The sequence below is a fragment of the Anomaloglossus baeobatrachus genome, chromosome 1 (genome assembly GCF_048569485.1).
Source record: "Anomaloglossus baeobatrachus isolate aAnoBae1 chromosome 1, aAnoBae1.hap1, whole genome shotgun sequence".
In the NCBI taxonomy this organism is placed as follows: Eukaryota; Metazoa; Chordata; class Amphibia; order Anura; family Aromobatidae; genus Anomaloglossus; species Anomaloglossus baeobatrachus.
Window position 1 is genome coordinate 360273555 of NC_134353.1, and position 72089 is coordinate 360345643.

At 46.8% G+C, this 72089-nt stretch overlaps 1 protein-coding gene and 1 long non-coding RNA gene across 2 annotated transcripts; both read left to right on the forward strand.

The window, feature by feature from the left end:
* The first annotated feature begins 33072 nt into the window (after positions 1-33072).
* Positions 33073-33591, forward strand: LOC142292791 (uncharacterized). The gene is made up of 2 exons (XR_012750823.1): positions 33073-33252; positions 33321-33591. It is a non-coding gene; the product is annotated as an uncharacterized LOC142292791 (long non-coding RNA).
* A 6089-nt stretch (positions 33592-39680) lies between these two features.
* On the forward strand, positions 39681-43336 carry CLDN23 (claudin 23). Its single transcript, XM_075337792.1, has one exon. The coding sequence runs from the start codon at positions 39983-39985 to the stop codon at positions 40871-40873; it is 891 nt and encodes a 296-aa protein (XP_075193907.1). The 5' UTR covers positions 39681-39982; the 3' UTR covers positions 40874-43336.
* Positions 43337-72089: the final 28753 nt, after the last annotated feature.

Consider the following 72089-nt stretch of genomic DNA (forward strand, 5'->3'; position numbering starts at 1 on the left):
AAGAATGTTAAGGCCGATGCCCTTTCCAGGAGTTTCTGCGCGGACTCTTTGGAGGTTGTCGAACCATCTACTATCCTGAATGATGGTGTAGTTTTCTCGGCTATTTCGCCTGATCTGCGGTTGGCACTGGCGGAATTTCAGGGGGATAAACCTGAGAGATGTCCTACAGGGAAACTGTTTGTCCCAGACCAATAGAGAGACCGAGTTGTCTCTGAGGTTCATCGCTCTGTTTTGGCGGGTCATCCTGGCATTTTTGGTACTCGGGATCTTGTGAGACGCTCTTTTTGGTGGCGTTCCCTGTCCCGAGATGTCCGTCGTTTTGTGCAGTCGTGTGGAGTTTGTTCTAGGTCCAAGCCCTGTTGTTCACGTTCTAGTGGGCTATTATTGCCTTTGCCTGTACCTAAGAAACCTTGGACGCACATCTCTCTGGATTTTATTTCAGAGCTTCCCGTCTCTCAGAAAATGACTGTGATTTGGGTGATCTGTGACAGATTCTCCAAGATGGTCCACTTGGTTCCCCTATCTAAGTTGCCGTCTTCATCAGAGTTGGTGCCTTTGTTTTTCCAACATGTTGTTCGTTTGCATGGTATTCCCGAAAACATTGTTTCTGACAGAGGGGTGCAGTTTGTATCCAGGTTTTGGAGGATTTTTTGCTCCAAATTGGGTGTTCAGCTGTCTTTCTCCTCGGCGTTTCATCCTCAGACCAACGGTCAGACTGAAAGGGCTAACCAGACCCTGGAGACCTATTTACTTTGTTTTGTTTCTGCGGATCAGGATGACTGGTTTTCGTTTTTGCCTTTGGCTGAATTTGCCCTTAACAATAAAGCTAGCTTTAGCACGTTGGTGTCCCCCTTTTTCTGCAATTTTGGGTATCACCCTAGGTTCCTCTCAGGGCAGCTTGAGGCGTCTGACTGTCCGGGGGTGGATTCGGTGGTCAACAGAATGCATCAGATTTGGGGGCAGGTAGTGGATAAATTGTTTCAGTCCCAAGAAACTGCCCAAAAGTTTGCCAACCGGCGTCGGACTGTTGGTCCCTGGTTTAAAGTAGGGGACATGGTGGGGTTGTCCTCAAAATATATTCCTATGAGAGTTCCCTCTCCTAAATTTAAGCCCAGATTTATTGGACCTTATAAGATTTTGGAGATTATTAACCCTGTATCTTTCCGTTTGACTCTTCCTGCGTCATTTAAGATTCACAATGTCTTCCATAAGTCCTTGTTGAAGAAACATGTGGAGCCAGCAGTTCCTGCAGCAGCGCCTCCTGACCCTGTTTTGGTACAAGGGGATCTGGAGTATGAGGTTGAAAAAATTCTGGATTCCCGTCGCAGTAGGCGTCAGCTTCAGTACCTTGTGAAATGGAAGGGTTATGGGCAGGAGGATAACTCTTGGGTTGTGGCTTCTGACATTCATGCGGACAGGTTGGTTCGCGCCTTCCATCATGCTCATCCCGAGCGACCCGGTGGCGTGGGTGAGGGTTCGGTGACCCCTCCTCAAGGGGGGGTACTGTTGTGAATGTTAGTTATGTTTTGGCTGCTGGGAGGCTCCCTCTGGTGGCCAGGAATGGTTTGGACTTGGACCAGGTGTGTTGTGCAGTGGGTGTTTCCTTTGCTAACTCTCTGCTTATTTAAATCCTGGTCTGATTGCATGCTGTTGCCGGATGTCAGTTGTTCTTTGTATCTCCAGCCTGCTTAATCCTGCTCTATACCACATCTTCCCCAGATAAGTGCTTGCTCTTTATTTATTGTCTGGTTCTTTTGTTTATCTGGGTTGTCATTTTCTGTGGTTGGTTTCAGGTTATTTGCTTGCAGGGATTTTCCCCCTCATTGGATTGTTGGGGTACTCCCTGCAGTTCTGTGTGGAGTATAGCTCCTTTGGGTCTATGTGTTTGTGGCTTGTTGACTTTGTTATGATTCTTGTTTTCTGTTCATTGGTATGACAAGGGCACCTGGTATAGGACGGAGTTCAGATCGTGCGATCTGAGGGCCTTTTTGTACTATCAGGAAGTTGGTATTTTGCAGGGTTTTTCTCTGGCCACCATCAGTCCCTTTCCTGTCCTTTCCTATTTTAGTCAGTGGGGGCCTCACCTTTTGCTAATCCTGTCATCTACCTGTGTATTGTGTTTTTCCTATATCACCGCAGTCTTTGAATGTGGGGGGATAGCTATTCTTGTCTATTTTCTGAGGCAGAGAGTTATTCATCTTTCCTACCTTTAGGATAGTTAGTTCTCCGGCTGGGTTCGCGGTGCACAGGATGTTAGTTCACCCCTCGGCTTCTTCTAGTTGTGATGGTTAGTAAGGGGATGGCGGCCAGATTAGTTGCCAATGCTCTTGTCACCTTTTGCCAATGATTTGTGGTGGTCTTCCATGGTTCCGGATCATAACAGACCCAGGTTGCTCTGTCCCCGGCACTCTCTATTGGTTGGATCCCCGTAGCGTGGAGCGTTTGGGGCCTGACTGTCCCTTTTGGGGTACAGTCTCCTTCTCCGTACGGCGGGCAGTGCGGACCCTGTGGGGAAGTAAGTGTCCGAACCCCGATCCTAGTTTACTGCTGATGACCCCGGATTATTTGGTTCGGTGAAATCCATGAAGGTGTCCCTACCGAGCAGGTATTTATCAAGCCGTGTAGAACTGGCGCCTGATCTAGGGCCCTGTGCCCCGTGCGTGCTCCTCTCCCAGCGGTATCTCCTGTACCAGACCTGGCGACCTCTCTCCCGTGTCCCCGGGCTCACTGCTGCATGGACCCAGCTCCGGCACATCCGCACACCTCTCTGTGTGCCACATGTCTCTCGACTCAACTGACTGCTGACCCCTCTCACCAGGCTGGCTAACCCCGGGACTCATTCCTTTCCATGGCACCATCCCTTTACATGGTTAATCCTCTATGCCCGGTGTGGAGTGGAGAACTAGGATTTTGGTTGTGCTTTGGTGGTATCAGCACTGGTACTCCAGGTCCCAGGGGTTAGGTCCTGTATCCCCAGGAGGATGCAGTTCCCTGTAGTGCCCTGAGTGGCTCAGGAGTGCTACAATACATTAGACCTTTATAGAAGACCTTGCAAGATCAGCAGGCCTAATAGATGGGGCTTCCTGTTTGCACTAACTGTCAGTAAGGAAGGGATATTGATGACCCTGAGGACCCTGGAGGATTTGCCCTCATTCTGTAATAACCCTGTCAATAAAAAAAAAAAATTGGATTGTGACTTGTCTGTGCTTTCAAATCCCCGTCCACCGTTTGGCATCGGAGTGGAAAAAGGGGAAGGAGGGGTAAAGAGGATCGGGCTAGAATTGATAGCGACAACTCTTTAAGGGGGCTTTACACGCTACGACATCGCTAATGCTAAGTCGTTGGGGTCACGGAATTGGTGATGCACATCCGGCAGCATTAGCAATGCCGTTGCGTGTGACACCTATGATCGATTTTGCATCGTCTCAAAAACGTGCAAAATCGCTCATCTGTGACATGGGGGTCCATTCTCAAATATCGTTACTGCAGCAGTAACGAAGTTGTTCCTCGTTCCTGCGGCAGCACACATCGCTCCGTGTGACGCCGCAGGAACGAGGAAGCTCTCCTTACCTGCCTCCCGGCCACAATGCGGAAGGAAGGAGGTGGGCGGGATGTTACGTCCCGCTCATCTCCGCCCCTCCGCTTCTATTGGGCGGCGGTTCAGTGATGCAGCTGTAACGTGGCTGTGACACTGATCGAACCGCCCCCTTAGAAAGGAGGCGGTTCGCCGGTCACAGCAACGTCGCCGGGCAGGTAAGTATGTGTGACAGGTCTGGGCGATGTTGTGCGGCACGGGCAGCGATTTGCCCTTGTCGCACAACAGATGGGGGTACCCACGCTAGCGATATCGGTACCGATATCCCAGCGTGTAAAGCGGCCTTTACTCTTCTCTCGCTAGAAGGGAATGAAGAAGAAAAGGACTGTACACAAGGCTTTTTTTAAGCCTTGTGTACAGTCCTTTTCTTCTTCATTCGTAACTATATCTGTATATGGCTTTTTCCATGTACACATTATGGCACGGGCTCCTGTCCCGTGTATGTTGGTTGTTCTAACCCTATCTGGCTAGAAGGGGTATACACAACTCTTGACTATCAATTTTATTGGATGTTCTTTTTTCAGACTCTCTTTCATGAAAAATATAGGCCGGTGCTATTGCAGCTAATTCTTATCAGCACTAAGCCGCTTTTACCCCTAAGATTACTAGGTGTTTTTTTAACCCAATAGTATTTGTAGAATGGTTGGTAGCTAAAGGTACCGTCACACTAAGTGGCGCTCCAGCGATCCCACCAGCAACCTGACCTGTAGGCGTCGCTACACGGGTTGCTGGTGAGCTGTCACACAGGCAGATCTCATCAGCAACCAGTGACCAGCCCCCAGCCAGCAGCGACGCGTGGAAGCAATGCTGCGCTTGGTAACTAAGGTAAATATCGGGTAACCAACCCGATATTTACCTTGGTTACCAGCGCACACTGGTTAGCGCTGGTTCCCTGCACTCCTAGCCAGAGTACACATCGGGTTAATTACCCGATGTGTAGTCTGGCTATGTGTGCAGGGAGCAGGGAGCCGACACTGACAGCGTGAGAGCGGCGGACGCTGGTAACGAAGGTAAATATCGGGTAACCAAGGAAAGGGCTTCTTGGTTACCTGATATTTACATTGGTTACCAGCGTTTGCAGAAGCCGGCTCCCTGCTCACTGCACATTCAGTTGTTGCTCTCTCGCTGTCACACACAGCGATGTGTGCTTCACAGCGGGAGAGCAACAACTAAAAAATGGTCCAGGACATTCAGCAACAACCAGCGACCTCACAGCAGGGGCCAGGTTGTTGCTGGATGTCACACACAGCAACATCGCTAGCAAGTCGTGCCTCAGCAGCGATATTGCTAGCAATGTTGCTTAGTGAGACGTGGCCTTAAGATGGGTTTCCAATTCCTTTCATTGTTGTTCTTACTCTCTACTCTTTGTTCGTGGGCTTCCCCCATTGACTAGTTATATTTGAGGCTTTTCACTTTTCTATAATACTAGCTAGGTGGGCTCACTTAGTGCCACTGTGATAACCACAATTGAGGAATCTCTCTGGGAAATATTGTTAAATCTTTAAGATTGTTGATTCATGTTTTTTATAGTCTATAGGGGGCTTTACATGGTAGCGATATCGCTAGCAATTTCTAGCGATATTGAGCGTGTAAGTACCAACCCCTGTCGTGCATGCGATTGTTTGTGATCGCTGCCGCAGCGAACATTATCGCTACGGCAGCGTCACACATACTTACCTGGTCGGCATCGTCGCTGTGACTGCCGAACAATCCCTCCCTCAAGGGGGAGGGACGTTCGGCATCACAGCGACGTCACCGCGACGTCACTAAGCGGCCAGCCAATCAAAGCGGAGGGGCGGAGCTGAGCGTGATGTAAACATCCCGCCCACATCTTCCTTCCGCATTGCAGCCGGCGGCAGATAAGGAGACGTTCCTCGCTCCTGCGGTGTCACACACAGCGATGTGTGCTGCCACAGGAGCGACGAACCACAACGAAAAACAACCCTTACCGATTTTTGAGTTTGGGACGATCTCTCTGTGGTGAACGATTGTCACCATTTTTGAGGTCGCTTAAGGTCGCAGGTACGTGTCACAGGCTGCGATATCGTTAATGACGCCGGATGTGCGTCACTAACAACATGACCCTGACGATAAAACATTAACGATATCGTAGCGTGTAAAGCCACCTTATGTCTTCACTGCATCCTTTTGTGTCTCTTCATCCCCCTTATGTCAGAACAGCAGCTCCTGTTGAAAGAAGGGATGTCTGTATTCTGTTTTCCTGGGGGTAGTCGGGATGTGAATCTACAAAACGATCCATGCAAGTGAGTGTAGTAATCATGGCTCATGTGCGTTCTCTTATTTTCCTGGGAAAAGAGCTGAGAGCACAGAAGGCAGATATTACTTTCCTTCAGGAAACTCAATATGACAAGTCAGGAACTGTTTAGTTTGTTATCAATCACTGTCCTATTGCATATTCTGCTTTTAGTAACAACAGGAAAAAGGGAGAGGTAGCGATATTAATCAGATGAAATTGCCCATTGCAGATTATTAAGTCCCACCTGGTCCCTGGAGGTAGATTTATAATTCTTGAGGGTCTGTTAAAACGCAAACCTGTCATTCTATGTAATATTTATGCCCCAAACACTGGACAATTACACTTCCTTGTAAAGTTTTCTCCCTTTTGCAGAAATTGCCCCATGCGGCCTTATTAGTGAGAGGTTATTTTAATGTGCCCTTTTCTGAGATCTCGGAAGGGCGACCGGTGGAGGCATTCCCCTGTCTGACAATTTAAAAAGACTGTCAGCCAATTTTAGGAAGTTGATTAGGATTAATTCCCTGTTTGATAGATCATCCCTGGGAAAGGACTTACTCATTCTACTCCCCTCCACACCGTGCTCATACAAGAATAGATATTTTTCTTTCCAATATTTCAACTCTTTGATGGATGGAAGATGTTGAGATGTTGAGTAATGTAAATTACTTGATTGAATCATACTCCTATTGCACTAGATTTGAAGCCCAGCTCTCCCTTATCATGGTCTTGCCATTGGCGTTTAATTGTATTCCTACATTCCTCAAGGAACCCAACATAAGGAACACGTTAACTGAACAATTTACTGAATACTTCCAGCACAACTCGGGCTTGGTGTCTTCACCATCAGTACTGGTGATGAGGGAATGCTGTATTCCGGAATTGTTTAAATTAATGATGGGTGGATCCGGACTGTAAAAGTCCATATCCACGCGGATTCAAAAATATCTGGGTGCCAGACCCGGAATACTCAGGGAATTCCGTCTAGTGTTCCAGGTCCAGCTCTCGGGTAATACAAAAATATAAAAGAAAACTAAAGAAAAAAATAATAAAGCAAGCAGGGCTATACTTTCCGGGTCACCAGCGTGGCTGTAACTGCTCCCATGGCTGCCCATTCACTTCCGGGCCGCTCGTTAGGCTCATGCATATGTACTACTTTCATCGCCCATCGGCATCTGTGATTGATTGCAGTCAGATGCGCCCCCACCCTGAGTGACAGCGTGTCTGACACTTCCAATCACAGACCTAGTCAGCAGGTTTATATCATAAAGTACAATGTGCAATACAGGGTAATATTGTGGTACGGTGTTAGCCAGAAAAATCAATTGAAATCCTATGTCCCAAGAATGACAAAAGTATTTTAGGAATGATACCTTTATAGGCTAACCAGAAAAATTATATTAGCAAGCTAATATAATTTTTCTGGTTAGCCTATAAAGCTATCATTCCTAAAATACTTTTGTCATTCTTGCGACATAGTATTTCAATATCATACAGTAAAAATAAATAAATAAAAAATTGGCATATGGTCCCCGCAATTTTGATACCCAGCCATGATATAGCCTAACAAATAAAGAATTAGATAAACCTGGCTCAACCGTGTAACTGGTGCTCTGAAGTAAAACTATAACCAGAATAGAGAGGTAACCTCAGCACTCATAAAATGAAGAAGGAGTAGCAAGAATATTTGTGTGGTTTTTTATTGTGAAAAATTATAACAAAAACATTCCTAGTCGTTACCACCAATGTTTCAGCCTTGGTTTGTGGCCTTTATCACGGTGATAGGAATCTACATATGGAACAGATAATCACAATTACAGTGTATTAAGTGATAGAAAGACTATACAAAACATTTTAGCCTAAATGTAGCCTAACAGCTGGGGGCTGGTATTCTCAGGCTGGAGAGACCCATGGTAATTGGGAGCCCCGCAGCCTAAAAATAGCAGCGTGCAGCTTCCAGGATTGCCGCATGCATTAGATGCGACAATACCAACACTTTACTCGGCTCTTCCCGCTTGCCCTGGTGCAATGGTAATTGGGGTGATAAGGGGTTAATCATTGCCCACAGCTGCCACTAAGCCGTAGATTAGTAATGGTAGGCATCTATGAGACCTCTCCTCCATTACTAATCTATAAGTGAAAGTAAATAAATACAAACACTGAAAACATCCTTTATTGGAAATAAAAGATGAAAAACTCCTTTCATAACTTTATTAATCCCCAAAACATCCTTGCAGGTCCGACGTCATCCACACGAGGTCCCATGACAATTCCAGCTCTAGTACATTACTAAAGGCACAGCACACGATCATGAAACATAAACAGATGCTGTGAGGTTCAGGCAGAGACTGAGCCACGATGAGCGATGACGTAACCCAGGTTAGTTGCAGTCACAGCTGGAGGTTCCCACGGTCCTCCACCTATGATCGTAGGTAACCTGACCCCAGGTAAGCTCAATAAATTCTCACTGAGTTCACAGACCTGCATCTCCTGGCAGAAAACTGTGTTTATCTTTGCCAAGAGATGCATATTGGGTGCAGGAATATGGTGTAAAAATTTTAGCACCAAATCTGTTTAATAAGCGGGCTTTACACGCTACGACATCGCTAATGCGATGTTGTTGGGGTCACGGAATTTGTATCGCACATTCGGCCGTATTAGCGATGTCGTTGCGTCTGACATCTATTAGCGATTTTGAATGGTTGCAAAAACGTTCAAAATCGCTAATCGTTGACATGCCCCCCTATTCTCAATTATCGTTGCTGCTGCAGTAACGATGTTGTTCCTCGTTCCTGCGGCAGCACACAGAACAGCAGAACGAGGAACCTCACCTTACCTGCGTCCCGCCAGCAATGAGGAAGGAAGAAGGTGGGCGGGATGTTCGTCCCGCTCATCTCTGCCCCTCTGCTTTGATTGGGGCGGCCGCTTAGTGACGTCACTGTGACGCCGAACGCACTGTCCCTTAGAAAGGAGGCGGTTCGCAGGTCGACGTCGCTAGGCAGGTAAGTATGTGTGATGGGGGTGCGCGATTTTGTGCGCAACGGGCAGCGATATGCCCGTGTCGCACAACCGATGGGGGCGGGTACGCATGCTAGCGATATCGGTACCGATATCGCAGCGTGTACAGCGGCCTATAGTTATTTGTCGAGGTTGGGACTTCACCAGCAGAGGCGATAAATTCTCTTAACAAACAGGTTTCAGTAGAGGAAGCATCTAACATAATAACTGTAAATCCAAATCAAAGAGACACCATTTAAATTTGAAAAATTATCTTTATTTGAACAATATATGTTTGCACACAAATAATAAAAATGGAGAATAGGACAACAATACAGATACCCATTCAGACAAAACAATAAATATGTAAAAATTATCAAGAGAATAGTTGGCAACAATTGTATGCATATGATTTTTTTTTATGTAATTTTTATACACAAGCTACCAGTACTAATACAACTATAGCATAAATAATTTTTTTGTCAATGTTGATCTCCTGATGCTCATTTTATCAATATTATTAATTCATGTACAAAATTGACATGTGCATTATTATAAATTTTTACTTCTTTTAAATTAATCAGATGCAAATAGATAAATAAATATTTGCAATTTATATACTATAAAATTTATGTTGGTTTTAAATGAATAATATATTATTGTAAAAGATTGTACCAGGCAATCAGGACCGCAAGGTTATAAAATTAAACAGATACCAATTTGTAATAAATTATCCCCCTATTGATAAATATCAAAAACAAAACACAATTTTACATCTTAATATGTTAAACGTTGTACTTGTATATAAATAGAACCAGAGATTTTATTCCAATTTTCCTGTGTATACTCTAAAGGCTACTTTACACGGTACGACCGATTGTGCGATTTCACAATCGATCGTACCCGCCCCCGTCCTTTTTGCGTCACGGGCAAATCGCTGCCCGTGTCGAACAAAGTTAGTAACCCCCGTCACACATACTTACCTCTCGTGCGACCTCGCTGTGGGCGGCGAACGTCCACTTCCTGGAGTGGGAGGGACGTTCGGCGTCACAGCGACGTCACACGGCCGCCGCCAATAGAAGCGGAGGGGCGGAGATGAGCGGGACGTAAACATCCCGCCCACCTCCTTCCTTCCACATAGAGCCGGCGGCGGCCGCGGGAGGCAGGTGAGCTTCTCATCGTTCCCGTGGTGTCACACGGAGCGGCGTGTGCTACCACGGAAACGATGGTCAACTAAATTAAACGACATTATGGAACCTAGCGAGCAGTACCCGACTCACGATTTGTGAGCGATACTGCGTCGCTAGGAGGTGTCACACAGGCCGGCATCGCCAGCGATGCCGGATGTGCGTCACAAAAACCGTGACCCCGACGATCTATCGCACGATAGATTGTCTGGTGTAAAGCAGCCTTAAGAGACCCACTAATTAGTGCGGAAATTAAATATAAGTGAAAATTCACATTTGCAACACAGCAGGGGATAAAAGATTCAAACAGGTGGGCACTAATAGCACTATTCCCTGTTCCCCAATACCGAGATTAACAATATAACATTTGCAGATGTAATAGGGAGTTCACATTCAGGTTGCAGTGCAGGTTTCCATTCCCTGTCTCCCAAATCACTGCAGCATGAAAGTAAAAGGAGATTAAAAGGTCAAAACTAAAGAATATATTACCATGCCATGTCTGCCACAGGACCCCCCTTGACGTACGTTTCGTAGTCTACTTCCTCAGAAGTTGGATTGTGACCTTCCCATGCACTCTGGCACTGTTTTTTGGTAAATAACATAATAGCTGACCTACCTCTTGGTAAATCCCCAGGACTAAACATTCTGATATACTACAACAAATTTGCAGATGTATTAACTATTTATATGGCCAAATTGTTTAACTCTTTTGTGATGGGTTCTCCTATACCTGATATGCTTTGCCATTCTTATTTGATTCTTATAAAAGGTAGAGATCCTCTTGACCCTCTTATTCAAATTATAAACCAATTACCCTACTCCACTCAGATCTCAAGATTTTTACTCACCTTTTGGCCAATATATTTAATATTTGGTTACTATAATTGAATTATAAGGCTCGAGTGGGATTTTTTCCTTTCCGTTAGGGTGGTGACAACACCAGGAGAGTGGTCAACTTAATTGGTGTGGTCAATAGAAATAAAACCACAGACTCTTCTTTTGAGTCTAGAGGCATTAGAACTTAACTAGTCTTTTATGTTAGAGATGATGAGTATTTTTGGTGTATCAAGCCCAATCCTTGTAGCCTTAAGTGCTCTCTCTAGACGTTTCCCACTGCCTCTATAAAACTTCCCGATCATATTTTCCTAAGCTTTAAAATCTCAACTAGACAGGGGTGCCCCTTATCACCATTATTATTTGCTATGTGCATTGAACCACTGGCAGTTGTCATTCGTCCAAATCCTGATATTTCGGGGGTACAAATAAAGCAGAAAATGTTAAAATCTCACGATTTGCAGATGATCTCCTTTTAAGCCTTACTAAACTTCATGTTACATTGTCTAATCTAACAGAAGCTGTCAGAGAATATGCGATTTTGTCAGGATACAAGATTACTTGTGTGCCACCCCTGCAGCAGTCGGACTGCTCCGATCCGAGGTTGCTGTGGCTCCAGGGTCTCCAGACCCAAAGGGTTGCGGCCACTCAAACGGAAGGGGGAGTATTTACAGGGGATAAGTGTTTGTGACGCCACCTGTGGTTCGCGGTAAAGGGGAGTACTGCCGCTGCCGATGGGAGTACCTGGGGGAGATGGAATGGGGCAGCCAGATGGTGTTCCCTCTACGGGTAGGGGAGACCCTGGAAAAGTAGGTGGCGGATAGTGCTGTGCAGGCTATGCGGACAGGCAGGACGCAGGGAGGGCAGTGTACTCACTCAGGGTGTGTGGATGTTGGTGCAACTATTAAGCAGACTCTGACACAGGAGTAAACCAAGTCTCTGGGTGCCGCTGCCACTCTGGGGAACTCTTCTGGGAATCCGTCCCCGCTGGTATTGCTTAGTGGTCCGGGGGCCTGCCTCCCTGCACATGTATATAGATGTTTCTGAGTGACCCTTCGGCCTGAAGCTGTCAGGGTCCCGCTCCCTATATTTGAATAGGGAATCTGTGCTCTCGATGGCTGACACTTGGGATTTCAGTGGGCCGCATAAGCTAGAAAGCCCTATCCCCCTCGTTGTGTTGGTGCCTTCGATCTCTGAGCTCTTGGGGAAAGTTCATAAAGAGACTATCCTCCACAGGTGAATTACCAGGTTACGTGAAGCTACTCCCTGATCTAGGGTCCTGTACCCTGCCGTGCTCGGTACCGGTCCGGTTATTGGACTTTCTGGTGCCGATCGTTCTGCAAAACTAAGTCTGGGCACCCTTCTCCAATACCCTGCGACCGGGTCTTCGACTCTTCTGGTCGGTCCCAGACCACCGTCTGCGACCCAACCAAGGTCACACATGGAGCTCCAACTCCCTCAGTTCCTCACTCTCTGACGGCTACTACTGTTCTGACTATCCCTCTCCCACTAGTCTGCCTGCCCCCTAGGTGGGTGGCCCTTTTCTAGCTAGACCACCCACTGGTGTGCCTGACAGGGTGTGGTGTGAGGTGTGGTTAGGATTTGAGTGCTGATGGAAGCAATACCAGTAGTTAGGATCCCAGAACCATGGAGGGTGAGTTCTGCACCATGAGAGACAGGGGTGCAGTTCCCTATGACATCCTGATAGAGTCAGGGGCGTCACAAATGCTTCAAAAACAAAGGCACTCCTGTTGAATAATGATCAGAACGATTGGACTATCTCAAAACAAACTATACGTTTTCAAGGAAACTAAATGCTATTAAATATTTGGGTATTAACTTAACCTCTTATTATAGCACCATATATTCGAGTAATTTTCAACTCCTCTTTACAGATCTTATGCATATATTAGCTAAGTGGAAGATTAACTCAATCTCGCTATTACACCATATAGCAGCTGTGAAAATGTCTGTTCTTGGGGGGGGGCTGATTTACTTCTTTGAGACTCTTCCTGTAGAGGTTCCCTTAGAACAGTGATGGCGAACCTATGGCACGCGTGCCAGACAGGGCACGCAGAGCCCTTTGTGTTGGCACGCGCGCTGTCGGCACACTGAGCCACTTTGATATGCTGGTGTGATCGCGCCAGCAGATCAAGGTGGTGTTTAACAGAGGAGACATTTCTCCTCGCTCTGGCACGCCTCCTCTCCTGGGCTGCAGACCTGTTGCCTAGGAGACGGAGGAGCGTCAGTAGGCGGCGCCGGGGTCTTGTGGACTGGCCGCGCGGGAACTGAAGTGACTGAGGACGCAGCAGCGGAGGAGTGGGGGCTAGAAGGTGAGTTTTCTTTTTTTTTTTAAGCTGTGTGCGCGGCTGTGCCAAAGTGTGGGGGGAGACAGAGCCAGCACGGGGGAAACATGGGGAGCACAGGGGACAGAGCCAGCATGGGGGGGAACATGGAGCGCACGGGGGACAGAGCCAGCACGGGGTATACCGAGCACGGGGGAAACATGGGGAGCACGGAGGACAGAGCCAGCACGAGAGGGGAACATGGAGCGCACGGGGGAAACATGGGGAGCATGGGGGACAGAGCCAGCATGGGGGGGAACATGGAGCGCACAGGGGAAACGTGGGGAGCATGGGGGACAGAGCCAGCACGGGAGGGGAACATGGAGCGCACAGGGGAAACATGGGGAGCATGGGGGACAGAGCCAGCACAGGAGGGGAACATGGAGCGCACAGGGGAAATGTGGGGAGCACGGGGGACAGAGCCAGCACGGGAGGGGAACATGGAGCGCACAGGGGAAACGTGGGGAGCACGGGGGACAGAGCCAGCACGGGAGGGGAACATGGAGCGCATGGGGGAAACATGGGGAGCATGGGGGAAACATGGGGAGCACGGGGGACAGCGCCAGCACGGGGCAAACATGGGAGCACGGGGCAGAGCACGGGGCATATACAAACAGAGCACGGGGCAAACATGGGAGCACGGGGCATATACAAACAGAGCACGGGGCAAACAGAGCACAGGGCATACAGAGCACAGGGCATACAGAGCACGGGGCATACAGAGCACGGGGCATACAGAGCACGGGGCATACAGAGCATGGGGCAAACATGGGAGCACGGGGCAAACATGGCTGCAAAGATGGGGGAAACGTGCAAAGAGGGAGAGAAATTTGCAAAGAGGGAGAGAAACGGCTGCAAAGATGGGGGAAACATGGCTGCAAGGATGGGGGAAACATGGCTGCAAGGATGGGGGAAACATGACTGCAAGCATGGGGGGTAAACATGACTGCAAGGATGGGGGGAAACAAGCCAGGATGGGGTACATTTAGCAGGAAGGGAAACATGCCAGGAAGGGGTACATTTACCAGTATGGGGGATACATTTACCAGGATGGGGGGATACATTTACCAGAATGGGAGGAAACATGAAAGGATGGGGGGGAAACATGCCAGGATGGGGGTACATGAACATGCCAGGATGGGGAACATTTAGCAGGAAGGGTGACATTTACCAGGATGGGGTACATTTACCAGGAAAGGGCACATTTACCAGGATAAGGGAACATGCCTGGATGAGGTACATATACCAGGATGGGGTCATTTAACAGCATGGGGGAACATTCCAGGATGGGATACATTTACAATGATGGGGTACATTTACCAGGATGGGGTACATTTACCAGGATGGGGTACATTTACCAGGAATGGGGTACATTTACCAGGAATGGGGTACATTTACCAGGATGGGGCCATGATGTGGACAAATATACCAGAATGTAGGAAATATATATCAGGATGGGGGACATGTTTACCAGGAAGTGGCCAGGAAGGGGCACAGAACTACACAATGAAGGGGGGGGGGGAGCAACTCTTACATCTTTATGGGATTTCAAGATGTTCAGACTTTGAAATGTAGATGTGGATTACAGGGTGACATCTGATTGCATTCTATGCTAAAATCTCTAATATGCTGCAATTTTTATTCCAGAAGGAATAATCCAACTGCTGTGTCTGGAAAGGGCAGGGGCTCAGCTTCAATGTGTGGTAAGCATGCACGAGCGTGATGCCCCCTGCTGAAGAGAAGATGGCAAAGGTAAGGTTACAATCAATTATTTACATAATAGGATTGGTTGGCACTTCGGAAAAAAAAAATGGGTTTAGGGCTACAGTTTGGGCACTCGGCCTCTAAAAGGTTCGCCATGACTGCCTTAGGAGAACTTAAATCACTGTATCATTTTCTGTACAAGGGGATCATCCTAACTTTAATCTTACTCCTAATAATCGTGGTACCTTTAGAGAATTAACTTCCTGCTATAAACAATACTTGAAATCATGGTGGGAGATTAAAGGATTGGAGAACTATATTAAAAATAATATCGTTCCTAAGGGGCTACGTATTAACATTAACCCTTCCCCAAGGGCAAGCAGTAAGGAGCTTTTAAAAGCCTGGCAAGCTGAATCCATAGCTTCCTCTTTGAGGTTTATAGGCTTGCTCCTGGAGGAGGAGAGAAAGCTGTTCAGGGAAGCAGAGAGAACCTTGAATAGTCTGATTGAGAAAACCTTAGGTTTTAAGTCCAATCCTGAATTCAATAAAAAAGAGAGTATTTTGCAGGGCGATATTGAAAGGTATCAAAATCAACTGAAAACCAGGAAACATACTCAATTTCAGAGAGACCATAGTGAGTTTCAAACTGATAAAGCCTACAATTTTTCTGATAAAACTATTAAAAACACTATTGAAGCGTCATCATTAGTGATGAGCGAGTACTAAAAAGCTCGGGTGCTCGAAGCTCGGGCCGAGCCTCCCAAGATACTCGTGTACTCGGCCCGAGCAACGAGCCCAATGTTATCCTATGGGAGACCCGAGTATTTTTGTGAAATGACCCCCCGGCAGCATGGAGAAACCCTAAAAATGTCACAAAAGTCTCAGAAGAGTGCTCAAATGACATGGCAACAGCATGGGGAAGACCCCTTGAAGCATTTATCACTGAAAAGTCACAGCTGTGAACAATTTTGTCCGCGTTTTACGCCATTTTTACGGACTCACCAGAAAACCTTCCAAAATGACCCCAAAATGATTTTTCATGGCGGAAATGTTAAGGGCACATACCCAATAGTGAGATAGAGCTGGTGTATGTTACTTTTTGAGATTAATACATGAAAGATTTTACGTGAAAACATTGTGTGGCACTCCGATGTCCCTGAGAAGAGACGTACATGAAGGCCTCTTGAGTTTAATGTGCCCATTTTGAGGAAGTGAGTCTTTGTAGTATTTTCCTTTGCCAGGGCAGTCCAAAATTGTGAGGTTCACCAATGCCCCTGCATACAGACGTGCATGAGGGCCTGTAAACCTGAAGTGCCCATTGTAAGGAAGTGGGTCTATTGTAGTATAGCCCTTAGGCAGGGCAGCCAAAAATTGGGAGGCTCCACGTTGTCCCTGGATAGAGACGTGCATGAGGGCCTGTAAACCTGAAGTGCCCATTGGAAGGAAGTGGGTCTATTGTAGTATAGCCCTTAGGCAGGGCAGCCAAAAATTGGGAGGCTCCACGTTGTCCCTGGATAGAGACGTGCATGAGGGCCTGTAAACCTGAAGTGCCCATTGGAAGGAAGTGGGTCTATTGTAGTATAGCCCTTAGGCAGGGCAGCCAAAAATTGGGAGGCTCCACGTTGTCCCTGGGTAGAGACGTGCATGAGGGCCTCAAAACATTAAGTGTCCATTGTCAGGAAGTGGGTGTATTATAGTATAGCCCTTAGGCAGGGCAGCCAAAAATTGGGAGGCTCCACGTTGTCCCTGGGTAGAGACGTGCATGAGGGCCTCAAAACATTGTTCCCATTGCAAAGGAGCGGGTCTCCTGTCGTTGTAATGTCCATTCTGCAAAGAATGGGCGAAAAAATTTACCACTGGGGGTATACCTGAAACAAAGGCCTAAGTATTGCAATTTGTAACGGTCATCATCATGGTGGCGCATGAGGAGAAGGAGGAGCAGTCCAGCGATTATCCAAAGTCCAGAAGTGTGTACCCATGGGTGAGTGGAGGTACATGGCAAACTTTAAATTCTGCTCTCATTTGCTGGTGGTGTGGTGAAGTCTGGCCCAATCCAACCCTTGTTCATCTTGATCAGAGTCAGCCTGTCAGCATTTTCAGTTGACAGGCGGGTGCGTTTATCTGTAATGATTCCACCTGCGGCACTAAAAACACGCTCTGACAAAACGCTAGCAGCAGGGCAGGCCAGGACTTCCAAGGCGTAGAGAGCCAATTCATGCCACGTGTCCAGCTTGGATACCCAATAATTGTAAGGCACAGAGGAATGTCGGAGTACAGTTGTTCGATCTGCAAGGTACTCCTTCAGCATCTGGGCAAACTTAGGATTTCTTGTGGCACTACCCCGCACCTCAGGGGCTGTGGTACGTGAGGGGCTGAGAAAACTGTCCCACATCTTAAAGACTGTTCCCCTACCTCTGGCGGATTGGACTTGTGCCTCTCTCGGCTGTACGCCTCGGTTGTCCACTGATTCATGACCTATGCCGCTAGCGTTTTGTGAGGGGAATGCTTTGCCTACTTCCGTGACTATGGCCTTCCGGAACTGCTGCATTTTGGTTGACCTCTCCTCCACGGGAATAAGAGACAAAAAGTTCTCCTTGTAGCGTGGGTCTAACAGTGTTACCAACCAGTAATGATTGTCGGCCAAGATGTTCTTAACGCGAGGGTCACGAGACAGGCAGCTTACCATAAAGTCAGCCATGTGCGCCAGACTCTTAACAGCCAGGACTTCAGTAGCCTGACCAACAAGATGACTGAACATGCTGTCCTCCTCCTCCTCCTCATCTACCCTGTCCTCTGGCCAGCCACGCTGAACCGAGGATATGACTGGTGTGCATGTCATATCCTCAATTTGGCCGGAGAGTTGCTCCATGTCTTCATCCTCCTCCTCGTCATAGTCCTCCACTGCACGTTGTGATGAGACGAGGCTGGGCTGTGTGTTATCATCACCCACACCCACTACTGTTTCTTGCTGCAACTCATCGCGCTCCGCCTGCAATGCATCATGTTTGTTTTTCAGCAGAGACCGTTTTAGAAGGCAGAGTAGCGGTATGGTGATGCTAATAATGGCGTCATTACCAATCACCATCTTGGTGGAGTCCTCAAAGTTTTGGAGGATGGTACATAGGTCTGACATCCATCTCCACTCCTCAGGTGTTATGTGTGGAGTTTGACCCATTTCCCGACGGCTTAGGTGATGCAGGTACTCAACAACTGCCCTCTTCTGCTCACATATCCTGACCAACATGTGCAGAGTTGAATTCCAACGCGTGGGGACATCACACACCAGTCTGTGAGCCGGAAGATGCAAACTGCGCTGAAAGCCGGCAAGGCCGGCTGAAGCAGTAGGTGACTTTCGAAAATGTGCAGACAGGCGGCGAACTTTTACCAGCAGATCAGACAGCTCTGGGTATGACTTTAGAAACTGCTGAACCACGAGGTTGAGCACATGGGCCACGCATGGAACATGTGTCAGCTGGCCTCGCCTCAAAGCCGCCACCAGGTTCCGGCCATTGTCACACACGACCTTTCCTGGCTTTAGGTTCAGAGGTGTGAGCCAGTGATCTGCCTGCTGTTTCAGAGCTGTCCACAGCTCTTCTGCATTGTGGGGTTTGTCACCTATGCAGATTAGCTTCAGCACAGCCTGTTGCCGCTTCGCCGAGGCAGTGCTGCAGTGCTTCCAGCTTGTGACTGGTGTGGAGGGTACAGTGGATGAGGATGCGCAGGAGGAGGAGGAGGCTGAAGAGCATGACATTCCGGAGCTGTAGAGTGTGGGTGAAACACTGACTGAGGTAGGGCCTGCAAACCTTGGTGTGGGAAGGACGTGTTCCGTCCCTCGCTCAGACTGGGTCCCAGCTTCCACAATATTAACCCAGTGTGCCGTCAACGAGATGTAGCGGCCTTGCCCACAAGCACTTGTCCACGTGTCTGTGGTTAGGTGGACCTTGGGTGAAACAGCGTTGTTCAGGGCACGTGTGATGTTTTGTGACACGTGGTTATGCAACGCGGGGACGGCACACCGGGAGAAATAGTGGCGGCTGGGGACCGAGTAACGTGGGACAGCTGCCGCCATCAGGTCACGGAATGCTTCTGTCTCCACCAGCCTAAAAGGCAACATTTCCAGCGCAAGCAGTCGCAAAATGTTAGCATTTAGAACTGTGGCATGTGGGGTGTTGGCAGTGTATTTGCGCCTGCGTTCAAAGGTTTGCTGAATGGATAACTGAACGCTGCGCTGGGGCAAGGACGTGCTTGATGATGGTGTTCTTTCTGCGTAGGCAACTGCAGGTGCAGGAGTGGAGGAGGCTTGTTCGCAGGCAGCATGGACAGGGGATTGGCTCGCATGCACAACCAGCGAAGACGTAGCAGTGACATCAGCAAGCACTGCTCCTCGACTCTGTTGTACTTCCCACAAAGTCGGGTGCTTGGCTGACATGTGCCTGATCATGCTGGTGGTGGTCAGGCTGCTAGTTTTGGTACCCCTGCTGATGCTGGCACGGCAGGTGTTGCAAATGGCCTTTTTTGAATCATCTGGATCCAACTTAAAAAACTGCCAGACTCGGGAAGACCTAACATTTGTACAGGCACCTTGTGTCGTCGTGTTGTTCCGGGGAACGGTTGCCTGACTTCTGCCTGGGGCCACCACCCTGCTTCTTACTGCCTGTTGTGATGCTACGCCTCCCTCCCCCTGTGCACTGCTGTCCTCGCTCTGCATATCCTCCTGCCAGGTTGGGTCAGTTACTGGATCATCCACCACGTCGTCTTCCTCTTCCGCACCCTGCTCCTCCTCCTGACTTCCTGACAATTGTGTCTCATCATCGTCCACCACTTGTTGAGACACGTTGCCAACTTCGTGAGAACGTGGCTGCTCAAATACTTGGCCATCTGTACAGACGATCTCCTCATGACCCACTTCAATATGAGCTGGCGAGAGGCCAGAATGTGTGAATGGAAACGTGAACAGCTCTTCCGAGTGTCCAAGTGTGGGATCATTAATGTCCGAGGAGGACGTGTACTCAGCCTGGTGGTAGGAAGGAGGATCAGGTTCAGAAATGTGCGGTGCAGTATCACGGCTACTGACACTTGACCGTGTGGAAGACAGAGTGTTTGTGGTGGTGCCAATCTGACTGGAAGCATTATCTGCTATCCAACTAACAACCTGTTGACACTGGTCTTGGTTCAAGAGCGGTGTACTGCTGCGGTCCCCAAGAATTTGGGACAGGACGTGCGAGCGACTAGATGTGGCCCTTTGTTGTGGCGAAATTAGAGCTTGCCCACGACCTCGGCCTCTGCCTGCACCACCATCACGTCCACTTCCTTGTTCCTTGCCAATGCCCTTGCGCATTTTGCAATGCTGTGCACTGCTGACGTGTATATTCACTACTTGTGCGTTATATCAAAGTTTGTGGAAATTGCACACAAGTGCACCTGTACGCTGCCACCAACAGGCACACACGTGCGGTTTTAAAAACCAAGCACGGACGCAATAAGAACCTAACAGGTTTTTTTGGGGAGCGACAATTACAGACAAGTCAGACACTATCTGGACTGTTTTACACTGTGTACACCAGCCCCAGATATGATGAAGGCTGGTATACGGTCACCACTACCCTGCCTGCCTGCCTGCCTGTATACTGGTACAATAGTCCTGACAAGGACTCTTCTGGTCACTAGCCTGTATTCAGACCTGGCTATACCCTGCCTGTATATAGCAACAATAGTCCTGAGAAGGACTCTGCTATTGTACTCCGACCTGGCTATACCCTGCCTGCCTGTATACAACTAGAATAGTCCTGAGAAGGACTTTTGGTCACACTGTTTGCAGCCCTGCAACTGAAAAAGCTATAAAGGGCCGCAAAGCTTTCCCTGAATCAGCGACACTCTCCCTGCACTGACTGTCTGGATAGCTGTGAGCAGAGCACAGCGCGCCGGCCGGTATAAAGGCTCGGTCACGCTGTGCAGGCCGGCCAATCACTGCAATTCCACAACTAACAGGGCTGTGGCATTGCAGTGGTCTGCCAGCCAATCCCTGCATGAGGGCTGGCTCTCAAAAGAGCACCAACATGCAGAAATGAAGACCACGAGTACAGCACGAGTATCGCGAGATTACTCGGTCCCCGCCGAGCAGCCCGAGTACAGCGATACTCGTGCGAGTACCGAATAGTTACAAGCATGCTCGCTCATCACTAGTCATCATCTGAGACTGATATATCTGACTCTGAAGGGGCAAAAAGAAAGTTCAGAACCAGAAATAAAGGAGGAGGGGGGCAGAGTAGAAGGGGAGGATGGTGGGATCAGAGGGAAGGATGGGGACCAGCTGTAAGAACCAGGAGCAATACAAGGAACAATCCACCGGTAGAAGGTGGGGGAGCAGTTGGTGGTGCTACATCCTCTATGGCTATTAGCTTTGTCACCTTTTTTAGGACAGCAGGCACCCAACAACCTCCTCAACAAGAGACGAGTACAGCAGGGTCTGATGGTTTGGGACAAATTGTTAATTTGAGTCGACAGACCTTCTCAATAGAGGAAATACATTTGTTGTCAAAGGGGCTTTCGTTTGTACCCACGACACCATTTAACTTGTTTTCTTGGGTAAAGGATTTGAATTTGTTTTGTCATAAACTTAAATGGAAAAAGTTTTTTAAGTCGAACAATAGGGAGCAATGTCTGGCTCTGGGAGTGGAGGAGGCCGATATGGAGGTGTTTGGTGACCTTATGGACCTTGTGAACGATAGTCCATCAGAGTTGGGAAATGGCCCCTTTACTGATCTAAGAAGGAAAAGCACCAAGATGCCTCCTTCTGGGGATTATGATAAGACTGAATTATTTTTACAACTGGTTGAAAAGGATCTTAGTAAGGTGAAGTCTCATAATAGGAATGTGTCCCCTAACCTCAGTCAGCGGGAGTGGGTAGCCTTAGATAATTTGGAAAAGAATAGGAGTGTTGTCCTCAAATCCTCGGATAAAGGGGGCAACATGGTTATCTTGGACCACGAGGATTACAATTCTATGTGTATGAGTATCTTGAATGACGTTAACACCTATGGGATCCTAAAGACCGATGCCACTTAGAGATTTTGTAAGGATTTAGTTGAAATTTTGGATGACACTTTGGATGGGGGTTTGATCTCAGCCCAAGAACATAGATTCCTGGTTCCCGTCCATCCGGTGGTACCTACCTTCTATGCACTTCCTAAATTGCATAAGGGGGTGGTGCCACTGAAGGGGAAACCTATTGTCGCCAGAATAGGCTCAATTGGTCAGAACATCGGTATCTATATTGACAAAATATTGCGGCCATTTGTCGTGTCACTGTCCATGTACTTAAGGGATACATCAGATCTTTTGTTGAAATTGGAAGGGATGACAGTAGACCGGGGAACGTTTTTGGCGTCGATCGATGTGGAGGCCCTGTATAGCAGTATTGTTCATGAGAAGGGGCTTCAGGCTGTCCAATACTATTTATCAGGTAGGCCCATCCACTTCGGTCGACACAATAGGTTTGTCCTTGGTCTGCTGTCATTCATCCTGCACCATAACTATTTTCTATACGGCGGTAAGTACTTCCATCAACTCAGGGGGACTGCAATGGGCTGCTCTTGTGTGCCCAGTTATGCAAATCTCCTCCTGGGTTGGTGGGAGGAAACCGTCGTATTTTCGGGTGAATATAAATGGTGGCAGGATAAGATAAGTGCGTGGTACAGGTATATAGACGATGTTCTGATCATTTGGGCGGGTACCAGGGATGAATTTGTGCAAATGGTTGATGAGCTGGGGGTGAATAACTTCAATCTGAGGTTCACATATGAGATCAACCAACAAAAAATATCATTCCTTGACCTTTTAATTTCATTGGACGAGAGGGGCTTCATCCATACAACTATATTTAGGAAACCGACATCGACTAATAGTCTGCTCCGGTGGGAGAGTCATCATCCTTTGCCCCTTCGGAAGGGTATTCCGAAGGGACAATACCTCAGAGCTAGAAGAAATTGTTCGGAAGCTAATTCATTTAAGTTGGAGGCTTCCAATTTGAGGAAAAGATTCAGAGATAGGGGATATTCGGAGACAGCCCTTGATGGAGCATTCCGATATGCCCTTGAAAAGCAGAGAAGTTCTCTGTTAACTCCAACAGAAAAGGGGACAGACCCAGATGAAATTAGGGTGATTGGGACGTACAATGTACAGGTGGAACAAATCTTTACTATCCTAAGAAGACATTGGGGCATTTTAAAGGCGGACGAACTCATAGGGGAGAGTATCTCAGAGCATCCAAAAATCACTTTCAGAAGAGGCAGGTCATTAGCGGACCGATTGATACACAGCCACTATAAAAAACCACTGCCGGAAGGGACTTGGTTGGACCGCAAGATATGTGGCACATTCAAGTGTGGCAGATGCCACTTTTGTGGCTGGATAAATGTTTCTAAATTCTCGGTCAGTGCAACAACAGGAGTAAAATATTTTTTGAGGGATTTCGCAAATTGTTTGACAAGAGGGGTAGTGTATATGATAGTATGCACATGCCCAAAGAATTATGTTGGGAAAACGCGACGTGAATTACGGAGGCGTATAGGAGATCATTTGGGGGATATCCGCCATAAACGGGATACCCCCGTTTCTCGACATATTAGGGAAATCCATGGAGGAGACTCGAGTGTTTTGAAATTTGGGGTCCTTGAAGTGATCGCACAAAATGAGAGAGGGGGCAATTGGGATAATAAGATCCTTAGAAAGGAAACCGAGTGGATCTTTCGTATGGGGTCCGTTCAACCTTTTGGTCTTAATGAGAGTTTAACTTATAGTTGTTTTTTGGATTGATCAGTTTGGAGATATTTTCCTCTAGGGTAAGTTAGAGAGGTAGTTGGTATTACAACCCCTGAGGGAGATGTTTCTTCCCCATGCTTTTCCGGTGTAGGGCACAGTAATTTTTTAAAAAAGTTAGCAGTGGACAGACTGTTATGTCTGTCCATTATTTATAAGCCCTGAATAAATGCCAGCGTGATATGGTGGAAGGGAGAATTTGAGTTATTAATAGGGTGGGGAATGTCCTCAGACTATGGGATTAATGTATTGCCCCAGAAATATATGTGCTTATTTTGCTGCTATAGTGTGTATTTACATTGGTGGTGTTAGCTAATATTATGGGATTTTTTATATTTTATATTTCCCTATACAGGGTTATATATTTTGACCATGTATTTTGATTATTGAATGAAGGGTTTAGCCTGGGCACCATATTCATGCAGGACTGGGACTGAGGGGAAATCAATCAGCAAAATGGTTTTGGACAGTCTGTCTGCTAAATTTATACCTCTTAATGAACGGTTGTCACACTGTCAGTTATATGGAGATGTTTGCTTTATTAGCCCACGCATGCGCAGTACATTTAGTGCTGCACTATGCAAACCTACGTTCTGCCGTTTGGTGAATACCGCTGGCCACATCGGAGATGTAGCAAAGCGCATGCGCTATAGCGCCTAGGCTTACTGACGTCCTAAACGACGTGGATCCTAGGCAGCGTTCATCCACCTGTTTGTGTGGATGACGCGATGGAGCGCATGCGCAGCTGCGATAGCCAGTGGGCGGTCTGAGGCTGGGTGGTTCCCGCTCGCATTTAAAAGCTGACTTGAGGTCGGCAGCTGACGTGCCGCTAATTTGGAAACTCCATGACAGGGGATATCATGGCAGGCTGCCTGCCCCTGCTGTTGAAGGACTTCTGAGCCTGGAGAATATTGCTGTATCGCTCCTGCACAGCTCTGTATGTTCTATCTGGGGTGTTTTAGGGTAAGTGGTATTTTTGGTGTCTCTCCAGTTCTTTAACCAGCTGATTTTCCCTGCTTAGTTCGGGGTGGAGTTTATCTTTGCAAAGACTATTTGCTACGTGTATCTAGGTTAATTTATTTTAATGGAGTATGTACCATTGGATTGGGACTTGTATATATACATGTACATATGATGGTTTTGGGGAGTTATCTATTTATTCTTATAAGTAGGGGAGGCTTTTCCCTCTGTATTCTTTATGTGGGATTGTCATCTATCTGGCTATATTTCTTATAGCTGAGATCCCCATTGAATAATTGGCTTTTCTTTATATTTTGAGAAACGGGATTATTGTATACTGAGAGATTGTATTTATCTCTCTCCCTCCCTCCTTCTTTCAGATCTACATTGAATGTTGGCATAGACTCATGGATCCTATTTACAAAACCTCCTGATGAACCCCTTGGTGCTACCATACAAGGGGGGAAACACGTCGAGGTATTAGAGGTGTTAGCTGTATCTTGAGGACTTGGGCTATCAATCAAGCACAGTATACATGATGGACTATTGATAAAATGGAAATTGACTGATACCATGAAGAATGATGAAATAATTTCTCTGAGGTCGGATTTTCAGTGAAGATGCGATAATCAATTCATCCATCAAGAATTTATATCAAGGATTATCCTCGAGTTGTTGGACTCTTATCTAATCTCTGGCATTTTTCTCTGTGCTTCCTTGATTGCTGAAAAGGAAAATCTTCAGATTAACAGTTCAGAGGATGTTTAGATATTAACGCGAAGTCTCTGTTCTGTGGGGAATGACCGTTTAGGCATTCCTTTATGTGCATTGTATTTAAATTTACAGGTCAGCTGACGGATTGCATTTAATGTGATGTCTCTGTCCTGTTGGGAGTGACCTGGGAGGCATTCCATTGTGTACATAGTTTGAAAAGGTACCTTTGTATTTCTCCTGGCACTAATTAGTTCCTGTTGGTGATAATGGTGTTCGACTAGCGGGCATTGTAGTAAATTAACAGGGGTTTCAGAGGTAACCTTAAGGTCCAGTCACACTAAGCAACTTACCAGCGATCCCAACAACGATAGGGATCGCTGGTAAGTTGCTAGGAGGTTGCTGGTGAGCTGTCACACTGCGACGCTCCAGCGATCCCACCAGCAACCTGACCTGGCAGGGATCGCTGGAGCGTGGCTACACGAGTTGCTGGTGAGCTCACCAGCAACCAGTGACCAGCCCCCAGTCTCCTAGTTACAGCACACATCAGGTTAATTAACCCGATGTGTGCTGCAGCTAAATGTGCACAGAGCAGGGAGCAGCGCACACTGAGCGCTGGCTCCTTGCTCTCCTAGTTACAGCACACATCGGGTTAATTGCCTGATGTGTGCTGCAGCTATCTGTGCACAGAGCAGGAGCCGGCAGCACAGGCAGTGAGAGCGGAGGAGGCTGGTATCAAAGGTAAATATCGGGTAACCAAGGACAGGGCTTCTTGGTTACCCGATGTTTACATTAGTTACCAGCCTCTACAGAAGCCGGCTCCTGCTGCCTGCACATTTAGTTGTTGCTGTCTCGCTGTCACACACAGCGATCTGTGCTTCACAGCAGGACAGCAACAACTAAAAAATGGCCCAGGACATTCAGCAACAACCAACGACCTCACAGCAGGGGCCAGGTTGTTGCTGGATGTCACACACAGCAACATCGCTAGCAACGTCACAAAAGTTGTTCGTTACCAGCGATGTTGCTAGCGATGTTGCTTAGTGTGACGGGGCCTTAAGTCATCAGGTGAAAATATCTTTTCAGGTGTCGTAAACTGGGTAATCCATTGGAGCTGGACATTGAGACGAAAATTATATTTTTGTCTCTATGGTCAGCTCCCAAAAGGAATTGGCAAGTGGATATATACATGGCTGAATAAGAGAAATATTGTGATTATCAGCAATTTCTAACTATAAATAACAAATATATCTTCCACCATATGTGAACTTTTGGTCTCTGGTTCCCTTGTTTATCTGAAATATTGAGTCTCTTGGTTTTCAAGGGAGAAGTTTATAATCTTGGGTGAATCAGGAATTTTTGGTGTTAGGTATTAATACATACATAGCATTTCCTATCTATTGCCTATATATATGGGATTGAACCTAGCGGAGATACCGAATATATATATGTGTCTGTGGGTGTGTTTTTTTAGCTTAATGTAATAAAGTTTATCTTTTTAATATTGGGGTTTTTTCTTCTTAAAATAATTAATGACCCCTTCCATATATCTATATATATAGAAAAAAGGCGTCACAAATGCTTCAAAAACAAAGGCACTCCTGTTGAATAATGATCAGAACGATTGGACTATCTCAAAACAAACTATACGTTTTCAAGGAAACTAAATGCTATTAAATATTTGGGTATTAATTTAACCTCTTATTATAGCACCATATATTCGAGTAATTTTCAACTCCTCTTTACAGATCTTATGCATATATTAGCTAAGTGGAAGATTAACTCAATCTCGCTATTACACCATATAGCAGCTGTGAAAATGTCTGTTCTTGGGGGGGGCTGATTTACTTCTTTGAGACTCTTCCTGTAGAGGTTCCCTTAGGAGAACTTAAATCGCTCCAAGCAAGTATAATGAGATTCATATGGAATCACATGTAGGCCTCTCTGTTCCAGACATTAAATATTACTGGACTGCGCATGTAAGAAAGATTCCATCTTGGGCTTCATTGTAGGCCTAGAACAAATGAATGAAGATTGAGAAGTTGTGGTTGACTCTTATCCATCCAAATTCACTGTTGTGGTTTTGTGACGCCCTGGGCAAGCCAGGGGTAACACCACCACACCCTACACCCCGGATAGGTACACCGAAGCTACACCAAAAATCCTTGTTGCCTTCCTCCAGGGGCTGATGTCCACACCAGGGGGTGGGCCAGGCGGTTGGCTCGGGTGACTTGGTTCAGGACTGGGGTCAAGGGGTGCTGCCTGTGTCTTAGGGGCAGCATCAGGGCCAGGTTACTTGGGTGGGAGAGAGCGGCAGCCGCAACCGTTAAAAAACGTTTTTGCAACGTTTATGAAAAGTACCTCCCGCTGTGGGATGATGCTATTATACTTGTTTATGTTTTTATCTTTTTTCAGAGAAATAAAACTGGTGTTGGATGGGCAGCCCGCGGACGGTCTGCATTTTGCTAAGGGGGAATGTGACGCCCTGGGCAAGCCAGGGGTCACAGGTCATAACACCACCACACCCTACACCACGGATAGGTACACCGAAGCTACACCAAAAATCCTTGTTGCCTTCCTCCAGGGGCTGATGTTCACACCAGGGGGTGGGCCAGGCGGTTGGCTCCGCCCACCAAGGAGTTCACAGCCCTGGAGGCGGGAAAACCAAGCAGTTCAGAGTAGTCAGAGTGTGAAGTAGGAGTGAAGTGGTAGAGGAGCAAGAGAGAGGAGTTAAGGTGGAAGAGAAAGTGACAGCTGAAAGCCTGAAGTTGGTCCGGGTGTGTGCCCCGGACTGAGACAGCAAGGTTAGCAGACGGTGGTGACCGTCTGCAGGAGAGGCTGATCGGAGGTTGCCGAAAGGACCGTGGACAGGTGGTGGCCCGGCGGTACCGGAACGGTATACGAAGAGAAGCCAGCACCATTGGCAGGGGCCTTTCGGATCCCGGCAAGGCTAGGAGTCGCCGTGAATTTGCCAAATCCGTCAGTGAAGGGGACCTCCGGGTCTCCCAACAACTAAGTCCCGGTTGAAGGCAACAGTCCAACCGTTGTAGAGAGACACCGCCACCGCCAAGGCACCAGTTTCTCAGGGCCAGCGCCTGCGGGCAAAAGAGGGGCTCCTCCGGCCCATATCCGAGTCGGGGAGCGGGTAACCGGTGGGAATCCATCGCTACCAACAGTTACACTAGGTGCAGGGACAGAGACCGTCACCGCCAACTACCGGGGAAAAGCAACAGCAGCCGTCCGTGGGAACCGTCTTTCCAGCCGTGTGTTTTACCGAGAACTGTGTCAACGTCTCAGGCTGAGTGAGTACCACCGTGCCGTGTGGCACAGCGCTGCCCCCGCGACCCTGCACCTCACCAGGCCCCGCGCCTGGCCTGTCATCCCTCATGCTCCACCCCATCACTGGGCCCCGGGACAACCAACCCCTACCCACGGAGGGGAGAACTAACAACTCTGCTGCTCCCTGTCACCGCTCCCGGGATCCCCATACAGAGCAGCGGTGGTGTCCACACAATCACCACAACCGTGGGTGGCGTCACTGACAACAATAAATCCCCAAAACCAATCCCCTTTTCACTCACGGGCGAGGAGCGCCGCTCGAGTCCCCGGGATCCGGCCCATCGCTCGAGCCACCGAGCAACAGAGGCCGCAGCCGCAGCGGCGGCCGGACTCGAGCAGTGGGAGAGCGCAGCGTCCCCTCCTCCGCCCGCGACAGTTTCGTTGCCACATTAGGCTCTCATCACCTTTATTAGGCGCCATTCAGTTCACTAGGAATATCTGGCGCTCATGTACAAGTAAGTTTGGGTGGAAGTCTCCAAACTCGCCAATTATATTATTTTTTTATCAAATAGCTTGGAATCTTCTATGGTTCATCCATGGATTTCTGCATTGCTGTTTAGATATGCTGACTTGGTTGATGAAGACTCTTTGGAAATTCACACTTTTGATTATATTGGATCCAAATTTTCCATTACTAACAGTATTTTTTTTAAATATATACAAATTAAAGATTTAGCAGTATCACTGTTTGGTTCCACAAGAGTCTCCCAACCAACAGAATTTGAGATTTGAGAGAATGTATAGGAAAGATCCTTCACTAAATGTTTGATCTCTGATATTTATAGGAATCTGGGTAGCTCGATGGTGTCTCCTCAGGTCAAACATTTTTATATTGTTAAGTGGCAGTTTGGGAGGGAATTGTAGATAAACTGGAATTTGGGCCTTAAAAACATCAATTGCACATTGTACAAGGAGAATCAATACAAAATATTAATATTCTGGTACCATATTCCAGATCTCTTTCACAAACATAATCCCCTGTTTACGGATGTCTGCTGGCACTATGAAGCTCATCACGTACACGTACGAACACATTTTTTGGTCCTGTCCTGGCTATCAGTTAAATCCCTGATCCACAGGGTGCTATATACTGAGGTTTCTCTAGACCCTTTGATTTATATTCATAAGGTCTCTCCCAGGGGGGTGAGTAAATATTCTTCTAAACTGCTACTCCACATGTTAACAACGGCTAAATGTTTGATTGCCCTCCAATGGAAGAACATTAGTCCCCCCCAGGGCCGGACTGGCCATAGGGCAATTCTGGCAAATGCCAGAAGGGCCGGTGCCTGTAGTGGGCTGATGCCTGTAGTGGCCGCTCAATCTTCAGTCACCGCTGCTCTCCTCCATGGTGTGCACTGTGCTCTGTCGGCCCTGCTGTGCGATTCTGCGCCCGGCCTACACACTGCTGAGGAGAGTGATGGTGACCACAGCTCTCTCCTTCCTGATCAAATGTATTTGCGTCTCTCAGCCGTAAATACATTTGAACAGTGTAGCGCGGCGCTCGGGTCTGGGCTCCGACGTGCACCAGCGTGATGAGATCAGCACCTTGCTGACGTCATCACACTGCTGTGGGCGCCACAGAGACACGTCGGACAGTGGTGAGCACTCCATGGAGGAGCGGAAGATGAACTGTACTGGAGAAGGGGGGAACAATCGTGAAAGGGACACAGCTTTCTGAGAGGTAGTTGGGTGAGTACTTTATTCAGAGTGGGCAGTGTGTGTGTGTGTGTGTGTGTGTGTGTGTGTGTAGGATATTTTACAAAAGGGCACTGTGGGGGGGGAAATATTTTGCAGAGGCAGTGTGGGAGGGGTATATTAATGAGACTGGCAGCATGGGGGTATATTAATGAGAGTGGCAGCTTGGGGGGATATTAAGGAGAGCGGCGTGGGGGGTATATTAATGAGAGTGGCAGCGTGGGGTATATTAAGGAGAGTAGCACTGTGGGGGTATATTAAGGAGAGTGGCAGTGTGTGGGTATATTAGGGAGAGTGGCAGTGTGGGGGTATATTAAGGAGAGCAGCAGTGTGGGGGTATATTAAGGAGAGCAGCAGTGTGGGGGTATATTAAGGAGAGCGGCACCATGGGGGTATATTAAGGACATTGGCAGTGTGGGTATATTAAGGAGAGCAGCAGCGTGGGGGGTATATTAAGGAGAGTGGCAGCGTGGGGGGTATATTAAGGAGAGTGGCAGCATGGGTGTATATTAAGGAGAGTGGCAGCGTGGGGGGTATATTAAGGAGGTGCAGCGTGGAACCAAAAACTGCTGCCGCGAGGAGGTGCAACGTGCGATCCCAAAACTGCCGCCGCGAGGAGGTGCAGCGTGGAACCAAAAACTGCTGCCACGAGGAGGTGCAGCGTGGAACCAAAAACTGCTGCCGCGAGGAGGTGCAACCTGCGATCCCAAAACTGCCACCGCAAGGAGGTGCAACGTGCGATCCAAAAACTGCCGCCATGAGGAGGTGCAGCATGCGATCCAAAAACTGCCGCCGCAAGGATTGCAGCGTGCCTTTTAGAGATCATTTCATCTTCAACTTGTTTAACTGTTCTCAATTATAATTTTGACCAGGGGTGTCAAAACTTTTACATGCCGCTGTATATTCTTATATAGCTTATAACTTATATAGTGTGTATGCCTTTTAGAGATCATTTCATCTTCAACTTGTTTAACTGTTCTCAATAATAATTTTGACCAGGGATGTCCAAACTTTTACATGCCATTGTATATTCTTATACATAGGGGCAGTATTATAGTAGTTATATTCTTGTGCATAAGGGCAGTAATATAGTAGTTATATTCTTGTACATAGGGGCAGTAATATAGTAGTTATATTCTTGTACATAGAGAGGCAGTATTATAGTAGTTATATGCTTGTACATAGGGGCAGTATTATAGTAGCTATATTCTTGTACATAGGAGCAGTATTATAGCAGTTATATGCTTGTACATAGGGGTAGTATTATAGCAGTTATATTCTTTTACATAGGGGCAGTATTATAGCAGTTATATTCTTGTACATAGGGGCAGTATTATAGTAGTTATATTCTTGTAGATAGGGGGCAGTATGCTAGTAGTTATATTTTTGTACATAGGGGCAGTATTATAGTAGATATATTCTTGTACATACGGGCAGTATATTTGTATATGGGGAGCAGTATTATTTCAATTATTGTCTTGTGCACTTATGCAGTAAAACAGAAGTATTTTGACTGTCCCTATGACGGCAGCCATAATGTCACCATTAATAGTGCCAGTGCCCCCCCCCCCATCCCTGGAACCTCGCTCACTGAGTAAATAATGGAGCTCGCTGAGTAAATAATGAAGCTCCCTGAGTAAATAATGGCGCCTCGCTGAGTAAATAATGGAACCTTGCTAAGTAAATAATGGAGCCTCGCTAAGTAAATAACGGAACCTCGTTGAGTAAATAATGGAACCTCGCTGAGTAAATAATGGAGCCTCGCTCGCTGAGTAAATAATGGAGCCTCGCTGAGTAAATAATGGAGCCTCACTAAGTAAATAATGGAGCCTCGCTGAGTAAACAATGGAGCCTCACTTAGTAAATAATGGAGCCTCGCTGAGTAAATAATGGAGCCTCACTTAGTAAATAATGGAGCCTCGCTGAGTAAATAATGGAGCCTCACTTAGTAAATAATGGAGCCTCACTAAGTAAATAATGGAGCCTCGCTGAGTAAATAATGGAGCCTCACTAAGTAAATAATGGAGCCTCGCTGAGTAAATAATGGAGCCTCACTTAGTAAATAATGGAGCCTCACTAAGTAAATAATGGAACCTCGCTCACTGAGTAAATAATGGAGCCTCGCTGAGTAAATAATGGACCCTCACTAAGTAAATAATGGAGCCTCGCTAAGTAAATAATGGAACCTCGCTAAGTAAATAATGGAGCTTCGCTCACTGAGTAAATGGAGCCTCGCTGAGTAAATAATGGACCCTCACTAAGTAAATAATGGAGCCTCGCTAAGTAAATAATGGAACCTCGCTAAGTAAATAATGGAGCTTCGCTCACTGAGTAAATGGAGCCTCGCTGAGTAAATAATGGAGCCTCACTAAGTAAATAATGGAGCCTCATTAAGTAAATAATGGAGCTTCGCTAAGTAAATAATGGAACCTCGCTCACTGAGTAAATAATAGAGCCTCGCTGAGTAAATAATGGAGCCTCGCTAAGTAAATAATGGAGCCTCGCTAAGTAAATAATGGAGCCTCGCTAAGTAAATAATGGAGCCTCGCTAAGTAAATAATGGAGCCTCGCTCGCTGACTAAATAAAGGCGCCACACCCACTTGCTATGTCATCATATTATGAGGTCACAGTAGTCAGAGACTATAAAAAGCCATGTGGCTATCATTTATCCTCATACTCCTGGACCGGACCGCTGACAAACAAAGCTCCACCAGTCACCATGCCATCTAGAATGCAGAATGAACGCAGTGGACGTCGGCGGCGACGCAGAGCCAGGAGGACCCCCATAAAGCGCCACTCCGGCCGTAGGACAGGTAAATATCTATGTACACACTTGCCTATGGACAGAATGTGTAGTAATGATGGCTTCTTCTTGTCTCAGTTCGCAGGCGCAGAAGGCACCATCACAGACGGTGAAGAGGTCTCCACACAGCGACGCCACGTCTCAAGACTTCAGCAAACCCTGGGTGAATCCAAAAGACTTCTGAAGACTCCACAAAAACCGTAGTGAATCCAAAATATCGCTTGAAGGCTTTACGAAACCCATGCTGACTCCAAAATACTTACTGAAGGATTCACCAAACCCGGGCTGAGTCCAAAAGACGCTGGATGCCGCTGGAGATATCTGTTAATAAACCTAAGGCGCAAAAACTCTTCTGTTCCGATTGTTTTTTTTTAGTAAAACGCCTCAATCTTTTTGTGCTTTATCTAAGCTGGGGTCTTAAACGGGGCCGGGGTTCTTCTTGCAGGCATGTGGGATCTTAAAGGTGGCCGGGTTTCTTCTTGCAGGCATGTGGGATCTTAAAGGGGGGCTGGGGTTCTTCTTGCAGGCATGTGTTCCTGCATAGAGACCACACTGATCAGCTGCAGAACACCACACATCAGAGGATATGGCCGGCATCAGGCTCCTATCGGTCCAGGGTCTATAATCAGCTCATATCTGTAAATACAAAGTGACAAATATTAAAACCCCATTGTTAAACTTTTTATTAAAAAAAAATCTACACAAAGTTGGATGGAAATATATGATAAGTGATGGGACCACAAACACCCGGAATCAGTGCATCCAACAGGGTTTGAAAAAAACAAAACACAAAAAAAACCCAAAAAAACCCCAAATAATTAAAGAAGAATTATAATAAAAACATCACATTCAAAAATAAATGAATCCAACCAGGTTTAAAAAAACAAAAAAACAAAAAAAGCAACCCAAGAAACAAAATACAATTAAAGAGAATAAACAGAAAATAAAACAAAAACCTGACATGCACAAATATCCTGGATCAGTGAATGCAACCCGTGTTTAAAGAAAAGAAAACAAACCTAATAAAAACAAAGAAAATAAACAGTAAATTAAAAAACAATAAAATAAAAACATCACCTGGGATCAGTGAAAGCAACTGGGTTTAAAAAACAAACAAAAAAAACACAATTGAAGAAAATAAACAAAATTAAAATAAAAATAAAAACCTCACTCACATGCACAAATATCCGGGATGAGTGGATCCAACTGGGTTTAAAAAAAAAAAAACAACAAAAAAAAAAAATAGAAAGTTAAAAATAAAAAAACAGAGACCTCACATGCACAAACATCCAAGATCAGTGAATGCAACCGGGTTTCAAAAAAAAAAAAAAATACAATCAAAGAGAATAGAAAATTATAATAAAATAAATAAAAACATCACATGCAAAAATACCCGGGATCAGTGAATCCAACCAGGTTTAAAAAAACACCCAAAAAAACAAAACCCCAAAAAACAAATAAAATGCAATAAAAATAAATAAACCGAAAAATCTCACATCCACAAATATCCAGGAGCAGTGAATCCAAACGGATTTAAAGAAAAAAAACAAAACCAAAAACTTAATACAATCAAAGAAAATAGCATGAAAACCTCACATGTTTTTTTTTTGTGCCTCATACAAACATTTAAAATATTATAGAAAAACGATGGAGGAAAAAAAGTGAAATAGCCTTTTTTTTTCTTCCCAAAAAGGGTTGAAGTGTACACTTCCTTGTGTGATATATGTCTCATTGTAGATAACGGCAGCTGTTGTTTGGTCCCTGGATTATTATATTTACATGTGAAAAATCATGATAATTGTGGTGTGTGTTAGCATAAATTACTGAATAAAAAACAAAAAGCCAGCACCAAATGTGCACTTCAGCACTAAACATTCCAAACTGTACTTATTATAAAAATTTTGAGATTTTTGGCAAAAAATTGCAATTTCTTGAGCTGCCTCGCCACATCACGGCAAATCTCATTTGCGGCAGTCCTACACTAAAATATTTTTATAAAATGTGCCATACGGCCTCACATATGAATAGTAGAACTGCTCTGAGCAGCACTCACCTGGTCTATTTCAATCCCGTACCCATGACTGAGTCATGGCTGTGGGCGGGACAGGTCCAAGCAAATGCTGCATGAAGTAAATAGCCTGTGGACAAAGCCTGATGACTTAATGTGAACAGTCACCAACCGCCAAAATCTAGACAGATGGAATACATCCCAAATTGGGGTGCATAGCAAGGTGGAGGTCAGCTGGTGCTGGCTTTTTGTTTTTTCTTCATTGAATTGGTCGGTGGTTGACCTCCACCTTGCTATGCACCCCAATTTGGGATGTATTCCATCTGTCTACATTTTGGCGGTTGGTGACTGTTCACATTAAGTCATCAGGCCTTGTCCACAGGCTTTTTACTTCATGCAGCATTTGCTTGGACCTGTCCCGCCCACAGCCATGACTCAGTCATGGGTACGGGATTGAAATAGACCAGGTGAGTGCTGCTAAGAGCAGTTCTACTATTCATATGTGAGGCCGTATGGCACATTTTATAAAAATATTTTAGTGTAGGACTGCCTCAAATGAGATTTGCCGTGACGTGGCGAGGCAGCTCAAGAAATTGCAATTTTTTGCCAAAAATCTCAATTTTTATAGTAAGTACAGTTTGGAATGTTTAGTGCTGAAGTGCACATTTGGTGCTGGCTTTTTGTTTTTTCAGCATAAATTACTGCACAAGGAGTGGCTGTTCCTGTAATTGCGGTCATCTGGGCAGTCACCCAGCTTTCCCAGGGTCAGATAACATGTCAGGATGGAATCTGCAGCTCCTTTCTCAGATGTTGGATAGGATCCATCAGATCTGTTCTGTGTTGAGTAGTGTGACGAGCCCCGTGCGTCTCAAGGACATCTCGCCACCGGTCACCTGGAGGAGCGCAGTATTGATTAAGTAATTTCTTATTCTATAAACGCCACAGAGAAGAAGGCGGCCCACTGCTATTATTACTCCGGGCACTGCGCACACTGCATCTGTTCACACTGGATAAAATATATATATATATAATTTTCTATTTTATAATTTTCGATTTTCTTTATGTGTGTATATATATATATATATATATATATATATATATATATATATAGCTTGGGGATGAGCTACGTTTAACCAAGGGGGAATGTGACGCCCCTGGACTAGTCAGGGCGTCACAGGGTACTGCACGCTCTTTATCTCTTAGTGCAGGACTCAACTCCCCATGGTTCTGCATTCCCAACCTATGGTACTGCCTCTATCAGCATCCAAATCCCAACCACACCTAACACCACACCCAGCCAGACACACCAGTGGGCTGCTAAGCTGGAATAAATGATGAAAAACACCTCATGAAGCCAGCTCAGTTCTGGAAAAGTATTCTATGGACAGATGAGACCAAGATCAACCTGTACCAGAATGATGGGAAGAAAAAAGTTTGGAGAAGAAAGGGAACGGCACATGATCCAAGGCACACCACATCCTCTGTAAAACATGGTGGAGGCAACGTGATGGCATGGGCATGCATGGCTTTCAATGGCACTGGGTCACTTGTGTTTATTGATGACATAACAGCAGACAAGAGTAGCCGGATGAATTCTGAAGTGTACCGGGATATACTTTCAGCCCAGATTCAGCCAAATGCCGCAAAGTTGATCGGACGGCGCTTCATAGTACAGATGGACAATGACCCCAAGCATACAGCCAAAGCTACCCAGGAGTTCATGAGTGCAAAAAAGTGGAACATTCTGCAATGGCCAAGTCAATCACCAGATCTTAACCCAATTGAGCATGCATTTCACTTGCTCAAATCCAGACTTAAGACAGAAAGACCCACAAACAAGCAAGACCTGAAGGCTGCGGCTGTAAAGGCCTGGCAAAGCATTAAGAAGGAGGAAACCCAGCATTTGGTGATGTCCATGGGTTCCAGACTGAAGGCAGTGATTGCCTCCAAAGGATTCGCAACAAAATATTGAAAATAAAAATATTTTGTTTGGGTTTGGTTTATTTGTCCAATTACTTTTGACCTCCTAAAATGTGGAGTGTTTGTAAAGAAATGTGTACAATTCCTACAATTTCTATCAGATATTTTTGTTCAAACCTTCAAATTAAATGTTACAATCTGCACTTGAATTCTGTTGTAGAGGTTTCAATTCAAATCCAATGTGGTGGCATGCAGAGCCCAACTCGCGAAAATTGTGTCACTGTCCAAATATTTCTGGACCTAACTGTATATGATTAATGCCATCAGATGCAATGCTATGTATATGGTTAATGTCATCAGATGCAATGCTACGTAAATGGTTAATGTCATCAGATGCAATGGTATGTATATGATTAATGCCATCAGATGCAATGCTATGTATATGATTAATGTCATCAGATGCAATGCTATGTGTATGGTTACTGCCATCAGATGCAATGGTATGTATATGGTTACTGCCATCAGATGCAATGCTATGTATATGGTTAATGCCATCAGATGCAATGCTATGTATATGGTTAATGCCATCAGATGCAATGGTATGTATATGGTTAATGTCATCAGATGCAATGCTATGTATATGATTAATGCCATCAGATGCAATGCTATGTATATGATTAATGCCATCAGATGCAATGCTATGTATATGGTTACTGCCATCAGATGCAATGGTATGTATATGGTTAATGTCATCAGATGCAATGCTATGTATATGATTAATGCCATCAGATGCAATGCTATGTATATGGTTAATGTCATCAGATGCAATGGTATGTATATGGTTACTGCCATCAGATGCAATGCTATGTGTATGGTTAATGCCATCAGATGCAATGCTATGTATATGGTTACTGCCATCAGATGCAATGCTATGTATATGGTTAATGCCATCAGATGCAATGGTATGTATATGATTAATGCCATCAGATGCAATGGTATGTATATGGTTACTGCCATCAGATGCAATGCTATGTATATGGTTACTGTCATCAGATGCAATGGTATGTATATGATTAATGCCATCAGATGCAATGCTATGTATATGGTTACTGTCATCAGATGCAATGCTATGTGTATGGTTAATGCCATCAGATGCAATGCTATGTATATGGTTACTGCCATCAGATGCAATGCTATGTGTATGGTTAATGCCATCAGATGCAATGGTATGTATATGGTTACTGCCATCAGATGCAATGCTATGTGTATGGTTAATGCCATCAGATGCAATGCTATGTATATGGTTACTGCCATCAGATGAAATGCTATGTATATGGTTAATGCCATCAGATGCAATGGTATGTATATGGTTACTGCCATCAGATGCAATGCTATGTATATGGTTACTGTCATCAGATGCAATGGTATGTATATGATTAATGCCATCAGATGCAATGGTATGTATATGGTTACTGCCATCAGATGCAATGCTATGTATATGGTTACTGCCATCAGATGCAATGCTATGTATATGGTTAATGCCATCAGATGCAATGGTATGTATATGATTAATGCCATCAGATGCAATGGTATGTATATGGTTACTGCCATCAGATGCAATGCTATGTGTATGGTTACTGCCATCAGATACAATGCTATGTGTATGGTTACTGCCATCAGATGCAATGGTATGTATATGATTAATGCCATCAGATGCAATGGTATGTATATGGTTACTGCCATCAGATGCAATGCTATGTATATGGTTACTGCCATCAGATGCAATGCTATGTATATGGTTAATGCCATCAGATGCAATGCTATGTGTATGGTTACTGCCATCAGATGCAATGGTATGTATATGGTTACTGCCATCAGATGCAATGCTATGTGTATGGTTACTGCCATCAGATACAATGCTATGTGTATGGTTACTGCCATCAGATACAATGCTATGTATATGGTTACTGCTATCAGATGCAATGCTATGTATATTGTTAATGTCATCAGATGCAATGGTATGTATATGATTAATGCCATCAGATGCAATGCTATGTATATGATTAATGCCATCAGATGCAATGCTATGTATATGATTAATGTCATCAGATGCAATGCTATGTATATGATTAATGCCATCAGATGCAATGCTATGTATATGGTTACTGCCATCAGATGCAATGCTATGTGTATGGTTACTGCCATCAGATACAATGCTATGTATATGGTTACTGCCATCAGATGCAATGCTATGTATATGATTAATGCCATCAGATGCAATGCTATGTATATGGTTAATGTCATCAGATGCAATGCTATGTATATGGTTACTGCCATCAGATGCAATGCTATGTATTTATATGGTTAATCTCATCAAGTGCAATGTTACGTGTATGTGTGCAGGCTCCTGGGTTGCCCCTCCCTTCAGAATACCTAGCCAGGACTTTTGTGCCCAGTGGCCCCTCCCTTCTTCCTGCTTCAAGCCCTGTGCAGTTTCTGTCAAGCCAGTTTCACTGTATTTAAAGGGAACTTTACTCCTGATGCAGAGAGATCGCAAACTGACAAAAAGAAAACTACTCCGAGGATCCTTGTGCAGAGTCTGGAGGAGCACTGGATGGGACGCCCTAATCCTGATGATGCCTGCTGGACTGCATCTACCTATGCTGCTTTGTGCCTAGATACGATCGGTAGATCACAGGGACAGAGTGGATTATAATCCTTGTGGATTACAAATTACCCCTGTGCACTTTGCACTGCAGACTCACTGCTTGGAAATCAACCAAGTGCTTTGAATTAGAAAGAAGCCTTCAATATGAGGACCCCCACAGTAATGATCATTGGCATGGTGCTGGCCCCCTGTGGGCTAGTACTGAACCTCACCTCTACTGTGGCACCAGCCTGGCGGACACTGGCTTCCTTAGCTAACAGACCGACGAATGTGATACAAAATCAGGGGATCTGGGATATATGCGATGAGACGACCACCAATCAGAACAAGCAGTGTGGAGTTGTCAACAATGAATACTTCAACCAACAGGTGATACAGGTTGCCAGGGGATTAATGATCACATCTCTGGTAGTCAATGCCCTGGGCATCGCTTTGACCTCCTGGGGGGTACGCTGCTGGGAGGATAGACCCCACTTCCTATTATCAGCCTTTGGTGGAACAGTGATCTTCATCTCAGGAGTTCTCAGCCTGATACCCATTGCTTGGTACAACTACCTGATGTACAGCATGCCCTCTTCAGCTGATCAACTAAACACTTATGTAGGATATGCTCTGGTTCTGGGCTACCTGGGCAGCTGTCTAGAGATCATAGGTGGGTTCTCGCTCATGCTGTGCTTTGTGCCACCCTGTAAGAAATGCATAAAAAACAGAGGTAAACCTACTTCTACCATGTACTACAACAAAAAACAAAGCCCCTACCAGGAAAAACCTGTCAGCCATGTCTACAGCATCCAGAACACGGACTATCCTTCCAATAAGATTGGTTACAGTGTAGGGAATGACAACTACCAGCATAGTAAAAGAGGTAACTCTGTGGTTTCCAGTCCCAGATCCTACACTAACCCTATGGACGTGACAGCCGGAGAGCACCACCCAACCAGTAATGGTAGACCTGGTAGAGAGCACCCAACCAGTTATGGTAGCAGACCTGGTAGCCAACTGAGCTCTCTACCTTGTGACTCTGACTTACTGTAGGGCAGTGGATCCCATATATTTCCAGATGAAGGAGCATGTCAGTCAACATGCGCACATTACATTTTATATATTTTTTTGTTTTGTTTTTTCATGTTGTGGTTTTATGTTGCCATATTAAATATGATGTACACATCTACAGAATCACAAGTCGCTGTGATCCAGAGAATTCACCATATGTGAAGTTCATGGTTAATTCTTCATGAAACATTTACAGCCATATTTATATATCTTTCTTTGTATGTGTTGTACATAAAACTGCATATCATAAATCTCTGAGTGATCACTAGGAATTATCATATGACAAATTCCCTTTTTATAACCATGTGCTACATTTCTATTAAATATGATTTTTAATTTCCATTTTGACATTTAATTTTGTAACTATGATCCTATACACATTAAAGTAAACTCGCTGATATTGTAGGGTTCGTCTGAAAGTCGGATCTGCATGGGGGTCTCCTGACTCCCCCAGGACACTGATGTTGGGGTAGAGAAGGATCTGTCCTCTTTGATTTCCAACTTCTGATCTCCCAGAAGATAATCTTGGCTAATATGCGTGCAGAAAACACAGAGATAGTCCACTTATCTATTATATATGGGGCCTTTAGTATATATGGTTTATGTTACCTTTATCAGTAATTCTAATTTGGAAAACTTTTCTACTACTAGGATTTGGGATACAAAAGAGAAAAGAAGAATTTAGCGTTATATATTTTTTTGTATCTATTTCTGTTGGTTTTTTTTCCCCTGAAAAATGATGTGCACTAAAAACTGCTGGAAAGTGCTTTATAGCATTTAAAGAATGTTTATTTGATCTTATTGGGTTATCAATAGCAACCAATCACAATTTCGCTTTTATTTTTCCACAGCAGTTTGAGAAATAAAATCTGAACTGTGTCAGTATTCCTTTAAGACAGGACCATCAGATACGGAAGCATTATCAGGGATTCATTCCCTTTAGTCTTTATATAATTCTTGGAAGTTTTGAACTTAAAGGTGTTGTCCACTACTCGGACAACTCCTTCTCAATCCGTATGTTTCCACCCTCTTAAAATAATAACACCAGTGTCAGTGCTGTTCCAGCGGTGTCAGCGCTGTTCCAGCTGTGTTACCACTGTCTCTCCAGGGATAGACGTAATAGTGTTACTTCATGATCAATCAGAGGCCGCTTCACTTTCCCCTCCTTTGGATAAATTCTTAACATCCCGAGGAAATGAGCGCCGCTTTCTCACCTCCTCCAGATGTATGTAAGGCAGCAAGAGTGAAGCGGCTGCTAAGGGCGGTTTCACACATCTGGCATTTCGCCGGATTACCGGATCCGGCACACTCCAGTACAGTGTAATACAGTACAATGGCATCGCGGCACGCTCCGGTCACATGCTCCAGTCACATGACAGCATGTGACCAGAGGTTTCCATGATGCAATTGTACTGTGTTACACTGTACTGGAGTGTGCCGGATCCGGTAATCTGGCAAAATGCCGGATGTGTGAAACAGCCCTAAATGGCCCCAGGGATTACAAAATGTAACACTGTTTCGCGATTCCTGGAGAGTGCCATCACCACTGGAAAGATGCCGACACCAGAAGTGAGCATACGTGATATTTTACAAGAAGCAAATATAAAAGCAGGTGTTGAAAACCCACTTAAAGTGGACTGGTCACCAGGTTAAAACTGGCTAGATTTTACTTCTATTTTATTCCCCTTGCTCCACGGAGTATTCCTCATTTTATTTTTTTGTAAACAAACCATACGTTCCAGAGATATAGCCCTTTTTATGTTGTGTTCATTTTTATGATATCTACTAAGGGGGAGGAGCTCACAGGATTGTCTGGGAACGTGTCTTTACTCTACTCTGCAAAATCACCCTGGGAGCAACACCCCATTGAGAAAAATAGCACTAAATAAATGTCCATATCTTTGGAATTGTATGGAAGATTTATACAAAAAAATATAAAAAACAAAAACGTAATAATCAGTGGAGCGGTGAAAATAAAATAAAAACAAAAGCTGGACACTTCTGGTAGTGACAGATCACTTATAAGTAAAAAGATGCATTTTTTTACTAATTGTCTGCTTGAAACAGAGTTTGGAGATCTTTCACAGAATACAGACTGCTGTAAACTCAATTTGCATGCTACTACCCCTGAATGACATTCCTGCTCACAGCAACCAATCAGGGTTCAGCTTTCATTACCAAAATTGCATAAGAAAAAAAAAATGTTCCTCTAAGTGTTTGATGTGGGTAGCTAGGACAGGTTTCCTATTGTGATCAATGTGTTTTGTTCACTAAAGCATATTTTTGCATTTTACATTTGTACACCTAACCTCTATTGGTAAAGATAGGACGTTGAATGATCGACAATAATGTGATGGATGTGTTACGGTTTCTCAAATTTTTTTTTACAATATTAGAACAAATTTGTATTGTGCTCTATATAATAAAATATTTTTGTATTTAAAACATTGTCTTTATCTCATGCTGGCTGCTGTCCATTAGAGGAATTCTTCTTTGTGTAGTAAATAATGATGAGCAGGGTGTCTATACTTAATCTAGTTACCGCCTTAAAAATTAGGCACAGGGCTTTCACAACTAGAGCCGTCTAATTATACACATCTAGATGGGAGTGCTGGATTTGGGGAGCTGTCACAGACAGATGAATATGTAAGGCTACTTTCACACTTGCGATGGACGGCTTCCGTAGCATTGCGTTGTGTGACGGATGCAACGGATGCGTTGCATATAGTGGCACAACGGATGCTACGGATCGTACAAAACAGAAAGCTTTTTTTTTTTTTAATTCTTTACAGTTTTACCGGCAGCAGACTATTGTGAACGATCAGCTGATCGCCCTCAATAGCCGGCGGCCGGTCGCTCAGCTGAGCGCTCTCACTTGCCGGCAACTGGGCATGCCGGCGGGCGGGCGCTCAGCTGAGCGCTGTCACTTGCCGGCGGCCGGGCATGCAGGCGGGCGCTCAGCTGAGCGCTGTCACTTGCCGGAGGCCGGGCGCTCAGCTGAGCGCTGTCACTTGCAGGCGGCCGGGCATGAAGGCGGGCAGGCGCTCAGCTGAACGTTCGGCCACCACGAGACAAAATAAAGTTTGATTTAAAAAAAAAAAAAAGAGCATGCGCAGTGAAATCCTACGGATTCCGCTGCTCAAAAAAACGTTACATGCTGTGTTTCTTCCGCCCGACGCAGCGTCAAAATAACGACGCTGCGTCGTCCAGCGGATGCAACAAAGACACTTGAGTTACAGTGCGTTGTCCATACAACTCTATGAAGAATAGCGCAGTGCGTTAACGGACTGCGCTATTCTCCATAGTGACGGACTCCGCTGAACGCAAGTGTGAAAGTACCCTTAGTGGGGTGTAAGTGACATTCCCATGTTCTGTCTGAGGCTTAGCAAAGCAGGCGCAATGACGTTACTACATTATACCTTCTAGGCTGGTATACACCGTTCAGAGCGGAGAACCGCTCAGCTCATCATGGGAAAGGAGCCAGGTGGCTAATTTTCTTATGTACTCCCAGGGGTGGAGTGCAGGACCATCATACTGGGGAAGGGGTACTATGAGGGCATCATAATGTGTGTGGACTGTGGAGACATTATAATGTGCAAGAAAAATAGAAAGTGTCAGCTCACCTCCTGGTCTCAGGTGCGGGCTCCAGATTCGCCTCTCGGATGCCTTGGCATAGCAGAAATTCCATAAAACAAAAAGATTAGATAGATGTATATCATAAAGCTCCAAATTTATTTACTCCACTGAAATTGCCAAGTGGTTAGATATACGGAATTAAAATATGGGGGAGGACCGATGCATTTCTGCCTAATGGTTATGATTACATTATAATGTACAGCCCACCATGGGGGCTTCATAATGTGTAAAGAAGGCATTATATCAGGGGCGGATATACCAATGGTGCATCCTGTGAAGCCACACACTGGCCCACAAGGTAAGGGAGCAAGCCCATTTTAACTACAATGCAGGTGATGTTGTGCATTATGAGGACTGACTAGGGCTGATATACTTTCTTGGACAGGGGCTTTCTGTCTGTTTCCACCCTAGGAACTGTGTGTGGTAAAGACACAGTAGGGACTCAGTGAGGGAATCATACTGTGTGTTAGGGAGCACTATGGGGGAGTCACAATTGTGTGTGGAAGGGTATTGTGAAGGCACTGTACTCCAAGAGGCCATAACTGGTATTAAACCGGTACTAAAAGGGCTTCACAAGGGCCACTATTTCTGTGAGTTGAGTTAAAGGTGGGCAACTGTGCACCCACAATCTGTGCACCTTTTTCCTGTCCTTCACAGGGTACGTGCGTCCTGGACTCGGTGGGTCCTGACCTGTGGAGCCGCGAGTCTCCTCCACAGGAGACCACAGCTGCTCGTGCCCACGATCAGGGTTCGGATCGCTGCGGTTTCTCATGTGTGTTCTCCCTATGGAGGACGCTTGTGACTCCCTAGTAAAGAATTGACATGCTGCGGCCTCAGAAAACCACACAGCAGGTCAGTTTTTGCTGCGGACCATTCACGCGCAGTGGGCAGGGGATTCTAGAAATCCCATCCACTGTGCTTCTATTGTACAATGCAGACTTTTGGAAACAGCAAAACCCCAGTGCTTCCAAAACACTGATCGTGTTTGCAGTGTTTTTACAAATTGTTTTTAAAGGAAGGTTCTATTATTTTATTATTGTTTTGTATGTTCCCTTGCATTACATTGTATGGACACACTGAAGGAAAAGGAAAGTCCACAGGAAGTCTATTTTACACATCATCAATTGTCAAGCTATAAGACACAGATTACCACCCATTTTGGCAAAATCCACAGCAATATGGCGTATACAGAGACTGTTATGAAGTGCCTGGGGTAAGATTGACAATATTCAGCTGCATTTACATGTTGTTTTCCTACTCCATATACTTAAAGGGTTATTCCTATGTCCAAAATCCTATCCCGATATGCAGTAGCTATAATAATATTATCAAATACCTCCAATTAGAAATGCAGTCTAGTTCTGATATACTTACTTCATGTGCAGGGCATTACAGTAGCCTAGGTATCCTGGTTCTGATCACTTATAACTGTTTGTCACTAACGAGTGGTCGTAACCATGGATACCTAAGCTGCAATGCCCTGCAAATGGGGTAAGCGAGATAGCTAATCAGAATTATACTACATTTCTAATTGGAGGTATTTGCTAATATTATTATTACACTTACTACATATTAAACAATAGAGAAGTGCTCCTGTGAAGACTCCCCTGACGCAGGGTACTAAGCGAGTGATGAATTCACTCACCTGTATGTGCTGTGCAGACAGCCCGTGTGGATATCAGGGATCACAGAGAACCCGCAATCTCAAGGCTGGAGTGGGGGGGGGGTGATCAGAACATACAAGTCAGGTCCCAGAGCAGTGATCTCTCGTGGTAAGCCAACCCGATGATTTGATGACTGCAAGTAACCCCACCATCTCCAGTAGTGAAGGAGTTCCGGATTCACCGGCTGCTGTCCGCCACAAGGATAGATAATCCCTGATCACACCGTGCATGTCATCCTGGAGGGTAATATACAATGCTGTGGTTGATAGTGCTACTGCACCAGCCGCCGACTCCTGCAGGGAGATCAATGATTCGGCGGTGACAGGGCACTGCATATCACTGTCCACAATGTGTTAATAAAAAAAAAACAACTTAATTTTACACATTATACTTACTACATATTGGGATAGGATCTTGAAGATGGGAATAACCCTTTAAACAGAGTGTCAGCACAGAATGACTGGTCAAATCAAGTACAGGTGCATCATGGCGGGCCCAAACATTTAAACATTTTCTACCTACTTGCTTTTTATCTATATCCACCTTTCTTTGGCTCTATGAAGCCAGAAGTGTCAATCAAAGAAGAGGGGAGGGTGGAGATAGATAGATAGAAAACAAGCAGATGGGAATGGTACATATAAATGATTATCCCCGCCAAGGTGCACCAAGCGCTTATATTGGTTTGAACTGTGCTGGCCCTTCAAAAAGGTTACAGTCATAAGGTATTTTGATTATTGCCTTAAAGTTTTAATATGCATATTATATTACAGAATGAGAGTTTGTATAATGGACCGCGCACATACACTCTGGATGGACACATTATATATATATATATATATATATATATATATATATATACAGTATATATATATATATATAGTAAATACTGAGTTGTGTAATTACATGACATAGCTTTATGTAGCACTGTTAGTCATTGCATGGCATCTGAAGTTGTAAAATATTATTTAATTGAACAGTGCCAGCAAACTCTACAGCGCTTTACAAACATCATGTAAATATGAACCTAGTCTGCTGGACAGTGTATTCCACTGGATGTAAATGTCTGAATTGCAAAAAAAATCTTCATTCAGTCTTTAATGGCAGCATCTCCATAGACTAAAATGGACAAGACATAGTTAAAAAGCGTTTTGACTTTTTGTTCAGATATCAATCATATTGAGTTTTTTTGAAAGTACTGAAATGAAAAAGAAAAATGGAGCAAAGGAGGTTTTTCTTTGCCCCCCAAACTCATGAACGAAGGGAAAAAAAGGGATATTATGTATATAGACGTAGAGACAAAAAAACTAGTTCAACTTATGGCACGTGTTTGCATATATAAATTTAATGAATATGTCCTACAAATAACTCTGGCGACCTATCAATGTGGTCATAATAACAACTCTGCGTCATTCCCATGTCTCATAGCATTAGGGAAATAATTACTTTTTTTATTAACCCCCCTCTTTCAAAATCGTGGGGATGGCAACATTACTTTGATGTGAACGACAGCCATAAAAGCTGCATTCTGAAGCTGTTGCCATTTTGAGATAAGATTGTGTGTTGAGTGGTGTTTACATACCTATCTTAGACACTTAATAGGTAACTATAGATACTGTAGCTTAGATACAGTTGAACATTACCGTAGTAGTAGACATTGTATTGGCTTGTATATCATTCCGTCGTATTGGTAGGATTTCTGTTGGAGTGTGAAATTCCTCCTAACCCCAGTACTTTTTATTCAAGATAGCCCCAAACACGTTTCTATGGATGTGGCCATCACAAGCCATCTGCTGGTGGTTTACCTTTTCTGGAAGGAGTAATTGGATTGCAGTAAGGTGAGGATACTAAAGACCACACATACATTTTCTAGACCCCTATAATTAAAGGAGTGGTTCACCCATATTTGTTATTGTCTAGTTCAATATTATATTGAGAAACAATGTTTCTCTCAAATACCTTATGTTGGCAATAGTGCCTGTGAGAGGCGCTATTGCAGACCCGCTCCAGTGACGTCATGTCAAGTGCCAAACACGTCACATCCGTGCGGCCTGCTGCAATCTTCCTGACTCACTGAGCTGTAAGCGGTGTTTCACCGCTCGTCACAGCCCATCTGCTTCCTGCTCCCTTCTCCCTCACAGCAGAATGCTGCAAGCAGGAGACTGGGCTGTGCTGTGACAAGCGGTGAAACACCACCCACAGCATAGTGAGTCAGAAAGACTGGGGCCGGCCGCAGGGATGTGACGTGTGCGGCACTTGACGTGACGTCACTGGAGCGGGGAACAGCGGTCTGCAATAGCGCTTCTCACAGGAACTATTGCCAACATAAGGTATTTGAGAGAAACATTGTTTCTCAATATAATATCGAACTAGACAATAAAAAATATGGGTGAACCACCCTTTTAATAATGGCACGCTACCCTACGAAATTCTGTAATTCTGGCCCTTATGCTCGTGGTTTTCTTTAGTAATAGCATTGCAGTTACCGGCTTCGGAGAAGCACTGCCCATGTTCGGAAATTAAAAAGACATGCAGTTCGCCTCTTTGAAGTTTGCAAGGGAACACCTGGCCTCAATGGCGCAATGATGTTAGTGAAGAAAGCCGCGCACATGCACGAGATTTGCAGAGAGCTAATAATGACAACAGCTCTCCGAAAATCATGTTCTCACACCCTCAGGGGTGTGAGAACATGGGGAGAGAACCTACTAGTCTGGGGAGCTAATGCCCCATCGATTAGTCAAAGGGCTGATTTACATATGAAAAAAGGACTTTATAAAGGCTTTTTTTCAATATGTGTTTAGGTGTCAGGTAGTATAAAGGGCTCATTAGGCAGGGTATTTAGTAATAACTATATAAATGCTGGTGGGTGGGCGAGCATGGGGGACCAATTAGGTTCCCCTTAATTGCATTTGAACCCAGGTTCGCAGTACTGAAGGTAAACAGATCTAAAATGTATGGCAGGTCTTAGATAAAATAATTTCATCCATAATATGTTATACCAGATATCTCAATCTGGGACCATCAGCTCCACTCTAAGTTAATTACCTAGGTAAACAGTTGCATTGATGGCGTTACCTGAACTTTCTTTCTCCATGACAAAAAGTACCCGGTTGAGCTCCTGGAAAGCTTCTCAGAGAGGTACTGCTTTGTATTTCTGACCTACTCTTATTAACTTTTCAAGTGCATTACTTATCAAGAGGACAACTTGAATTATAATATGAATGTCAATAGAATTGCTAATGGTTCTCCTTTTGTGAACCAAGTGTGAGAGGAACAGACTTTAAATGCTAAAGTAAGTGCATTATTATGTTAAGTAGCAATCAAGGAGGTACCAGAATTCCAACTGCAGTTAGGTTTGGGAGGGGTTGAGTCCCAATAGAGTTTCAGGATTTGTCATTTTTTCCCCTTATCTAACACAATAAGAAAGTACATTTAGTGATGGCTACCTTCCTGCATTCCTGACATGCAATTATAGCCATGTCTTGTACGGGTCTTGATATGTACCTTTAATTTCCTTAGTCCCAGAGAAACGTATAAATATTTTTAGAAATGCCATGCTTTGGTTTGATACTAGTTTTTGTCATTTTTGGGATCAGTGACATCTGCTCTTTTCTCCATAGACTAAGGGTACCTTCACACTTTAGCGATGCAGCAGCGATCCGACCAGCGATCTGACCTGGTCAGGATCGCTGCTGCATCGCTACATGGTCGCTCGTGAGCTGTCAAACAGGCAGATCTCACCAGCGACCAGTGACCAGCCCCCAGCCAGCAGCGACGTGCAAGCGACGCTGCGCTTGCACGGAGCCGGCGTCTGGAAGCTGCGGACACTGGTAACTAAGGTAAACATCGGGTATGGTTACCCGATGTTTACCTTAGTTACCAGCTCACACCGCTTAACTTAGCGTGTGCAGGGAGCAGGAGCCGGCACTGGCAGCGTGATAGCTGCGGAGGCTGGTAACGAAGGTAAATATCGGGTAACCACCTTGGTTACCCGATGTTTACCTTGGTTACAGCTTACCGCAGGCTGTCAGACGCCGGCTCCTGCTCCCTTCACATTTAGGATTGTTGCTCTCCCGCTGATAAGCACACATCGCTGTGTGTGACAGCGAGAGAGCAACAATAAAAAAACGAACCAAGGCTGTGTGTAACGAACAGCGATCTCACAGCAGGGGCCAGATCGCTGCTCAGTGTCACACACAGCGAGATCGCTAATGAGGTCACAAAAAACGTGATTCAGCAGCGATCTCCATAGCGATCTCGCTGTGTGTGAAGTACCCCTTAAACTGTTTGAGGCCTCTTTAACACGGCCGCAAAAAACACACACGTATTTCACAGTCCATGGTGTAGGTGTCCGTGTGTGCGTGTGACGCGCCCACAAGGTTGGAGGTTACCCATTACTGGGCTGCGGATCTTCTCCTGGGACGGTGGCCTTGTCCGGTTCCGTGAAATTATTCAGACCCCTTTACATTTTCACTCTTTGTTTCATTGCAGCCATTTGGTAAATTCAAAAAAGTTCATTTTTTTCTCGTTAATGTACACTCTGCACCCCATCTTGACAGAAAAAAACCAAAAATGTAGAAATTTTTGCAAATTTATTAAACAAAAAAAATGAAATATCACATGGTCATAAGTATTCATGATCTTCCTTGAGATGGTTCTACTCCTTCATTGGAGCCCAGCTGTGTTTAATTAAACTGATAGGACTTGATTTGAAAAGGCACACACCTGTTTATATAAGACCTCACAGCTCACTGTTCATGTCAGACCAAATGGGAATCATGAGGTCAAAGGAACTGCCCAAATGAGCTCAGAGACAGAATTGTGGCAAGGCACAGATCTGGCCAAGGTTACAAAATAATTTCTGCAGTACTCAAGGTTCCTAAGAGCACAGTGGCCTCCATAATCCTTAAATGGAAGAAGTTTGGAACCACCAGAACTCCTCCTAGACCTGTCCATCCAGCCAAACTAAGCAATCGTGGGAGAATAGCCTTGGTGAGAGAGGTGAATAAGAAGCCCAAGATCACTGTGGCTGAGCTCCAGAGATGCAGTAGGGAGATGGGAGAAAGTTCCACAAAGTCAACTATCACTGCAGCCCTCCATCATTTGGGCCTTTATATCAGAGTGGCCAAACAGAAGCCTGTCTTCAGTGCAACACATAAAAGCCCGCGTAGAGTTTGCAAAAAAAAACACATGAAGAACTCCCACACTATGAGAAATAAGATTCTCTGGTCTGATGAGACGAAGATAGAACTTTTTGGTGATAATTCTAAGTGGTATGTGTGGAGAAAACCAGGCACGGCTCATCACCTGCCCAATACAAACCCAACAGTGAAATATGGTGGTGGCAGCATCATGCTATGGGGGTGTTTTTCAGCTGCAGGGACAGGACAACTGGTTGCCATTGAACGAAAGATGAATGCAACCAAGTACAGAAATATCGTGGAAAAAAACCTATTCAAGAGTGCTCTGGACCTCAGACTTGGCCGAAGGTTCACCTTCCAACAAGACAATGACCCTAGGCACACAGCTAAAATAACAAAGGAGTGGTTTCAGAACAACTCTATGACCATTCTTGACTGGCCCAGCCTGAGCCCTGACCTAAACCCAATTGAGCATCTCTGGAGAGACCTGAAAATGGCTGTCCACCAACGTTCACCATCCAACCTGATGGAACTGGAGAGGATCTGCAAGGAAGAATGGCAGAGGAGCCCCAAATCCAGGTGTGAAAAACTTGTTGCATCATTCCCAAGAAGACTCATGGCTGTACTAACTCAAAAGGATGCTTTTACTTCATACAGAGCAAAGGGTCTGAATACTTATAACCATGTGATATTTCATTGCTTAATAAATTTGCAAAAACTTCTACATTTCTGTTTTTTTTCTGTCAAGATGAGGTGCAGAGTGTAAATTAATGAGAAAAAAAAGAACCTTTTTGAATTTACCAAATGGCTGCAATGAAACAGAGTGAAACATTTAAAGGGGTCTGAATACTTTCCGTACCCATTGTATTATACACATAGTTATGCTTTTTTTCTGTGAAATGTATGGTTGCTACATATCATGTAAGAGACAAAATAGCCTATTCTTACTAAATAACCACATCCTCCTGGATTGCTGACTCACTGGATTTTGTATTACAAAGTGAGAGGAAAAGAGAAAAAAAAATATTTTCTCATAGTAATAGGCAAAATGGTGTTTAGTTTTCATATTTCTCATCAGTTCTCTTTATCCCCCTCTGCTACCCCCAGCCCCCCTGGCTTTCCCAGCTACTGGCAAAGTATGGAATCTTTGCTTAGGCCAAACTCCCTTATTTAAATTAATGTACGAAGAGAGGAGAAAACAACTTCCAGACAACTCTGACATCTGCATATCCTCTAGAAAAGAGAAAGATTGTGGGCAGCATGTATCACCCACTGCCTTTATTATCCCATCCTGGGATGTTTGACTCTGAAACCGGGACTGGCTGATCCCAGTGATCCTGCTTCTATAATCCAGTTCCAGGCTGGATTCTGGTCCCCATATAAGTCTATGTGGACAAGAATCTGGCGATTAAAAATGGTCATAGAAAGGATAGGGGAATGGGAGCAGAAGCACTGTACTTATCGAGGCACCGGCATGGCTGTACACTCTCCCAGGCCTCACGCTCACTTCCTGGACTGCTAATTACTGCTCATCCATATGCACTGCTTTCCCCGCTCACCGGCGCCTGTGATTGGTTGCAGTCAGACACACCCCCATCCTGAGTGGCAGCGTTTTAGCTGACTGCAACCAATCACGGGTGCCAGAGTGGCTGGTGGGCGGGGAAAGCAGTGCAACTGTTTACGGGTCAGTATCATGGTATAATAATAAATAAATAAAACAATTGGCGTTGTGGGATTACAGCAGGGTCTTTTTGGGGTTAATAAAAAGGAGAAAGATGGCGCTGTATTTTATTTCAAATAAAGGTTTTTCCTCTGCGTTTGTGTTCATTTATTTTTACTTATAGGATTAGTGATGGGGGGGTCTCATAGACCCCTATCCATCACTAATTCTGGGCTTGATGACAGTTGTGTACTGTCATTATCCCCTATTACCCCATCTGCCACCGCACCAGGGCAATTGGGAAGAGTCGGGTAAAACGCTGGAATTGTCACATCTAATGGATGTGACAATTCCGGGGCGGCTGCAAGCTGTCATTCTTAGCTTGGGGGATCCCAATAACCATCGGACTCCCCAGGCTGAGCTATATTAGCCCCCAGCTGTTGGGCTTTATCATGGCTGTGTATCAAAATTGAGGGGGGCCCCATGCAGTTTTTTTAATTATTTATTTAAATAATTTAAAGAAAAAAGCCACATGTGGTTCCTCTTATTTTGATACACAGGCAAGATAGGTACACAGCCTTGAGCTGCAGCCTCTAGCTGTAGGCTTTAACTGTGCTGGGTAATATAATATGGTTGGGGCCTACACTAATTGTTTTATTTATTTATTTTTATACCATGATATTGATCCACAGACAGTTGCACTGCTTTCCCTGCCCATCAGCTGTCCTGGCGCCTGTTATTGGTTGAAGTTGTCGCGGGCGGAGGAGGGGACGCCGCGCTCTCCCACTGCTCGGGTCCGGCTGGCACTGCGGCCTGCCGCCGCTGCTCAGTGGCTCGAGCGATGGGCCGGATCCCGGGGACTCGAGCGGCGCTCCTCGCCCGTGAGTGAAAGGGGTTGTTTGGGTGTGGGGATTGTTTATTGTCCGTGACGCCACCCACGGTTGTGGTGATTTGTTGACACCACCGCTGCTCTGTATGGGGATCCCGGGAAGGATGGTATGGAGCAGCCAGTTGTTGTGTTGCCCCTCCGTGGGTAGGGATTGGTGATCCCGGGGCCCAGTGATGAGGTGGGTGATGCAGGGCTTGGTGGGCGCAGGGACGCGGGGGCAGCGCTGTGCCTGGCGGCACTGTGGTACTCACTCAGCCTGAGACGATGACACGGTTCTCGGTAAAACACACGACTGGAAAGACGGTTCCCACGGACGGCTGCACTTGCTTTCCCCAGTAGGTGACGGTGACGGTCCCTCTGTCCTGCACCTAAGTTGATAATGGTTGCGATGGGTTCCCACCGGTAACCCGCTCCCCGGCTTGGATATGGGCCGGAGGAGCCCTACTTTGCCCGCAGGCGCTGGCCCTGAGAAACTGGTGCCCTGGCGGTGGCGGTGTCTCTCCGTTGTGGTTGGACTGTTGCCTTCAATCGGGACTTGGTTGTTAGGAGACAGACATCCCCTTCACTGACAGATTTGGCAAATTATGGCAACTCCTAGCCTTGCCGGGATCCGAAAGGCCCCTGCCCTGGTGCTGACTGTTCTTCGTATACTGCTCCAGACCGCCGGGCCACCACCCGTCCGCGGTCCTTCCAGCAACCTCCGAGCAGTCCCCCTGCAGACTATCACCGCCGTCTGCTGACCTTGCTGTCACTGTCCGGGGCACACACCCGGACCAACTTCAGGCTTTACTACTCTCACTTTTTCTGTCACTTCAGCTTTTCTCTTTAGCTCCACTGCTACTTCACTGTTTACTCCTTCACTTCCCTAACTGTTCTTCCCACTTCTCCCTCCAAACTCTAACTGCCTGGTTCTCCCGCCTCCAGGGCTGTGTGCTCCTCGGTGGGCGGAGCCAACTGCCTGGCCCACCCCCTGGTGTGAACATCAGCCCCTGGAGGAAGGCAACAAGGATTTTGGTAGCCTTGGTGTTCCTAACTGGGGTGGAGGGTGTGGTGGTGTTGTGACCTGTGACCCCTGGCTTGCCCAGGGCGTCACATTCCCCCTTAGCAAAATGCAGACCGTCCGCGGGCTGCCCGTCCAACACCGGTTTTATTTTCTGAAAAATATGTAAAAAAGGTAAACGGTAACATTACAACTCATGACAACATCCCACATCGGGAGGCACATTTCTTAAACGTTGCTAACGGTTTACGGTTACGGTCTCCGCTCTCTCCCACCCAAGCAACCTGGCCCTGATGCTGCCCCTAAAACCCAGGCAGCACCCCTTTACCCAAGTCCTGCACCAAGTCACCTGAGCGGGATCTGTCCTTCCCCTCCAGAGGGTAGCCACCGGTTCCTGTGGTGGCTGGGCCCCAGCCTGCTCTGCTGAGGGCCCTCCCTCCAACCTGCCTCTCCGGAGGCGGCAACTGTGGAAACGGTAACGGTAAAACAACTTATTTACATGCCACTAACGTTTGTGGTTGCCCTGCAAGTTCACGGGCTTGTCCATGGAAAGTTCTCCATGCAACTTTTTAAACGGTCCCCACGGGGACAACGGTGCCGGCAACGGCCGGTTTTCTCAATCACGGTTAATCTGGTTACTCCATCAGTTGATTACTTCATTTTCAATTTTTAAACACTGTAAACACACTGACTGGTGGTCCCAACGGGGACTGGACAACGGTGCTCCGCTGCCATTACTCCGGATATTCAGCTTCATCCAAGGGAGGGGGTGCAGATCTCACTCGGCTCTCCTGGCTGCCCCTCAGTTTGGCATCTAGGGCGAACCACCCCCTCTCTCCACAGTGCCGGGTATACTGTACGATGTCACCCGGCATCAGGTTACGGCCGGGGTGCTCCTCGGGCAGGTGGGCATTCACATCCCGCCGGGCTATAAACACTTCGGCCTCCAGGCCCGGTTCATAAATAAACCCATAGCCCCGGCGGACATCAAACCGCCTCACCTGTCCTTCGTACAGCGGGCCCCGGACCCGGAACGTTGCTTGACAGAGGCTCTCTTTTTCTCTAATTGCTCAGGCCACCAGCTCCACCTTTTTCCTCTCTCTCTCACCGATCTCCAGGCCCAGCGGTACCGGCTCCCTGTCCCAATACGGCGCTGCTGCGAGCTCCGGCGCACGGGTCGGGCCCCGCGGGACATTCTGAACGTTGCCCACTGTCAGGGATCTGGGCGGCAAGTCCCGCGGTGTCTTGGCCTTGGGCGCCACCTTGCAGCGACAACCCGGCGCTACCTCAACCGAGGTGTGGGGGAGGGGCACAGGGGCTTTCCGCAGCTGGGCCTCCGGCTCGGAACGGTTCATCAGCTCCAGCTCGGGGACTTTCTCTGGAGACGCCTCCGGTGCGGTTTTCGGAGCCTTCCAGGGCAACACCTCCGGTCGACTACGGGCTCCGGCTACAGGTCGGCCCGCCTGGGCGGGGATGCTGGGTATTGCTACTGGTTGCGGTGGTAGCGGGCCTAGTGGCGGGGTAACGGCCTCCGAGACGGGTGGCGAGGGAGGCAGCGGGGGGAGAGGGCTTGGACCGGGTCCCGCAGCCGCGATGACCGGCCCTTCAAGGGCATCGGGGCGTGGGTCACTCACCCTCCCTTCCTCCGCTTCCTCCTCGCGTCTCCGCACGGCTGCTATAACGGCCGCCATGTCGGTCTCCCACTCCTCCATGAGGAGCTGCATCCTGACCTGCAGCCGTTGGTAGAGCTGCGCGGTCCGGATTTCCACCCACGCCGCGGTTCCAGGCGCGGGGGCTACGGTGTCGCGGGACGGCATCCACATGCTGCTAGCGGCTTTTCCCAGGAACAAGATGTCTGCAGAGTCCTGGCGTCCCTGCTTTTATAGCTGCGCTCACATGCAGCCAGCCGCCATCGCGTCCCCCCTAGCTTCTTTCCGGCCCCTCCTCTATTGGGGTGGGGTTTTGGCCTTCGCGCCTCTGCTACTCGAGAAGACGCTCGAGCGGGAACTTTTCGCGCCAAAGATGGCGACTTCCGAAATTTTTCAGCCGGATACCTCCGGCGGTCACAAGGCGCACCTCTACCCAACGGCAGAGCGGTAAGATCCTGTTCGTGACGCCAAGTTGTCGCGGGCGGAGGAGGGGACGCCGCGCTCTCCCACTGCTCAGGTCCGGCTGGCACTGCGGCCTGCCACCGCTGCTCGGTGGCTCGAGCGATGGGCCGGATCCCGGGGACTCGAGCGGCGCTCCTCGCCCGTGAGTGAAAGGGGTTGTTTGGGTGTGGGGATTGTTTATTGTCCGTGACGCCACCCACGGTTGTGGTGATTTGTTGACACCACCGCTGCTCTGTATGGGGATCCCGGGAAGGATGGTATGGAGCAGCCAGTTGTTGTGTTGCCCCTCCGTGGGTAGGGGTTGGTGATCCCGGGGCCCAGTGATGAGGTGGGTGATGCAGGGCTTGGTGGGCGCAGGGACGCGGGGGCAGCGCTGTGCCTGGCGGCACTGTGGTACTCACTCAGCCTGAGACGATGACACGGTTCTCGGTAAAACACACGGCTGGAAAGACGGTTCCCACGGACGGCTGCACTTGCTTTCCCCAGTAGGTGACGGTGACGGTCCCTCTGTCCTGCACCTAAGTTGATAATGGTTGCGATGGGTTCCCACCGGTAACCCGCTCCCCGGCTTGGATATGGGCCGGAGGAGCCCTACTTTGCCCGCAGGTGCTGGCCCTGAGAAACTGGTGCCCTGGCGGTGGCGGTGTCTCTCCGTTGTGGTTGGACTGTTGCCTTCAATCGGGACTTGGTTGTTAGGAGACAGACGTCCCCTTCACTGACGGATTTGGCAAATTATGGCGACTCCTAGCCTTGCCGGGATCCGAAAGGCCCCTGCCCTGGTGCTGACTGTTCTTCGTATACTGCTCCAGACCGCCGGGCCACCACCCGTCCGCGGTCCTTCCAGCAACCTCCGAGCAGTCCCCCTGCAGACTATCACCGCCGTCTGCTGACCTTGCTGTCTCAGTCCGGGGCACACACCCGGACCAACTTCAGGCTTTACTACTCTCACTTTTTCTGTCACTTCAGCTTTTCTCTTTAGCTCCACTGCTACTTCACTGTTTACTCCTTCACTTCCCTAACTGTTCTTCCCACTTCTCCCTCCAAACTCTAACTGCCTGGTTCTCCCGCCTCCAGGGCTGTGTGCTCCTCGGTGAGCAGAGCCAACCGCCTTGCCCACCCCCTGGTGTGAACATCAGCCCCTGGAGGAAGGCAACAAGGATTTTGGTAGCCTTGGTGCTCCTAACTGGGGTGTAGGGTGTGGTGGTGTTGTGACCTGTGACCCCTGGCTTGCCCAGGGCGTCACACAGTCAGACGCTGTCACACAGGCTGGGGGTGTATATGACTGCAACCAAGCATTGATGCTAGGATTGCTTGTGGATGGAGAAAGCAGTGCCTATGGATGAGCAATGATGAGCGGCCCAGGAAGTGAAGGAGAGGCCACGGGAGCAGTGTACTGCCGCACTGGAGCCTCGGTAAGTATGAAGCGCTTGCTTCATTCTTATTTTCCCTTTATTTTTTTCATTTCCTGAGTGCTGGATCTAGATCAATATCTGGAATCCCGGGCCCAGGTCAGCACCCAGGCATCTTTGAAACAGCGCGGATCCGGACTTTTACTGTCCGAGTCCACCCATCACTAGTCAGACGTTTGTGACAAAAACTGCAGACAGCAAAACTGCAATGTGCGGACAGTAATTTTAAATTCCCTGAAAAGTCTATGAGAATTCAGAAGTTAGAACTTTCTGACATCAAAACTGCACCAAAAAATGCAACAGAAACTGCAGCATGCTCATGAGGCTGGCTACATGCGCATGCTGCAGTTTTGTTGTCACATCAAAACTGCACCTTTTCCCAGTAATGTAAAAAACAAAAACCCACTTGTAATACTGCTGCGTTTTTGGTGCATTTTTGACCATGTGTTTTTTCAGTAGTAGCAAGCCAAAAACTCAAGAAGATAAAACATGTGTACCGCCCCAGCAGCGGTCGAATCCGCTCGGAACCGGATGTCATTGCTCGTGGCTCGAGGGTCTCCGGACCCGGGGGCTAAAGGGTCACACCCAAATGAAGAAGAGGGCTATTTACAGGGGAGATATTTAGTTTGTGACGACTCCTATGGTGTACGGTAATAGGGAGTACCGCCGCTGCCGTTGGGAGTACCCAGGGTGATGGAGTGGGGCAGCTAGATGACATTATCCTCCACAGGTAGGGAAAGGCCCCGGGACCCCGGATGTTGGGGATGGAGTGCAGTGGGAGCGCAGGCTCGCTGGTTGCAGGGGCTAATCAGATACTCACTCAGCAAGAAAGCAGACGCTGACAATGTGGTAAACCAAGTCTCTGGGCGCCGCTGCCCTCTTGGGGAGCTCGTCCGGGTCCCGGCCCCTGCAGCACTGCCTGGTGGTCCGGAGCCTGCCTCCTGGCACAGCAATTTTAGAGTGTGGAAGTGGCCCATCAGCTTGGAGCTTTCCGGGCCCCACTCCCTGCCAAGAGTAGCAGAGGAGCTTGCTCTCAGAAGCTCACACTTTGGATTTCAGTGGGCTGCTTTGCTTGGAAAGCCCTATCCCCCTCGTTGCGCTAGTGCTTCCGATCTCGGAGCTTCATGGGAACAGTCCATATAGGCCCTGTCCTCTGCAGGTTAATTGCCGGGTTGCTTGAAGCTTCTCCCCGACCTAGGTCCATGTACCCCGACGTGCCTTCGGTTCTAGCCCGGCTATTGAACTGCGGCTGCTGGCTATCCTCCAAGACTAGCCAAGCACCCAGTCCCAATCTCCCGTGACCAGGTCTCTGACTCCTCCGGGTCCAGACCACCGTCTGCGACCTAGGCTGTTTTTCCCCTGGGAGCTCCAACTCCCAGCTTCCTCAAGCTCCTCACTCCTCGAGGGCTCCCACTGACTTCCTCTCACTTTGTTCCCTTGGAGCCGACTGCCTTGTCACCTCCCACCTCCCTGCCTGACCCCTAGGTGGGCGGCCTCATTCCAGCTTAGCTGCCCAGTGGTGTGCCTGACAGGGTGTGGTGTGAGGTGTCACTAGGATTTGTAGATGCTGGTGGAGGCAGTACTGCAAGATGGGGACCCAGAACCATGGGGGGTTGAGTCCTGCACTGGGAGAGAAAAATTGTGCAGTACCCTGTGACGACCTGAGTAGTCCAGGGGCGTCACATATGCTGCAGATTTTTTGTCAGATAAAACTGCAGACAAATAAACTGCAACATGCGCACAGCACATCTGAATTCTCATAGACTTTGCAAGGAAGTCAAAAGTGAGTACTTTTTGACAACAAAACACAAAAAAACGATAAAAACTTGACAAAAACGGCAGTGTGTGTATGTATCCTAACTGAACTTGTGAACAGCATGAGATGTTGTTGTCAAGCTATAATTAATGCTCAATGCCACATGACAAGTTATTGAGACATTGGCATTTTGGGGGGTTATACCAACCACTGTTGTTGGCTTTTTACTCTTATATCAAAGCGAATTTTCCCATAGGAAATAATTGAATTGCAGACAATTTGTTCCACAACCCAAAAATATTTACTGTATGTATACAAACCTATTACAGTAATACAAAATAATGTACTGTATTCATATAAAATTATTTCAGTATATTACAAAGTACTGTACAGTACAGTAAAAAACATAACACATTAAACTGCACATTAGCTTACAATAGAATTGTTGGTGTGCGGGAGGTACAATATAGAGAAAAAATGATGTATAAATATGACAATCTTTATTCTAGTACAATACACAAAAAAAAAAAAAAAACCCAACAAATTATTCTCCCCAATATAAAGGCAGAACTAAGCTTAGTATGGGGTAGGAATACTGCTCAGGCAGATTACAGTACAAGCAATATGCTGTACTGGCTAGCAGAAAGAGTACAATACAGTATCCACAAATGCAAATTGATAGACATGCTATATAGTATATACTGTAGAAAGTTACCTCCAGAGCGGGTCAGAGCACGGTGAAAGGACAGAACCGGAAGTGTGCACGGTGAGTATTTGCTCTTATTGCAAATTATTGCTCTTAAACCAAGTTACAAATTTTTAAAAAGCTTTGCTTGTCTTGGAAAACGCTCTCAAACCAAGTTACTTTTAATCCATGGCTCCACTGTAATTGTTTGAGATGAGGAAATCACCATTGCATGCTTGTACCTAAATGTCCTATGTTCAGGATGACATATCACTGTAGCGTGAACGTTTTAAGTTTTACATAAATTTCACCCGAAAGCCAAATATTCCAAATTTTTTGTGAGTGTATACACACACACACACACACACACACACACACACACACACACACCATGTCTCTTGTCCTGTTTACTGAATGTAATTCTCAGTGTCTGCTCTTATTCTGGACATCTTAGGGGCATGGTGTCATGGGGGTGGCAAATGACCAGAAAAATTATGGGCAGTCTGAATTTTGTAAGTGAAACAAAATAGTCCAGCTCAAATGAACAGCTTCTTCTTTATTGAAACATTCTTGTACATGGGACATCAGGTTTTTACAAAAGAAAGCTATAGTAGTGTGTGCATGAACGCGTTTCTTGGAGGAATCCACCCTTAATCATGATGGTGATGTCAAGCTGCCACCAGGAGGAGCCTGAGCTCTGCAGCAGAAGACACTACACGGAGCAACAAGAACCAGGAAGTAGATACACAGTGTGTGCTCGTACACTGCCTCACAGCACAGCTGAGGAGCAGAGCTGTGGGGCGTGCGAGGAATGGTCAGGCGGGCCGGGTCAAGCACAGTACGGGCAGAAGGAAGACCGGAGGAAAGAGCAGAAGCGGAGTCGAGATCAGGCCGAGGTCAGTACCAAAGGAAGCAACCGAGTGAGGAGGTAGGAGAGGGGTCAGAGGAATGGGGAGACGACTAGCGGACGGAACACAGACAGGGCATGGGGGCACAGGCACAGACGGATCAGGATAACACTTACAGGACCAGCAATCACAGGCAAAGCAGCGCTAAGCTTATAGCCGGCGCTGGTTCACTGGTGATGTCAGTTTATAAAGCATACAAATACCGGAAGTGAGGCTCGGGAGAAGGCTCCGACCCTAGCCATGAGGACGGGGAGGCGGAACCGTGACAGGTGAGTTGGATTTACTACTTCTATGTCTACATTTTTGTCCAATTGTCCAGAAAAAAATAATAGTAGGTTGGTAACCCTGTTACCCATCTATCCTAACTTCCTCTGCTTTACTAAACGCTCACTGTATTAATGCAAGAAGGGAAACCTATTGCAAGCAAAGTGAAAGTGTTTAAAACATGTTACCAGTAAACTACGTGCAGTTTTATAGTTACCCGTTATGGACTAGTCTTTAATAACGCTGAATGCAGAACCACAGAGCGTGAATAAGACAATGAGAAGCCAGCCGATATCCAAGAAGTCCCACTGCGACCAGGTAACACCTCCACACCCACTCCATCATCCACTGTAATTGCTCCAGCAAAAGTGAGTTTTTGTTGCACCTGAGGTTTGGACATTGTTTCTTGAGACAGACTGATCTTGCACTTCATCCACAACTTCCACCCTCTTTTTATTCTGCTGAAGATGCCCGCCAACTGGCAAGACCACTGTGACCGTAGGCCGCCATTACGCCCTACCTCAGTGGAGGCCAACTCAGACACAGTCTTTGGTGCTTTGGGAGCACATTATAAGTGGATGTTGCTACATGGGGCTACATATTCAAGGCTTGCCCATGGAAGGGATTACATATTTGGGGATTGGACAGAGAAGAGGGAACTTAATGTACGTGGGGCTGAATGGCGAAAGGGGTGGTTTTGTATGTGTGGTGTTGCATGCTGCTAGGCTGTGCAGGAAACGGGGTAATGTTTCACTTATGGACGGAGGGGATATTACAGTGGTGGGGCTGCATGCTGGGGCATTTTCAGTGACAAAAAACACAACATGTGACCTAGCTTTAATATTAATTGGGGAAGAGGCACAGAGACTGATAAATGTGTATGTATTGAGCAGCAGAGATTACAGTTAAGGTCACTTTACACACAGAGATAAATCTTTGGCAGATCTGTGGTTGCAGTGAAATCATGGACATATTGTTCCATTTGTACACAGCCACAAATCAGGCACTGATTGTCCACAATTTCACTGCAACCACAGATCTGCCGCAGATTTATCTCTGTGTGTAAAGTGGCCATTAATGGGGGGCACAGTGCCAGCTTATCACTTTATATTTTGAATGGTGTGTGGCTAATTGTATATCAACCCCTTCACAAGATTGGATAGAGATAGATAGATAGATAGAGATCTAGATAGATAGATAGATAGAGATCTAGATAGATAGATAGAGATCTAGATAGATAAAGATTATATATATATATATATATGTGTATGATAGATAGATATAGATAGATAGATAGATAGAGATAGAGATTATATATATGAGATAGATATATATATATACTAGAAGGTGGCCCGATTCTAACGCATCGGGTATTCTAGAATTTATTGTATAGTTAATGTATGTTTTTTGTTATATATATATCGATGTTGTTGTGTGTAGTTGCCAGTGTTTGTGTAGGGCACTGTAAATGTTCTGGGTGTTGTCTGGGTGGGGGTGTGTGTGAGAGCGGTGTTGTATGTGTGTTGCGTTGTGTGTGTTGCGTTGTTTGTGGAGCGCTGTGTGTCTACAGCATTCTGTGTGTGTGGTGCTGTGTGTGTTGCGTGGTTGGTGTGGAGTGCGTGTGTGTGTTTTGGTGGAGGTATGTTTTGTGCAGTGTGTGTGTTGCGCGGTATGTGCGTATATTTGTGTATGCCGTGGTGTTTGTGTGTTGGGTGTTGTGTGTGTGCGGCGTTGTCTGTGTAGGGCGGTGTTTGTGGTTCCCAGTGTGTGTGTGGTGTGTTGTGCGGTGCGTGTGTGGCGCTGTGTGTGTGTTTTGGGGGGAGGTGTGCACCCCCATCGTGCTCCATCCCCCATGCTGCGCACCCCCCATCGTGCTCCATCCCCCATGCTGCGCACCCGCCATCGTGCTCCATCCCCCATGCTGCGCACCCCCATCGTGCTCCATCCCCCATGCTGCACACTCCCCATCGTGCTCCATCCCCCATGCTGCGCATCCCCATCGTGCTCCATCCCCCATGCTGCGCACCCTCCATCCTGCTCCATCCCCCATGCTGCGCACCCCCCATCGTGCTCCATCCCCCATGCTGCGCACCCCCCATCGTGCTCCATCCCCCATGCTGCGCACTCCTATCATGCTCCATCCCCCATGCTGCACACTCCCCATCGTGCTCCATCTCCCATGCTGCGCACTCCCCATCGTGCTCCATCCCCCATGCTGCGCACCCCCCATCGTGCTTCATCCCCCATGCTGCGCACCCCCCATCGTGCTCCATCCCCCATGCTGCGCACCCCCCCATCGTGCTCCATCCCCCATGCTGCGCACTCCCCATCGTGCTCCACAGTCACACATCAGACAGTATACATGCACACATCTGATCGCATATACTCACACCCCACTTCTCCCTGTGCCCTCCGGTGGGCAGTCCCAGCAGCTGTGCTGCTTGCCGTGATACTCTGCCGACACTCACAGATCCGATCGCATACACTCACACATCAGAACACACGCACACACCCTATCGCATACACGCACACACCCGATCGCATACACACACACACCCGATCGCATACACGCACACACACACTGACGATATCGCACATACGCGCTCACACACTCACAACATCCGGAGATACCACATGCTTCCGGCCATGTGATCCTCCGGCAGGTCCTGGAAGGTCACTGCACGCACAGTATCGCCGCCGAGAAGTAAGCGATATCACTGGATGTTGTTGTGTGTGGATGCGATCTGATGTGTGTGTGAGGTGTGTGTGAGAGTGAGTGAGTGTGATCTGATGTGTGTGTGTCTGTTCTTATGTGTGTGTGTGCGTGTGCGTGTGCGTGTGTGTGTTCCGCCGCTGCAGAACCTTGATGCGCTCACCTGCTCCCGGTCGGCGTCTGGTGAGTATGACTGCGGGGTCTTCTTTCTTCTGTCTTCTCTCTTCTGGGGGTGCCCGCTGCCTATAATGAAGTGTCTTGCAGTGTCTTTAACTCTTTCACCGCTGCATGACACTTCATTATTGACCGCAGCGTATGCCGGCTCCCTGCACATGTGTACCGGGAGCCGGTGTACGCTGGAGCGGGGCTGAGCGGGCGAGGCGTCAGCGTATGCCGGCTCCCTGCACATGTGTACCGGGAGCCGGTGTACGCTGGAGTGGGCGATGCGTGCGGAGGTCCGGGGCGAGCGGCTAATCCATGTGGGGGGGGCAGGCCGAGGCGAGCGGCCTATCTGTGGGGGGCGGAGCCAGGCCGAGCCCAGAGCGGCTAATCCATGCGGGGGGCGGGGCCAGGCCGAGGCGAGCGGCCAATCAGTGGGGGGGGGGGGGCCAGGCCGAGCTCAGCGGCCAATCCGATAGTTGTCACTTTTATGACACTTACGGTGACACTGTCACGTGACACAATTTTGGAGCAAGACAGACAGACAGAATAAGGCAATTATATATATAGATATGAGAGAGTTAGATATATATATAGATATATATATATAGATATAGATATATAGATATAGATATATATCCTAGGTGGTGTCCCCCCGGTTACCAAGGCCTCCGGTAGTGAGCCAGCAGTAATCTCTGCACATGTGTGCTGATCCAATCAGCCGATGTGATGATAACAGGCTCCCGTGCCTGCTAACCACTTAGCGCAATTTAAATAGCCGCCGTGAGGATCGTGCCATTCCCTGCCACCTTCGGTGGCTCCACGACATGATCAAGGGTCGCCATGGTGTTGCCATGGTAGCGCGGATTCAGCTGATGATCCCTGACGCTGCAATGACTCATTTGCAGCACCGCTCTTATCAGCATAAGTGATCGCAGTGTGCAGTGATAAAGTCCCCTAGGGGGACTAGTAAAATGATTAAATCATTTAAAAAAAAAAGTTTAAAAGAAATGTAAACGTTCAAATCACCCCCTTTTCACCCCATTGACAATAAAAAAAAAACATATTTGGTATCGCCGAGTTCAGAAATGCCTGATCTATCAAAATCTAAAATCATTTAATCTGATCGGTACACAGCATAGTGAGAAAAAAATTCCAAACGCCAAAATTTCGTATTTTTGGTTTTCGCAACATTGAATTAAAATGCAATAACAGGCGATCAAAATCGTATCTGCACAAAAACTGTGAAATTAAAATCGACAGCTGAAGACGCAAAAAACCATCACTGAGCCCCAGATCCCAAAAATGAGAACGCTACGGATCTTGGTAAATGGTCACAAAAGCACTTATTTTTTGGACAAACCTCTGAATGTTTTTCACCCCTTAGATAAAATTAAAAGTATACGTTTGGTATCTTAGAACTTGTACCGATGTGAGGCATCATACAGACACGGCTTATTTACCATATGGTATATAAAAGACCCCAAAACCAATCGTGCAATTTCACTTTTTTTGCAATTTCACCACACTTGGAATTTTTTTTCCCATTTTCCAGTACACTATATGGTAAAACTAATGGTTTAATTCAAAAGTACATCTCGTCCCACAAAAAAAACAAACCCTCATATGGCAATATTGACAGAAAAATAGAACAGTTATTGCTCTTGCAAGAAAGGGAGGAAAAAACAAAAAATGAAAAATCGCTGGGTTGAAGGGGTTAATGGTCTAGCATATATTTGTAGTTTTGAGCACAGCGTGGGGGATTTTTTTTTATTTTTTTTTAGGAGACAAATGTATGTATGCATTATATGTGACCTTGTTATTTACAGAGCTGCAGTGATCAGTGTGACAAGAAGAGTCGTGGCTGGAAGATGTCGGCATGAAGGTCTGATGAGATGGAGAAGAAACAACAGAAAACTAATTAGATGAGACATCAGCAGTCAGTGAATGGAAATATTTATTCTGTACAGTATGACTTGGAGTAATGCTGCTTTTTGTTAAATCCCTTAGGCCACATTCTAACATTTGTGTGATATGTCCTAGTGCTACCAGATTTTTTTACTGGACGTCACATGGACTCAGAGTTTCATAGACCCATTCACATATCCGTGAAAATGATGGATCCGAGAATGAGCTCTCCGTGACTCTGAGCATGTGCTGTTCTGATCTGATTATGAGAAATAGGACATACTCAATGGGTCTGTGTGCTGTCCAAGAAAAATGGATATACAAGTGTATCTCAATAAATTAGAATATCATCAAAAAGATTTTATTTCAGTAATTCAATACAAAAAGTGAAATGCTTATATTATATAGAGTCATTACACACAGAGTGATCTATTTCAAGTGTTTATTTCTGTTAATGTTGATGATTATGGCTTACAGCCAATGAAAACCCAAAAGTCATTGTCTCAGAAAATTAGAATAATTATCACAAAACACCAGCAAAGGTTTCCTAAGTGTTTAAAATGGTCCCTTAGTCTGGTTCAATAGGCTACACAATCATGGGGAAGATTGCTGACTTGACAGATGTCCAGAAGGCAGTCATTGACACACTGCACAAGAGGGTAAGCCACAAAAGGTAATGCTGGCTGTTCATAGAGTGCTGTATCCAAGCATATTAATGGAAAGTTGAGTAGAAGGAAAAAGTGTGGTAGAAAAAGCTGCACAAGCAACAAACATAACAGCAGCCTTGATAAGATTGTTAAGAAAAGGCCATTCAAAAATTTGGGGAAAATTCACAAGGAGTGGACTGCTGCTGGAGTCAGTGCTTCTAAAAGCAACCACACACACACACACACACACACACACACACACACACGTATCCAGGACAAGGGCTACAACTGTCACATTCCTTGTGTCACTCATGACCAATAGATAACGCCAGAAGCATCTTACCTGAGCCAAAGAGAAAAAGAACTGGACTGTTGCTCAGGTTGTCAAGAGGAAGATGAGAGACACTAGACCAAACAATGCAGACAGGCTGAAGGCTGCTATTAAAGCAACCTGTGCTTCCAAAACACCTCAGCAGTGCCACAGGCTGATCGCCTCTATGTCACGCTGCATTAATGCAGTAATTCATGCAAAATGGAGCCCCAGACAAGTATTCAGTGCATTTATTGTACATACTTTTCAGTAGGTCAACATTTCTGAGTTTAAAATCATTTTTTTCAGTTGGTCTTATATAATATTCTAATTTTCTGAGATAATGGCTTTGGGGTTTTCATTGGCTGTAAGCCATAATCATCAACATTAACAGAAATAAACACTTAAAATAGATCACTCTGTGTGTAATGACTCTATATAATATATGTGTTTCCCTTTTTGTATTGAATTATTGAAATAAATTAACTTTTTGATGATATTCTAATTTGAGATGCACTTGTAGGAATGTAGCATTATTATGTATAGCACAGTCCATTAGTATCTAGTGTACTCACTATGTAACACTCCGTCCTTAATTAGTTTCTTTTTTTATTATGTACAACACTGTCCCTTATTAGCGTCCTCTGTAGTTATGTATGGAGCAGAGGCATATCTATGAAGGGCACTGGCGGTGCATGTGCCCTGGGTGAAATTTTCAGGGAGGCGTTGTCAGACCGCCTTGTGCGGCGGTCTGAGAGCCTCCCCGATGGCTGTGTTTTGCCGCCCTCTGTAATGAGAGCTGGCTATTCTGAGTCCGGCTGTCAAGCTGACAGCTGGACTCAGAAAAAGTGCGGCGCGCCGTGTCCCAATGAACAATTGACCTCATATCTTTCAGACACTAGGACAATTGAAGCTGTGACCTCCAGCCCTGACTTCTGGGTAAGAGCAACATCTGTAGTGTGATCAGGTCAGCTGAATACACTGCTGACATCACTCTTCAGTGATGAATAGGTGGCAGACAACGTTGGTGATAAGTACTCCAGTGAAGCTGAAGACACCGAAGAGGAACAGTATGTTGTAAGGGAGGAGGGAATCTATGGATACACAATGAAGGCAGAAAGGTTGATGAGGGGGAAGTATCTATGGACATAGTATGGAGGGAGAGAGGTTGGTTGGGGAGAGGGAATTATCTATTGACACACTGTTGGGGGATGGAGAGGGGAAAGTATCTATGGACACTGTGGGGGAGAGAGGAAGGGGAGAAGGAAAAATCTATGCACACAGTATGGGGAGAGAGGATGGGAGGGGGAAGTATATATGGTTACAGTATGGGTAGAGAGGATGCGGAGTGGGAATGTATATATGGCAACAGTTTGGGGAGAGAGAGTAAGGGAAGGTGAGGAGTATATATGGCCAGAGTATGGGGAGAGCGAGGGGGTAATGTATATATGGACACAGTATAGGGAGAGAGGGTGAGAAGTGATGTATACAGACATAGTATTGGGACTGAGGGTGAGAGGGAATGTATATTGACATAATATGGGAAGCAATTGGGGAAATGTATGCAGACATAGTATGAGGAGCAAACAAGCGAAAGAAATTTTGAGGACACAGAATCAAGAGTGTGGGGAAAATTTGAGGACACGGTATGAGGAGCAAAAGGGCAGGATGGGTGCAGACACAGTATGGGGAGTGTGGGCGAAATGTATGCAGACGCAGTATGAGTAGTGAGGGGTTTGAGTATAGAGGTAGTGAGAATACAATGTGGGATGAGAAAAATGTGAGAGGGCACAGAATAGAGACTGGGTAGTGGGGGAGAAGGTATGGATAGGGGGTAGCATGAGGGGGGCAGTGTGAGGCTATAGTGAGAAGGGGGAGTGTGATGATGGGGCACAGTATAAAGATTGGGCAGTATAAGGGGACACAGTGTGAGAGGACAGTGTAAAGAGTGGGCTCAGTACGGAACGGAGAGGGCAGGTGTTAGGGCCAGGTGGACGGGCAGACCCAGGAGGTGGCTCCACTGGGCTGAACACCTCACCGAGGGCAAGGTGCCCGGTAGCCGGAGCACTACGGCTAGCAGGACAGTCCGTTCAGAGGAGTGTAGAAGTCCCTGGGACCACGTAGTCACTGAAGGTAGTCCGGGTGATGGAGCTCAGGTTGGGAGGCCGAGATGACGTCAGGCAGAGTCCGGAACCGACGGAGCGAGAAGACGGGTCACCACAGGGATCGGAGATGGTATGAACTTGACGGGATGGCAGACCGTCACCGTTCAGGGTTCGGGTATCGTCAGAACCGGTTGGCGAGGCAGGAGCGGCTCTAGGAGAGAGATAGGTAAGTATACCACAAAACACAAGGAGACCTGACTCCTAGCTTAGCAAAACACGAAGAACAGGCCCCGCCCACTTGGAAAGGATCTCCCTATATACCCTGTACCTGATTCTTCAATATCCTGTTGGAGGACACTGGCCCTTTAAGAGAGGGTCAATGACCGCGCGCGCGCCCTAATGCGCATGCGCGAGGCCCGGGTGCCAGAAGCCAGAGCAGGGAGCGGTGAACAGGAGGCAGGAGAGCCGGGCTGGAGCAGGGTTGCCGACGAGCGCCGGGAGCGGGGACCAGGCTGCCTGGGGACCGCAGGTGATGGGGCATGGAGGCTGTGGAGCGGGGAACGCCTGGCAGAGGAGCCGGGAAGCGAGGCAGGGGAGCCAGGGAGCGTGGCAGGGGAGCCGGGAAGCGAGGCAGGGGAGCCGGAGAGCGTGGCCGGGGAGCCGGGGAGCGTGACAGTACCCCCTCCCCCACGCCCCCCTCCCCGCAACCGGGACAGGAAGGCACGTATCAGGGGAGTACCCACATTCTCCCGGGGTTCCCAGGACCTATCCTCAGGACCATACCCTGCCCAGTCCACCAGGAAGAACTGTCGGCCCCGCACGGTTTTCATGGCCACGATATCCCTTACCGCATAGATGTCATCATCAGCAATAGGAGGAGGAGCAGAACTGGCAGCAGCGGAGAAGGGACCAAGAACAACCGGCTTGAGCAGGGAGATGTGGAAGGAGTTGGGTATCCTCATCGTGGCCGGGAGCTGCAGCTTGTAGGAGACCTCATTAATTTTGCTGAGGACTTTAAACGGCCCGATGTAGCGAGGGCCCAGCTTGTATGATGGTAGCTTCAATTGGACGTACTTGGAAGCAAGCCAGACCAGATCTCCTGGAGAGAAACACGGAGGATCCAGACGCCTCTTGTCCGCGTGTCTCTTCATCCGCAGGGAAGCACGTCCAAGGGACGTCTTGACAGAGTCCCAAATTGTCGTAAAGTCACGGACTACAGCATCAGCAGCAGGGACATCCGAGGAAGAGGATACAGGTAAAGGGACGGAAGGTTGAAGTCCGTAAATGACGTGGAAGGGAGAGCTGGAGGAGGACTCACTGACGTGGTGGTTATGGGAGAATTCAGCCCAAGGAAGAAGCGTGGACCAGTCGTCGTGATGGGCATTAACGTAGTGACGTAAGAAGGAGGTCAAGATCTGATTGACTCGTTCCACTTGGCCATTCGACTGAGGATGGTAGGCTGAAGAAAAGTCCAGAGTCACTCCCAGATGTTTGCAGAGAGCCCTCCAGAAGCGGGAGGTAAACTGAGTTCCTCTGTCGGACACAATGTGTGATGGAAAGCCATGCAACCGGAAGATGTGCTGTATGTAAGCGTCAGCGAGTTCCTGGGCAGAGGGCAGTCCAGCCATAGGGACGAAATGAGCCATTTTGGAGAACCGATCCACCACGACCCATATGACTGTGTGTCCGGAGAACAGGGGCAAGTCCGTAATAAAGTCCATTACAATGTGTTGCCACGGAACGGAGGGTATAGGCAGAGGCAGAAGACGACCATATGGCAGGTGTTTGGGCGTCTTGTTCCTGGCACAAGAGGAGCAGGCTGAGACAAAAGAAGCGACGTCCGTGCGAAGGGATGGCCACCAGTAGTGACGTACAATTGTACTCCATGTTTTCTTCTGACCAGCATGGCCGGCTATTTTCGAGGCATGGCCCCAGTGCAACACTTTTTGCCTGTCAGTCTCAGAGACATAGGTCTTCCCGGGCGGTATCTGGGCCAGGGTGACAGGGGCCACCGGAATGATTTTACTAGGGCAGATGATGGGCTGGGATGTCTCCTCCTCCTGCTCCATGGGCATGAATGACCTGGATAAGGCATCTGCTCGTACATTCTTGTCCGCGGGTTGAAAATGGAGCTGAAAATCGAACCTGGCAAAGAACAAGGACCACCTGGCTTGCCGTGGGTTCAGTCGCTGAGCGGACCGCAGGTATTCCAGGTTCTTGTGGTCCGTGTAAATGA

Coding starts and splice junctions, on each gene's coding strand:
- CLDN23 (XM_075337792.1), top strand. CDS start 39,983: ATGAGGACCCCCACAGTAATGATCATTGGCATGGTGCTGGCCCCCTGT.